The sequence below is a fragment of the Miscanthus floridulus genome, chromosome 2 (assembly GCF_019320115.1).
Source record: "Miscanthus floridulus cultivar M001 chromosome 2, ASM1932011v1, whole genome shotgun sequence".
In the NCBI taxonomy this organism is placed as follows: domain Eukaryota; kingdom Viridiplantae; phylum Streptophyta; class Magnoliopsida; order Poales; family Poaceae; genus Miscanthus; species Miscanthus floridulus.
In genome coordinates this window covers 113,185,062-113,247,599 of record NC_089581.1, presented here as the reverse complement: position 1 = coordinate 113,247,599, position 62,538 = coordinate 113,185,062, and the positions used below count along the sequence as shown (strand labels likewise).

The following is a 62,538-nucleotide window of genomic DNA, read 5'->3' as shown; positions in this document are numbered from 1 at the left end:
AATACTAATAGTGAGTCCTTATTGATACATTATTATCATCAGCCGTATTAAGTTTTCATCTAGTCAATCTATATAAGCACCTGTTCTACTTTCAAGCAAGAGTTGAGCAATCGATATTGTTCCTTCTCTTTTCTACTTCTAGTTCTTACTACGGTGCTAAACCACAGACAAGCCATACCAGATAACCCAGCGATTCGTGAATCAATGTACCCAGCTGGGTGCCCCGAAGACACACGCCCCGCTTGTACCCCAGGCACAAGCAGGACTAACCCACCACTCTCCTGTCCCAGGTGTCCAAGTCCCCATCCAAACTTGGACTCCAAGCCCCCGCCTCTGAATCCCGGACTCAGTGCGGTGCAAGGACCTCCACCACCTCCTCCTCCCATTAGTCAGTCCGGAAAGAGCCGGATCTGTGACAAGAGAGTAGCAAGTCTTCCCTGCGCCCATACCCAAGTATGCGCTCGGGACAATAGTCTGTGACTTGACTAGAGTCATATGCAACGACCAGTCCTTAATCGACACAGACAGGGAAAAGTGTAACCGAGCTATGCCCTGTTGGCCGCAGGACACAACCCCTCACACCCACCAGTACCAAATCCGCATCCCTGTCCGGTCACCATTTTCCTTTCCATTATTTCATCATGATATCATAGTTTAATCACCTATTTGCGAGTAACAGCAGGTTACTCACGCTACCGACATCCTGAGCATAGCAGCTACTCGACCTGTACTAGTAGGACTCATGGTGGATATATTTATGCATGTAGTTTCCATAAAATGCCTGTAACGTAAATGCATAGCATATAAATATATTTGGTGATCATTTAAAAATAGGGGTTATGCACCGGGGCTTGCCTTGGGCAGGTGCCGGGTCAGCAAAGTCAGTACCAATAGGCTCCTGGGCTCCCTCCTATGTGAAAAGCTCCTCCTTGTACTCCTTGATGACCTCATCGTACTCTGAATCACCGATGGGTACGAAGTCTACCTGTTCGTGATCTACATGAAATGATGATGCAATGATTACACTATGGCAATAGCAATTCTCAATGCAAAAGTACCTCTATTACATTACTAAGTGAGGTCTACCCACTAAAGTCTAAGCTACATACCAGTACTACTAACAAGTATGAACGTGTCCTACATTCTTATGATGACTACGGATATTCATACTCTTAATGCCAGTTTACGATAAAGCAAGGATAATAACTACGCCATTAAACGACTCGTTCTATGGTTACCATTTTTACAGCAAGTATATAAATGCCTAAGGAACCTACTGTAACGATTTCAAAGCTAAAGTTATCGTCGGTTTACTACAACAAATCCTGCAATTAAAGCTCGATATACCGCTAAGCTCTCTACTTCAACCTTATGAGCCTACCATCCTAATAGCTAATGGTGAACTAACTATACTAACAGGTAGATGACATTTTTGCGAACCTAACAAACTTAGTTTCGCTATTTTTGGACAAACATGAAATTTACTACTAATTATTGAAGTTCAGTTCATAACCTAAATAGATAAACAATTTCTAATACACTGAAATAGAGAAAACCGAAACTGGCCTCGCGGCCCAAAATGCGTGGCCTCGGCCCACGACTGCATGGCGCACACACCCGAGCAGCGCGGCCCATGCGTGCACGCGTAGCCCATGCGCGCACGCGTGGCCCAGCCGGCCACGGCCCGCGACAGGAGAGGCCCGCGCGCGATGGAGGTTATGCACGGACACCCCCGCTCTACAACAAATTTGCAACAAGCTCTGGGTCCCTATTTCAACAGTCTATGTTTTTACAACAGCACCCTCTGACTTCTATGTCTTCCCCGCAGTGAAGTCCCTGACCATCCAGAGCACGCACCGGCACGACGACGCGGCACTGGACGTCTACGTTGGCCACCCCGACCCTCTCCTTACTAAAATAAAGAGCCGATACTCACCTACGTGTGAACGCAAACCACAGGGCGGAGACACACGCGTCGAGACGTCGCAGCAAGCTCGGACCACGATGGTGGGCAACCTACAAGAACGGCGATGCCGTTCCGGCGAACATCAGCACTGCCGGGACAAAACAAGGAGTGGATGAGTACCAGCGACTCACCTCGGAACTAGAAGATGTGAAGAAACGATCGGAGATGGCTCAGGCCAAGCCGGCCACGTGCGCGCGATGAGTGCAGCGGAGCATGGCAATGGCACGACCGTGCCACGGGATGCACTACAGCGGTAGGGTCTAGGATGTGGCGAGCATGGTGACAACCGACAGAAGAGGAGGCTAGTGGCGTGAGGAATTTGACCGAGCTGCTTTGGTGGCGATGAAAGCCGATGGCGCAGGCACTCCGGGTCTTAATGGCCCGAAAGCTCGGCCCTTCAAAATTGGCGCATAGAACTGAGCTACAGGCGGCTATGTGGGGTAGGAAGGGCTACCGGCTGCCCAACGGAGCTGCGGGCAAGACCAATTGGAACGGGGTGCAACCACTACGGTGAATTGGAAGGAAATGTGATGGTGGCAAGGGGACAGCGGAGACAGAGGAGGTCACGGTGCGGCATGGCTCGTCTGCGGGCATCAACGCAAGGTACCACCGTGCCTGGCCATGGGGAACCCTAGGGCGTGCTCCTAACAGCCGTCCGCATCGCCGCTGCAGCAAATGACGAGACTAGGCATGGCACATCTGCGGACAGCGCTAGGCAACGACACGGCAGACACGACGCCGAGGTGACTATGAAGCAGGTAGTCTTCTAACGCACAAGTGGCCAAGGGAGTCACTAGAGCGGTGCCGAGCGTAGCCGCTGGCGACGCGGACGTAGGACCCAGCGCGACCACGGCCACAGTGGGGCAGGGCAAGGTGCTGGCAGAGCACGGCCGACGGTCAGGGCGCCACGCGTCGGTTGGCGAGGCGAGCAGCAGCGATGCAGAGCGCGCAGGCGGGCAGCAGTGAGGCAGGTGGCCAGGACGCGTGGGTCGTGCGCGTGAACGGCGTCATGAGCATAGTCGGGCACGGCAGTGGCTCTGGCCCACGTGGCAGAGCGCGCTGGCAAACCATCCGGGGTGGTGACCACGCCCAGAGCTCAGCCAGGTGGCGTGCACGATTCTTAAAGTAGCTAGAAAATGTGTACGCCGCGCTCAAAACACTAATCCAATTGCTCGATGCGAAAAGGAGTACACCGAGCCATCACCCTCAGTTGCGACATTGCGCTACTTCTTAAGCCAATTGTTCTACAACTAATGCCAAAGGTGGCTTCATCGACCACTTCAAACACTTACGCGGAGGACGTCGATTTGAAAGGTTTTGCGTTGAAACCCCAAACCCGACCCCCGGGACGTACGTGCTAGCCCTCCATGTCTTTGACCGCACCTTTTTATCGCCGTTCGCAAAACGTTTTATAACACTTTGTTTTAACAAGAATTCGATTAAGATAATAAACGCGTTATGTGACACGAAACATAACCTTATGCTTTACCGTTTCGTAAAAATGTTTCAAAGCCAAACATGGATTATAAGGCCTATCATACACAATGCACATAAATCAGATGCTTACAAAATGTTTCAGCAAAACATTACAATGTAACACCAGGGTGTTACAAATCTACCCCCCAAAAACAAAATCTCGACCCGAGATTTCATGTGCCTAGTGTGAGAAAAAGGTATGGAGTATATTTTGCGCAAAACTAACTATCCGACCTAGAGAGGAGCTAGGGGTAATGCTTTGATAAGTAACTCTCTTGCTCCCAGGTGGCTTCGTCCTCTGTATGGTTTTGCCATTGTACCTTATAAAACTTTATCACCCTGTTCCTAGTCACTCTCTCCTTCTCATCCAAGATTTTTATAGGATGTTCCACATAGGACAGATCAGGTTGTAGCCGAAGTCCTTCTATTTCCACAGATTCTTCAGGAACTCATAGGCATTTCTTCAGTTGTGAGACGTGAAATACATTGTGAACTGCCGAGAGAATTTTAGGGAGTTGGAGACGATAAGCAATGGGGCCACACTGCTGCAACACCTTGTATGGACCCACATACCGAGGGGCTAACTTGCCATGGACACCAAACCGATGTACTCCTCTCATAGGAGATACTTTGAGATACACATAATCCCCCTCTACAAATTCCAAAGGCCTTCTTCGCTTGTCTACGTAAGCCTTCTGTCGACTCTGAGCTGACTTCAAGTGTTCACGAATTATATTTACTTTCTCTCGAGCCTCCTTTATGAAATCAGGCCTGAAGTACCCACGGTCTCCGACTTCAACCTAGTTTAGTGGCGTCCTACACTTCTGTCCATATAAAGCTTCAAATGGCGCCATGCGGATACTCTCTTGATAGCTGTTATTATATGAAAATTCTACCAGCTTCAAACAATGATCCCACTTCTCAGGAAAAGAGATGGTACAAGCCCGCAGCATATCCTCGAGCACCTGGTTCACCCTTTCAGTTTGACCATCAGTCTGTGGGTGGTATGCCGAGCTTCTAAGAAGACGAGTACCCAAACACTCCTAGAGTTTCTCCTAGAAACGAGAGACAAAAACTGACCCTCTATCAGAGATGATGGTGAGAGGAATTCCATGTAGGGTCACAATCCAATCAAAGTATAACCCCGCATACTTCTTGGCATTGTATCTCGTGTCCACCGGAAGGAAGTGGGCAGACTTGGTGAGACGGTCCATGATGACCCAAATAGAATCAAAACCAAAGGAGGTGCGGGGTAAACCCACAATGAAATCTAGGGAAATATCCTCCCATTTCCAAATAGGAATGGGCAAGGGTTGCAGATATCCAGGAGTACGCATATGATCTGCCTTGACTCTACCACAAGTGTCACATTCCGCAATGAACTAGGTGATATCTTGCTTCATGTATGACCACCAGTACAGCTTGCGCAGATCATGATACATCTTGTTGCTACCAGGGTGGATAGACAGCTTGGAATGATGGGCTTCTTGCAAAATCTTTCTTTTCAGCTCTTCATTGGATGGAACTACCAGTCTATCCTTGTATCTCACGACTCCCTACTCATCAATGCTAAAATGAGGTCCACGCCCTTCTGCTAGCAACTTCTTGATGTAAGGAATCTCTTCGTGATCTCCCTTCTGTTCCTGAATAATTTGCTCTAGCAATTCTGAGGTCAATGCAATCTGAGCTAGCACCTTAGTGTGGTGGGGTGACAAGGGTATTTCCTCAACTTGATGCGACTTACGACTCAAAGCATCAGCCACCACATTGGGTTTTCCTAGATGATAGTGGACTTCCAAGTCATAATCCTTGATCAACTCTAACCATCTCCTTTGCCTCATGTTCAACTCAGACTGAGTGAAAATATACTTAAGGCTCTTGTGGTCAGTGAAGATATGCACTTTGCTGCCCAACAAATAATGCCTCCAAATCTTCAGAGAGTGAACTACAGCAGCTAGCTCTAAATCATGGGTAGGGTAGTTCACCTCGTGCTTCTTTAGTTGGCGCGAAGCATAAGCTATCATACGCCCCTCTTGCATAAGCACACACCCCAATCCTGTCTTCAAGGCATCATAGTAAACATCAAAGGGCCTCTCAATATCAGGTTGAGCCAATACAGGAGCAGTGGTCAGAAAAGTCTTTAGGGACTGAAAAGCTTCTTCACAAGTTAGACTCCAAACAAACTTAGCTTCTTTCTGGAGCAGCTTAGTCATGGGCTGGGCTATCTTGGAGAAATTAGGGATGAAACATCGATAGTATCCAGCTAGCCCAAGGAACTGACGGATCTGGTACATAGACCTTGGAGACTTCCAATCTAATACATCTTGCACCTTGCTGGGATCCACAGAAACGCCCTCAGGTGTCAACACATGTCCCAAAAACTGCACTCGATCAAGCCAAAACTCGCACTTGCTGAATTTAGCATACAGCTGGTGCCCCCTTAGCCGAGTCAGTATTATCCGAAGGTGACGGGCATGCTCTTCCTCATTCTTGGAATAGATTAAGATGTCATCAATGAAAACTACCACAAACTTATCTAACTCTGGCATAAAAACTGAGTTCATCAGGTACATGAAGAAGGCTGGGGCATTGGTGAGGCCGAAAGACATCACTAGGTATTTATATAGCCCATACCTAGTAGAGAAAGCTGTCCTTGGTATATCCTGTGGCCTGATCTTGATCTGATAGTAGCCCGATCGGAGATCTATCTTTGAGAACACCATGGCACCAGCTAACTGATCAAACAAAGTATCAATGCGAGGCAAGGGATACTTGTTCTTAACTGTTACAGCATTGAGGGGGCGGTAATCCACACACATCCATAGTGTACCATCCTTCTTCTTCACGAAAATCACTGGGCAACCCATGGTGAAGAACTTGGGCGAATGAAACCCATGTCCATCAACTCCTCTAATTGTTTCTTCATTTCTGCTAGTTCTCTTGGAGCCATGCGGTACGGACGCCTAGAGATAGGAGCAGTACCAGGCTCAAGCTCAATGGAGAATTCTACCTCACGGTCTGGTGGCAATCCAGGAAGATCTTCAGGGAAAACATCTAGGAACTCACATACTACTGGAATGGAGGTAAGATCAGGAACAACTTCAACATGGGCAGCAACAGGTAAGACCGGTTCTGAGGGTATGATGAGAGACATCCTATCCTCAGAAGACGAAAGCCATAACTCTACACTTCTTCTCTTCATATCCAATACTACCCCATACACCCGCAACCAGTTCATCCCAAGAATAACATCAATGCCTTGCCCCGGCATTATCATGAACTGTAGATGGTAAGTGTGGGTGGCTAATACCAAACTTACTGTATCCGTGCGGGTATTGATGAACATCTGAGAACCTACAGTATGGATCTTATAGGCATATGGTATAGCCACAAGTGATAAGTTGTGCCGCTCTACAAACCCCATGCTCATAAAGGAATGCGATGCACCAGAATCAAACAACACCAAAGCTGGATGGGATTCGATGGTAAACATACCAGCCATAACTGTCTCCTGATGCACAACCTGCTAAGCATCTGTGAAGTGCACCTGACCAGATCTGCTGGGCACCTTCCTCTTGATGAAAGTCCTCTTAATCAACCTGGAATTTGTAGATGGCTGAGACGGCTGAGCAATTTGCTACTGAGGACACTCCCTGGCATAGTGGCCCTCCTTGCCACACTTGAAACAAGCACCAGGCTTGTTCTCGAATCATTGACGAGGTGGGACCTGCTGTCCCTGAGCCTGCTGGGGCTGCGCCTGCTGCTGAGGTGTCTTGTACTGAGTAGCGGAAGTCTGTGAGGTCTACTGGGGTGACCGGAACGGAGGCCCACCGGATGGTTGATAGGACCCCCGCCTCACAATTTGCACCTTCTGAGTATGAGGGTGGCCAAAAGATCCAGTTGCCATCCGCTTCCGCTTCCAATCCGCCTGAGATGCCCGCTAAAAACCCTTAAGAGCAATGGCGGCGTTCATCAGAGCCCCAAAGGTCTAATAGTTCCCTAGGTATAGTTTCTCCTGAAGAGCAGGAGTGAGACCGCAAAAGAAGCAATCCTTCTTCTTGTCATCCATGTCCACCTGACTACCAACATACTGAGCCAAGTGGTTAAACTGATTCACATACTCCATTACCGTCCTGCCCCCCTGACGCAACTCCATGAACTCGGTCACCTTCTGGTGGATAACGCCAGCAGGTATGAAGAACTCGCGGAAGGTGGTGGAGAACTCCTGCTACGTTTTTGGGTGATCCGGCAGCTTCGTGGCCAGGAAAGTCTCCCACCAGGCACCTGCGGACCCCAAAAGCTGCTGGGACGCAAAGTGCACCTTCTGCTCATTGGCCACTCCGAGCAGCCGAAACTTCTGCTCCAGCGTGCGACACCAGTGCTCCGCCTCCAATGGATCGTCCGACGGCGTGAACGTGGGTGGGTGGGTCTTGAGGAAGTCCTGGTAAGAGGACTGTCCCTTAGGACGGCGAGCACCACCCCCATTCCCACCGTTGCCTCTAGGGCCTCCACGGGCGAGACCCGCGACGGCATGTGCGATAATCTCCAAGGCACGAGCAGTCTCCTGACGAGCAGCGACTGACTCCCGATGAGCAGCCAACAACTCCACCATAACCTCCGCGGCGGACAGCGGCGGCGGCGGCGGTGGCAGCGGGAAAGGATGAGGAACCAAAGGTGGAACCTCCCGAGCTCCCTCATTATCACGCTCAAAGGCCCGAGCACTGTCACCATGGCCCTCGTTGGCCGCTCCCGAACTGGTGCTCCCACGTCTGGACCTCAGATTCATCTGTAAGAGAGACAAACCATCCATTAGGACACCTTCCCGATTAGAATCTAGGGATTAAAGAGATGGCAGCATATTTATTAAAGTATTCATTAAGTTAGTCCTACCAATTCAGTACTTTCATTATACGTGAAGGGGGATTCCTAGTTCAAGTAAGATGCTATTATGTGATGCATGCTTTGACCTATACGTTCACTCAAGCCGGAATATAGCGGCATTCGTAAAATTCTTGGCACATCGTACACTCACTCTCCGTATACTAAGCGATTTCTTACGCAATGTAAGTCAGTGTACCTGCAGAAAGCTGATTAGATAAAACCAGTGCCGCTATCCTAGATATACCATATAGCTAGGGCTGATACTTATATAACTTACTTAATCGCATCCTACTTTTCGCAAAACTTTTGTTGGTCAACTTTTAGTTTTGTAAAAGAGTGAGGAACTCGTGACCATTATTGGCTCTGGTACCAACTGTGGCAGAACCACCCGGAATAGCGTACTTACGGAGGCGCTCGTCTTCCACCAGACACTAAGCACCCCGAAAGCAGGCTACCGCGGGCGGTATCCGTCGGGCACACCCCAAGGGAGAACCTGAAAGATCCACATTTTTCCCAAGGATCCAATAATGAAAACGAGTTACAACATAAGTCTATCTCATACATTAGAGTTTCTTGAAAAGTACATTATTACAATACCAAATACAGAGTGCGGAATGATAAACAGCGGAATATTAAAAGATAACATCTAGCGATAAGATAACGAGGATTCCGTCTGAGCCCACCAGATGGATCCTCCACACAAGGAACTCCTCAAGCGTCACCTGCAATAGGGGTAAATAAACCCTGAGTACACAATGTACTCGCAAGACTTATCCGATCGTGGGAATACTTTCCCGACTCCAAGGAATATGCTAGGCTTTATGGTTTGCTGGTTCTCTTTTAGCAAAAAGCAATACTAATAGTGAGTCCTTATTGATACATTATTATCATCAGCCGTATTAAGTTTTTATCTAGTCAATCTATATAAGCACCTATTCTACTTTTAAGCAAGAGTTGAGCAATCGATATTGTTCCTTCTCTTTTCCACTTCTAGTTCTTACTACGGTGCTAAACCGCAGACAAGCCGTATCGGATAACCCGGCGATTCATGAATCAATGTACCCAGCTGGGTGCCCCGAAGACACACGCCCCGCTTGTACCCTAGGCACAAGCAGGACTAACCCACCACTCTTCTGTCCCGGGTGTCCAAGTCCCCGTCCAAACTTGGACTCCAAGCCCTCGCCTCTTAATCCTGGACTCAGTGCTGTGCAAGGACCTCCACCACCTCCTCCTCCCATCAGTCGGTCCGGAAAGAGCCGGATCCGCGACAAGAGAGCAGCAAATCTTCCCTACGCCCATACCCAAGTATGCGCTCGAAATAATAGTCTGTGACTTGCCTAGAGTCATATGCAACGACCGGTCCTTAATCGACACAGACAGGGAAAAAGTGTAACCGAGCTATGCCCTGTTGGCCGCAGGACACAACCCCTCACACCCACCAATACCAAATCCACATCCCTGTCCGGTCACCATTTTTCTTTTCATTATTTCATCATGATATCATAGTTTAATCACCTATTTGCGAGTAACGGCAGGTTACTCACGCTACCGATATCCTGAGCATAGCAGCTACTCGACCTGTACTAGTAGGACTCATGGTGGATATATTTATGCATGTAGTTTCCATAAAATGCCTGTAACGTAAATGCATAGCATATAAATATATTCGGTGATCATTTAAAAATAGGGGTTATGCACCGGGGCTTGCCTTGGGCAGGTGCCGGGTCAGCAAAGTCAGTACCAACAGGCTCCTAGGCTCCCTCCTGTGTGAAAAGCTCCTCCTCGTACTCCTCGATCATCTCGTCGTACTCCAGATCACCGACGGGTACGAAGTCTACCTGTTTGTGATCTACATGAAATGACGATGCAATGATTACACTATGGCAACAACAATTCTTAATGCAAAAGTACCTCTATTACATTACTAAGTGAGGTCTACCCACTAAAGTCTAAGCTACATACCAGTACTACTAACATGTATGAACGTGTCCTACATTCTTATGATGACTACGGATATTCATACTCTTAATGCCAGTTTACGATAAAGCAAGGATAATAACTACGCCATTAAACGACTCGTTCTATGGTTACCATTTTTACAGCAAGTATATAAATGCCTAAGGAACCTACTGTAACGATTTCAAAGCTAAAGTTATCGTCGATTTACCACAACAAATCCTGCAATTAAAGCTCGATATACCGCTAAGCTCTCTACTTCAACCTTATGAGCCTACCATCCTAACAGCTAATGGTGAACTAACTGTACTAACAGGTAGATGACATTTTTGCGAACCTAACAAACTTAGTTTCGCTATTTTTGGACAAACATGAAATTTACTACTAATTATCGAAGTTCAGTTCATAACCTAAATAGATAAACAATTTCTAATACACTGAAATAGAGAAAACCGAAACTGGCCTCGCGGCCCAAAACACGTGGCCTCGGCCCACGACTGCACGGCGCACACACCCGAGCAGTGTGGCCCATGCGCGCACGCGTGGCCCAGCCGGCCATGGCCCGTGATGGGAGAGGCCCACGCGCGATGGAGGTTATGCACGGACACCCCCGCTCTACAATGAATTCGCAACAAGCTCTGGGTCCCTATTTCAGCAGTCTATGTTTTTACAACAGCACCCTCCGACTTCTATGTCTTCCCCGTGGTGAAGTCCCTGACCATCTAGAGCACGCACCGGCGCGACGGCGCAGCACTGGATGTCTACGTCGGCCACCCTGGCCCTCTCCTTACTAAAATAGAGCCGATACTCACCTACGTGCGAACGCAAACCACAGGGCAGAGACACATGCGCTGAGACGTCGCAGCGAGCTCGAACCACGACGGTGGGCAACCTGCAAGAACGGTGATGCCGTTCCAGCGAACATCAGCACTACCGGGACAAAACAAGGAGTGGACGAGTACCAGCGACTCACCCCGGAACTGGAAGACGTGAAGAAACGATCGGAGATGGCTCAGGCCAAGCCGGCCACGTGCGCGCGATGAGTGCAGCGGAGCACGGCAATGGCACGGCCGTGCCACGGGATGCACTACGGCGGTAGGGTCTAGGATGTGGTGAGCATGGTGACAACCGACGGAAGGGGAGGCTAGTGGCGCGAGGAATTTGACCGAGCTGCTTTGGTGGCGATGAAAGCTGACGGCGCAGGCACTCCGGGTCTTAATGGCCCAAAAGCTCGGCCCTTCAAAATTGGCGCACAGAACTGAGCTACAGGTGGCTATGTGGGGTAGGAAGGGCTACCGGCTGCCCAACGGAGCTGTGGGCAAGACCAATTGGAACGGGGTGCAACCACTATGGTGAATTGGAAGGAAACGTGATGGCGGCAAGGGGACAGCGGAGACAGAGGAGGTCACGGCGTGGCATGGCTCGTCTATGGGCATCAACGCAAGGTACCGCCGTGCCTAGCCATGGGGAACCCCAGGGCGTGCTCCTGACAGCCGTCCGCACGGCCGCTGCAGCAAACGACGAGACTAGGCATGGCACGTCTGCGAACAGCGCCAGACAACGACATGGCGGACGCGACGCCGAGGTGACTGTGAAGCAGGTAGTCTTCTAACGCACAAGCGGCCAAGGGAGTCACTGGAGCGGTGCCAATCGTAGCCGCTGGCGACGCAGACGCGGGACCCAGCGCGACCACGGCCACAGTGGTGTAGGGCAAGGTGCTGGCAGAGCACGGCCAGCGGTCAGGGCGCCACGCATCGGTTGGCGAGGTGAGCAGCAGCGAGGCAGAGCGCACAGGCGGGCAGCAGTGAGGCAGGTGGCCAGGACGCGCGGGTCGTGCGCGTGAACGGCGTCGTGAGCGCAGCCGGGCGCGGCAGTGGCTCTGGCCCACATGGCAGAGCGCGCTGGCAAACCATCTAGGGTGGTGACCATGCCCAGAGCTTAGCCAGGTGGTGTGCACGATTCTTAAAGCAGCTAGAAAATGTGTACGCCGCGCTCCAAACGCTAATCCAATTGCTCGATGCGAAAAGGAGTACACTGAGCCATCACCCTCAGTCGCGACATTGCGCTACTTCTTAAGCCAATTGTTCTACAACTAATGCCAAAGGTAGCTTCGTCGACCACTTCAAACACTTACGCGGAGGACGTCGATTTGAAAGGTTTTGCGTTGAAACCCCAAACCCGACCCCCGGGACGTACGCGCTAGCCCTCCATGTCTTTGACCGCACCTTTTTATCGCCATTCGCAAAACATTTTATAACACTTTGTTTTAACAAGAATTCGATTAAGATAATAAACGCGTTATGTGACACGAAACATAACCTTATGCTTTACCATTTCATAAAAATGTTTCAAAGCCAAACATGGATTATAAGGCCTATCATACACAATGCACATAAATCAGATGCTTACGAAATGTTTCAGCAAAACATTACAATATAACACCAGGGTGTTACAAGGTATATCATTCCATGATCGGCTCTCTACTTTATTTATGCGCATCTAGGCTCAATATTATGCTTAGTATGTGCATGTGTGCTAGATTTCAATCTAACCCGAAAGAGTGTCACTTGGTGGTCGTTAAGAGAATCTTGAGAAATTTAGTACACACTCCTAACCTTGGTTTGCAGTATCCTAAGGGCACTAAGTTTGATCTACTTGGGTATTCGGATTCCGATTACGCCAGTTGTAAAGTAGATCAAAAAAGCACTTTGAGGACATGTCAATTCCTTGGACGATCCATAGTGTCTTGGAGTTCTAAAAAGCAAAATTATGTAGCCCTTTCCACTACTGAGGCTGAGTACATTGTGACCGGTGCATGTTGCGCCTAACTACTTTGGATGAGGTAAACTCTTCGTGATTTCAGATGTCATTTTACCAAAATCTCATTATTATGTCACAATCAGAGTGCCATTAAGCTTGCAAACAATCCCATAAAGCCACTCTAGAACCAAGCACATAGACATCCATCATTATTTCTTGAGAGACCACGAAACCAAAGGAGATATTGAAATTCGCCATGTGAGCACCGAAAAGCAACTAGCTGATATCTTCATAAAGCCCCTCGATAAGTCAAGGTTTTGTGCTTTGTGTTGTGAGCTAAATATACTTGATTCTCGTAACGTAGTTTGAATTTTAGCATGTCTCTGTTTGATAAACTAGTATCTAGGCAAAAGAGTTGAAATTTTTCATATTGTGCATAAAAATGATTTATAAAAGGCAACTTATGTATTATGATCATCGTTTGTATTGATTATTTGTTTCTAGTCATGGTATATAGGTGATATGTGTCCATATCTTATACAGAGAGAGTCATATAGATTATAGCTAACTCCCACTGTTTTGGGGAATGCGGCAGTGCCGCGCCTGCCGTGCGGCAGTGCCGGGCTAGGCATGCGGCAGTGCCGCACCTTGAATCTCAATTGAGATTCGGCCCAAACGGTTTTACTATGGGGCCCATCTACCTTATCTCTTTATCCAGGCCCGCGGTAACTCCCTCTCTCCCTCATTCTCACCCAACGCCTAACGTCCGCACCTTCTCTTCCTCTCGTGCCCGCGCATCATCGTCGTCTGGCCGCGTGCTGCCAGTCTCTAGCAGTGTCGTGGTGGTTGCCAGCCATCTTCCAACGCCACCAGTGACTGTTGCTGCTCTTGGCCTGAGCAGTCATTCTTCTTCTCTCTCCAATAGTCGTTTAAGAAGGTAGAACCCTAAACCTACTCGATCTATGCAATGTGAGTGTTTCTAGGATGGATTCAACTTCTTAGTGGTACTATGAACGAGTAGGAGGGAGATTTGATGGACAAATTGAATCAATAGGTTTGGGGACGGTGCACAACATGTGCGATAGTACCGCACCCTGCAGTTTGAGACTGTGTCTGGTTGTGACTTTTCCTAGATGAATCGATGTATTGGCTAGATTTATTCACCACATGCTCTCTCCCACTCAAAATGTTATCACTATTCCCATCTATTACATGACATCATGTGTTTTTATCTTGAACTATGTTCTGAAAATTGTTTGGTGATGTGGGAAGACATTTGAAAAATAGATTTGCTAAGAAAGAAGGAGGTCATGAGCTTGTGGAGATACTGAGTGAGGCAGTGCCGCGCTCAGGGTGCGATAGTGCCACACTACCTAGGCAGCACTGTCTATAGTGTCTCTCAAGTTCATGATCTAAGTCCTTTTTCTTATCAAGACTATTCTTCAAGTGATTTTCTATGTCCCATTTGTATAGTTTCTTATCTAGTTCATTCTATGCATAGATGGAGCATGGAGATAATGACCAAAGGGGGAAAAGGAAGATGAATGAGCAAAGAGACAAAGATCCACCTCGTCGTGGTCGAGGGAGACCAACAATAGTAGGCAGTAGTGTAGCTCCAAGGGGACTTGGTGATAGAGGGAGGAGCGAGAAATACATTGAAGATGAGGAGAGGCTGGAGATGACAGGTCATACCACTAATGCCATTCATGACACCCCACAGCATCTCTCTAAGTTTGATGGCAGATACATGAGAGATTTTGAGGGTGAGATCATCATGAGACCATCAGATGACTCCCGCCAGCATGCAGTTGCCAACTATTCCAAGAGTTGAAAGCTGGTGAAAGAGGCAAGGGGAATCAATCCCTATACAGTGCGCAAGGATTTGGGCATTAATTATAGATTCGGGAATGAGTTTTATTCCAACTTTTATGCCACTGCCATTCTTGCATCCAAAAAACTAAGATCATCAAGATGCAGTACATTGATTGGGATAAGATGCAGGAGAAGGAGGAGCCTGAGTTTGACAAGGTAATCAAAACTTGTGATAGGTTCTAGCTTTTAGATATCATGGGTTTCTAGTATAACTAGAATGAGGAGGTCCTTGCACAGTTTCATGCCACATACTTCTATGACCAAACATCTGATGAGATTCATTAGATGACTGATAGTCGGCACTACCGAGTCGACTTTGTCACTTTCAGCCGGATTCTTGGCTTTGTGGAGGAGTACAGAGGTTACACTTACATTCACGATGAGCCTCGAGCTGAGATCCGTGACATCAGTTACATGTGGAGAGATAGAAGGATTGCAGATGGCAAGAGAAGTGGTCTACACAGCTTCTATTACACCCTCAACAACCTCTTCAGGAACACCATCAACCCAAAGGATGGAGCAGCCTCAGATATTAATGGCTATGTGATAAATGTGTTGGCTAGATTTGCTCCAGGTGGGGACATGTTCAATGTCCCTAGATTCATGTGGACTGAGTTGAGATTTGCAGTGGAGGATGGGAGGAGGGGGCAGCCCTATGCCCCTTACCTCGTGTTCATGATTGAGAGGGTCACTGGATTTTATTTTCTGAAGGATGGGATGCACAACGTCTAGAAAATTGAGAAGACCCAGCCAGCTGCAGCTACTCAGGGAGCGGGGAGCTCTCATGCTCATGTAGATATCCCTGAGTCTTCCCGCTCTAGGTCTCGTAGAGGAGGCAAGATCAAGAAGTTTGGCAAGTGGTTGAAGGCAATCTTCGGCAAGTGCACCTATGCAGCTGACAGAGCGTATGAGACACAGCTTGAGCAGCGTTAGCAGCATGGATAGGACCTTCCACCACTTCCTCCTATTCCACCTCCTCTATAGTATGACCTTCCGAGTATCTCCGACATAGATTCAGATGATGAGGATGATGAAGAGGAGGAGGAGCAGTAGGGACGAGCAGTAGATTGGGATGAGACCCTAGAGGAATACCGTTAGAGACAGGAGCCGAGGCGTTCCACTTGTTCCACTTGCTACACTACCACTACTCACCGTCAGGGCCGTGCACGTATTGACTCCGACGACGATGATGGTGATGGTGGTGCCGGGACTGCTATAGGAGGTGCTAGGGCTGCAGAAGGTGATGATATTGATTGGATGGACATCCTGGGAGATGACGAGTAGGTGTTGATCTTTCTTCTTTTCTTCTCTTTTTGGTGCATTATGCCAAAGGGGGAGAAAATTAGAGGGGTCAACAACTTTTTGACGCCATGGTCAGCAGCTGCGCTTCATGTCCTATTCGATGAGTGTTAGTCTTGGCTAGGTGGAAAGTTTAAGAGTCGCTCAAAACTTTAAATTGTAAAATAATGCTACTATTTGACTCTTTGTGTATCAGATATGGACATGTATTATTTGTGTGGATTAGAAGTCATCTTATTATGCTAGGTTGCATATCTTTTTTTATCTGAGCTAGTTGTGTGGTGCTTGACTCTGTCTTGCTCGTATAGTTAGGTACGATAGTGCCGCACTCCTAGTGCGGTAGTGCCGTACTCAGTTGCAGCAGCAAGCACATGTGTGCATGATCTATCATATGCATCACGTATATATTTTCTTGAAACTGTGTGCAGCACCCACAAAGACATGGATGTAGGGGGAGCCCCAATTTTTACTTCACTAAAGTATGAATCTTGGCCTCTTATGCCAAGTTGAGAATTCAATTCTCTATTCACATATTTAGGGTAGGCTCTACCCATGGCTCAAAAAAAATCTCAGTTATTCATTTTATATCTTTTGTAAGCTCTAATTGGATTGTCATCAATCACCAAAAAGGGGAAGATTGTAGGTGCAATCAAGCCCTAATATGGGTTTTGGTGTTGATGACCACCTAATTAGAGAACTAATGAGATTTATTAATATTACAAGCAAGGAATTCATTATAGAGGATATTACATGGAAAGGAGGAGCCCTCAATTACAATTAAGGATGACATCACGCTCAAAGGAGTTTTGAATTCTTTTATCTTTTGAAATTGAGTATAAGAAAAAGTCCTACTATAAAGGGGGCACCACAACTGGTTAAAAATGTAAAACCAAATTCTCAATCTTTACACAAAATATCCTCACACCTCAGCCAAGACAGCCAACTTAACAACTCCTTCACCCTTACTGTCTTGCTGGGTGCGGCAGTGCCGCACCTGTAGAGAGGCACTGCCGCACTTAGGGCAACACTGCTGCACTTAAGTAACCGTTGGGAGGCAGGGGGTATTTATACGTTTCCCTATCCTCCACAACGTCTCTCTCTTCTTCCCCAATGGTTTAGACCAACGAAAACAACAGGTGCTCATCTCCTCTCTCCTCCATTGGTGCCCTTCAAGCTCTCAAGCTTTGCCTTTGACTTTCCCATCAATCCTTTAGAGAAAAAGATGCCAAAAGTGATTAGAGAGCACCTCCACTGATTCCCAAAGTCTAAAGAGCATTTGATTCATGTTTTGGCCAGTGGTTGTGTTTGTTACTCTTAGAGCTTGGCTTCTAGCTGGCTAGAGCGTCGTCCAGTGTGCTTGCTAAGTTTGTGGCAGCCCCGGGAGGTTTGTAACCACCTCTTGCAGCGAGTAAAATCACCCTTCATCTCAAGAGTTCACTCTCTTGACTTGAGAATGAGGTAGGGTTGCAAAGCCCTAAGTCTTAGTGGTATACCTCAACAACGTGGACTTAGGCAAGCCTTGGTGGCGAGTTAAACCACAGGATAAATCCTTGCGTCATCTTGTGCTTGTGTTGCTACAATTGTTATCTTGTTGTTGAGGTGATTTGTAGGGTTTGAGGCCGATCTACTTGTGTGTGGTGTTTCCACCACTTTCAGTTGTCGATCTGTGATCTACTGACCTGTAGGAAGTTAAGAAATTTACCCGATCTAAATTTCGTTAGGTAGATTTTGAACTGTGAACTAATTTCTCCTGTAGGTGCGGTAGTGCCACGCTCATAGAGCGACAATGCCGCAGGTGAATTTAACTTTGGTTTAAGTTTAATTTTTACAGGCCTATTCACCCCCCTCTAGGCGTACCAGAGATCCTACAGGCCCAGCCTTATTTCAATCAAATCAAATAAATTTTAAGACCCACAACAAATGCTAGGTACAATAAAGTAGTAATGTTGTATAAGGAATTGACTGTAGATTGGCTTACGTTGAATAGTTGGCTATTATGTTCACCTATTGTGAAGTTGAGAAAGGTGGAAGGTGATCTCTCCCCCGCATGCATCTCTACCTCAATCATAGCTAGATATAGTAATGCATCGTTATTTAACTTATATGGTCTCATTCGCTTCGCTGAAAAAACAAGCCGAAACACTGTTCCGGCTGATTTGTTGTGAGAGAAAAACACTGTTTCGGTTGAAAAAACAAGCTGAAAAGACGGATTATAAAAGAAGCGAACATAGCCTATATATCACTTTTTTCTCTTTAATCCAACATAGGGTCACCTCGGCTGCATAAGCAAGCATAAGACTGTCTCCAACAACACGTACCCAAACCGAGACCTATTCATCGATTTAGGTCACTCACAGTAGCCCGAGTCCGGCACCCAGAACAGGTCTCCTCCAACAGCGTATGCAAAAGTCCTCGCCAACCACCGCTCGCTCCACATTTGCCTCTCCTCTCTTTCCCTTCTCTCGGCGGCGGCAGCAGCACCTAGGGCAAGGCAGCCCACCGGCGAGGGAGGCCCCCGGCGCGGTCGCCCAAAGGGATCCAGGCATGGCAGCGTGGGGCGAGTGCCCTCCCCCAGCTCAGCGGCGCGGGTGGCCCCCGGCGCCCCCCTCCCCCCGTACGCGCGCCGCCGAGGCCAAGCGCTGGAGCACAGTGCCCCTGCCTCCGCCGCGCCGACGCCCCTGCCGTCGAGGTCGCGCTGCTCTGCTCCCTCCATCCCTCCCCTTCTTCTCTGCTTCCTCTGCTTTCTCCTCCCTTCTCTCTCTCTTGTCTTGTTCCGCGTTGGGGCAGAGCACCGTCGGAGCCACCCTGCGTCGCCGCCCCATCCTGCTTCTCCCCCTCTGTTTCTCTCTCTCCCTCCTCCTCTGACGGCGGACCGCATCCGCGCGAGGCGGGGCCCACAGTGGAGGAGCAGCCGCAGCCGCCGGCTCGAAGGAGGAGTCCTCCCCGCCGTGGTCCTCCTGACCGCCCTCCACCGCGGAACCACCTCGCCGTGGCGCGCGCCTCGCCGAACCAGCCGCACCTCGTCACGGACCCGCCTCGCAACACCGGCGGCACTATGGCCTCCTCCGTCGCGGTGTCCCTCCGCGCCCTCGCTGCCGCCTCCTTCCCCAAGCCCCGCCCTGCCCCTTCCTCCCTTTTCCTCGTCCTCCTCGCGCCGGCCCTGCCTCGACGCCTGCTCTGCCTCCGCTCCGCCAGAGATTTGGGTTGAGGAGAGAGAAGACGGAGGGAGGACGCATATTTGGCTTTCCTCTCTCCATCTATGCAAAATAGGCGCTCGGGATGCCTCCTCTGTTGGACGCCGGATTTTTCACGTTCGCGATGCATTTTGGGTTTGGGTCGGTGTATGGGTAGGCTGTTGGAGACAGTCTGACCAAGTTAACATTGCCAACCCAAACAGAGCCCCGGGAACACATTGAGAAAAAATTATGTTTATTCTTTAAAAAAACGCACGGACAAGCGAAAATGTAAACTGTACAGTTGATAGTATATTTGCTGGAACTTCATTAGTTACTGTGCTTTTTTGAAAGAAAATGATTAGATTTGGAAATCCTGAAAAAACAGCTGGAGACAAGTCACCACTCGCTTACAGTTACAGAGAGAGACTGGTCTCATCCCCTTCCTCCCCGTGTTACCTCAACCTCACCGTGCTCCCGTTCCAGTCTCCTCTCCACTTTATTATTACACATCCCGCGAATTCCCGGTCCCGACGCGACCAACCACCTTGTTCAGTCACCCCCTCCCCCGCGGCGATCCAGCCAAACCGCGCCACCGCCGGCGCGCGCGTACCCTAACCACCGCGCGGATCTGGGAGCAGCCGGCGGCGCTCCCTCACATGGTCCCCGGCGGCGAGGTGGCCCCCGGAAGGCGGCGCAGCTGAGATGCGACGCGACGCGGTGCCGCCACCCACCGCCCCCTCAGCCTCCTCCTCCTCGTCATCCCTCTTCAGCGGCGGCGGCGGCGGCGAGCACCTGTTCGAGTCCGGGCCCAGCCCGCTCGTCTTCCTGCCCCTGCTCCTGATCCAGGGCGGCGGCATGGACCTCTCCCGCGTCGGCGAGAAACTCCTCAGCTCTGTCCGCTCGGCCCGCTCCCTTGGCCTCCTCCCACCGACCCCCACCGCTCCCCCTCCCCGCCCTGAGGTCCTTCACGCTTTCTCCCTCCTTTCATGGCTTGCTCTCGCGCATTGTCGGATCAATGAGGTAGACGTCGCTCACATTTGTTTTGCACATTCTGTAGGTTCCAGAACGAGCTGCAGCGGCAGCAGCTGCGGCACGCGCGATCGCCGGGTTGCCACCGCATGAGAGGATCAACCTGCCGTCCAATTCGGAGGACTTGGTCTCCATCTATGGGAGCAACCCCCAGGGCGAGCCGGTGGAGGAGCTCGAGGAGGTGTTCTATGAGGAGGTGGGTACTGCATTGGCATAGATTTGGTTGTCTGCTGCTTTCAGTATTGATGTATTTTGAGTTTGAAATTTGAATTATTCACAGGAGTTTGATCCAATAAAGTACATTCTGCAAAATATTCAGGACGAAGATGGTGATGCCACCTATTTCGATAAGCAGGTTAGTGGAAGCAACTTATGTTTTTCATTTCTAGGACATTATGAGCTAAGTGCATGCTAAGAAAACTTACGTGTACCATACTTTTGAGTAACGTGTGCATGCAAAAGTGCACATAGCTAAATTTGTAATGGTTTGTTGTCGGTTTCAACAATGAGAGCTATGACCTCTGTAGAAGAAACCTTTCCCATTTTGTCGTTTAGAAGCATTCTAGTTATCCATTAACTGTAATTGGTACCAAATGTCCAGCTCCACCTGCATGAACGTGTGATTCTTAACCAAATTAACGTCATCTATTTTTCTAATGTAAATCTTTCTTCTTTTCAGTCTACGTTGAGATTAGCACAGCTTGACAAGATTGCAGAAAGATTATCACACCATGTTATGGGTCACCATGAAGAAATGGGTATGTCTCCCACCAGAGTAGAGAAGAGGTTCAGTGTTTAGTTATCTTTTATCTGCATAGGATTGGATAGTTTTCAGTTGCATGCCTTTCCTTTTCTTTTTTGTTTCCAACTGATACTTTTCATGAATGTTCATCTCCTTCAACATGTTCAGGTTTTAATGCCCTTTAGCTATGAAATAATGAAGACATCTAATGCTGCTTTAGCCTCAGTTATGCTACCGAAATGTGATCTTTATTGACTTCCTTTTAAGGACATTTCAGATTACTGATATTTAGTTTTGGCCAGTGAAGGGGATGCAGTTAGTGATGGAATTAGAACAAGACTTAAAGGTTGCAAATGTAATCTGCATGGTAATATCTTGTGAAACTTTGTCCTTTCTGACATTGTTTTATATCTAGGACTCTAGGCCTTATAATTAGATCAATATTTCAGAATGGACGAAGGCATATAACCTCTTCGAAGAATGAGGTGTCGAGGGATCTGGTTGTCAATGTAAAATCAAAAAAGAAACAAGCTTTGCTGGTAGGTGTTTGCTCTTATCTGTTATATCATGTTAATTTGCAGCATTTACTTTGGAAGCCTGGTGCCTTCTCCCAACCAATCATTGTAGACCACTAAATTACCATCCTATTATCAATTGATGTCTTGAGGAGAAAATTATTAGTGACATAGTAAATTCAAATGCTTTTCTCTTCCACTGTCACTAGCTCTAGGTAAACTGAATCGAGGATCTGTAAATAAAAAGATTTAGTTTTTGTGTAATGCAGGATGTTCTTCCTGTCCTTACAGAGCTTCGTCATGCTCTAGACATGCAGCTGGAACTTGAAACTTTTGTTGAGAAAGAAAATTACTTTCAGGTGAGCTTGATTTGGCTATTGTTATTCTATCTTCCTTCATCATTAGTAGACTTCTTTAACCTAGGGTGATATGAGCAGCTGTTCGTTCTAATCTTGCTATGATAAATTTCTGACCCATAAATCGCCTATAGGAATATGGGTCTGTTGCTTTTCGACCTGAACAAGCTTAGTATATGTGTTTATGTGTTGTCAAATACCAGTGGTCCCTCAGTAATAATTGTTAGGTTTCTAATGATATCTTACTGATGTTTCTAGGCATTCCAATTGTTGCCTGAATATTTGCAAATTTTGGAGAATTATTCAGGCCTTTCTGCTGTACAAGAAATGGGACGAGGTATAGAGGTAATTATCTTTTTCTTTGTTCACCTCTTATATCCTGTCTTCTGCTGTTGAGATATTTTTATCCTTAAATTTGAGAAGTGTTTGCTGACTTAAATCTATCCACTGTTGGTATGTTCAAACAGAAACATCTTGTTCACCTTCAAATTAAGTCGAGCTATCTGCTTGTTCACTCCAGTTGATATATTCATATTTTATCCTTGTGATGATATTTCTGCTCTGAGTATGCAGGCATGGTTAGCTCGGACACTCCAAAAATTGGACACTCATTTACTTGGTGTTTGTCAGATGTTTGATGAAGAAAACTATCTAACTGTGAGTGTTCTCAAGAATCTTTTTATGGGTTCTTGGATGAACATGGTAATTATTATTTATCTGTTTTGTTAGAATAACATTCTTTAACAATTAATCATGGATGTAGGTTGTTGATGCATATGCACTAATGGGTGATGTCAGTGGCATGGCTGAAAAGATGCAGAGTTTCTTCTTGCAGGAAGTACTCTCTCGAACACATTATGTCCTGAAAGAAATGTTGGAAGAGGTATTAGATTTGCTTTATTGGCGTGCTCTGCGTAGTTTTGCTATTCATATGATTCTCCATGTCAATATTTTTGATATTTTATGTTATCAGTTTTCTAATAGTAAAGTAATTGCAGGAGGTTGGAAATAATACGGAGAAAAATAGGTCTGTATTCAGCCCCTTATCTTGGTTCAATGGTTCTTTTGGCTGCATTCTAAGCTTAAATAAACTATTGTGACTTGTATAGTAGGGATATGGCATGGACTACAGATATAGCTAGTCATTTGCGAGTCATAGCTTCATAGTTGAATTTATCAGTGATGGACCTAGATTCTTTTATGTCTCTGTGGAAAACTTTTGTGTGCCCCTGTTTTTTTTATTTTCATTTTCAAAAGATTTGAAGTTAGTAATCGACACAAGAAGGCAGGTCAAGAAGAGATCTTGTCATATGTCTGCAGTTTTTAGTTGTTTAAAACCATAGACAATATCGGTTCATAGAACCAAAGTTTTTTTTTTCTCGAACAGCGCAGGAGAACTGCGCGTCATTTCATTAAGGTAGAAGAAATGTTACAAGGGTTAGAGACCCGACACACACCCCACACCCTAGACACTAAGATACAGACTCGCCACCCAAAGATCAAGAACGACCAAAAGCCTCCAAGCATTAAGCTACAGCAGGCAGCGACCTGATAACAAGCTCCTGGAGTTTGGAAGCCCTAGCCGAGCACCAAAGCCCCCCCTCTGCGCTAATGGACCTAAGGACCTCCTGAACACTTGGCCTCTTATTATCAAAGACACAAGTGTTGCGGTGCTTCCAAATCCCCCAGGCCACCAGGATTATCAAGGAAGCGCTTCTTTGGGGACAGCAGCAGTAGACCTCTTCCACCACCCTGAGAAACGAGTTACAGCAGACTGTGGTGCCAAATGTAGCACCCCAAACTGATGCAAAACCAGGGACCAGACCTGTCGAGCGAAGACACAGCCCACTAGCAAATGATTTATTGTTTCATCCTCTTGATCACATAAGGGGCAGGACTCAGGATGGGGCAGATTCCTCTTTGCTAGTCGATCAGCTGTCCAAACCCGGTTGTGAAACACCAACCAAATGAAAAACTTACAGCGCGGGGGAGCCCAGGTTTTCCAGATCCTTCTCCACGACCCAAACTTGATGGATCCAAGAAAGAAGGCTGCATAGGCAGACTTGCTACTATAGGAACCATCCTGCGTTAACTTCCAATTATATCTGTCCGGGATCTCTGGATGCAAAATAATTCCGTCCACCCTATCCCAAATGTGGAGGTAATCAAGCAATACCTCTACTGTACGAGCTCCCCTAATATCTTGAACCCAGCTTCTATTATGCAGAGCTTGGGCCACAGTCCTTTTAGCTGTTCGTTTTTGAACCGCATTGAACAGGTTAGGCGCTATTTCTGCCACGGTATGCCCATCTAGCCATCTATCTGTCCAGAACAATATTTCCTCTCCATTTCCAACTATGGCATCAACTGCAACATTAAAGAGGGCCCGGGCTTTGTGAGGAACAGCGATAGAAAGACTGGCCCAAGGCCTTTCAGCATTTGTCTTTTGCGCCCACAACCACCGAATCCTAAGTGCCCAACCAAGGAGCTCAAGATTATGGATCCCAGGCCTCCATATTCAACTGGTCTCTGTACGTTTTCCCAGGCTACCAGGCAATTGCCTCCATTGGCATGTTGGTGACCCTTCCAAAGGAAGCCCTGCCGATTTTTGTCAATAGCCTTAAGCACCCATTTAGGAAGGTCCAGGGCTATTAAGATATATATAGGGACAACAGTCAGCACTACCTTCACCATGACTAACCGCCCAGCCCTGTTCATTAGAGAGGCCTTCCAACCAGGGAGATATTCTGACACCTTATCTACTAAAGGCAGCAACACCTCCTTAGTTGGTTTTCCAAGTGAGAGTGGGAGGCCAAGGTACGTACAGGGGAAGGCCTTTATTGAACAAGAGAGGACGCTTGCAGTGAGTGCCAATTCCTCATCAGTACAATGAATAGGGGAAACCGAACTCTTGGACAGGTTGGTTCTAAGACCGGAGGCGTGTCCAAACAATTCCAGGAGCTGTCTGACAGTGACCAGATCCAAGTTGTGGGCAGACCCAGTGCCGGAGGCTCCCACATGAGTGGGGTCTGGGGAAGGGAAAAACCGAGGCAAGCCTCCCCCCCCCCCCCCCCCCCCCCCCCCCCCGCAAAATCTGTGGAGAGGCTGCTTCGAACCTACGACTTGGTGACTCAGTGAGACAGCTCTCACCACTGCACCAGATCCAAGTTGTGGGGTCTCAAGAATATGACTGCATCATCAGCATAGCAGGAGACCCTGTGCCGTGCTTGCTGAATGGCTAGCGGCTGCATCAAACCCGCCAGAGTAGCAAAATTGACCAGGGAATTGAGGACATCCATAACGAGGATAAACAACATTGGTGACAGGGGGTCTCCCTATCTAAGACCACGGTGGTGCAAAATAGTGTCTCCAGGCACTCCATTAACCAGTACTTGTGTCGAGGAGGTGGACAGGATCAAGCAAATAAGGTCTCGCCACCGCTGACCGAACCCTAACTTGGACACGACTTCCAGGAGAAATGACCAAGAGACAGAATCAAACGCCTTGGAGATGTCTAGTTTAAGAAGGATATGCGCCTCCTTATGCAGAGATTTCACCATCTGTTGGACCAGCATAAAGTTGTCATGAATCTTCCTTCCCCGCACAAATGCGCTTTGGTTTGCAGAGATTAAGGAAGGTAACAGCGGTGCTAGCCGATTAGCCAAAATCTTAGTCACCAACTTGGCAAAGCTATGAATCAGGCTTATAGGACGAAAATCCTTCACTTCAACTGCATCTACTTTCTTAGGCAGTAGGGTAACATAGGCCGTATTCAATAGCCTAAATTTGAATACATGGCCGCGATGGATGGCGTCCAACACCATCAGCACATCCCCTTTAATAATGCTCCAACATGATTTGTAGAACCACCCTGTGAAACCATCTGGCCCAGGGACCTTGTCCAGGTGCATGTCTTTTATGGTAGCCCAGACTTCCTCCTCAGAGAATGGGGCATCAAGATCGGAAAGATCATGGTGCTGCATATCTAACTCATCTAAGTTAAGAGTATAGTCCCTTACTTCAGCACTGCCAAGAATGTTCTCATAAAAATCATCCACTGCCTTCTGTTTTTCCTCCTGCGAAACGACCACCTGATTACCAACTTGCAGTTTTGGGATGAAGTTCTTCTTTCTGTATATAGCTTGTTGATGGAATAAAACAGTATTGGCATCTCCTTCTTGAAGATACAGTATCCTAGAGCGCAGCCGTGCAATGGTTCGCTCTAGAGAAGCCAAACCGAGACAATGCTGTTTGAGTTTCTTTCTCAGCCATTCCTCGCGCTCAGAGAGTGCCCTTGAATCTCTCTCTATTTGCAAGCGGTGAAGAATCTCCCTGGCCAGCTCAAGCTGAGCTTTAATGTTCCCTATTTTCCGCTGCCCCCATTTTTGTAGTCCCTTACTGAGGCGCTGTAGTTTAATGAATAGGCGCTCTACAGCACAATTAGATTGTACCGGAGCCTCCCAATTCAGTTTAACAACATCGAGAAAACCAGTGATTTTGGTCCAGAAGCTCTCAAAATGGAATCGCCGCTTGCCGCTAGTGCTCACTTTCAAACCCAGAATGAGAGGGCAGTGATCCGATACACCAGCTGCTGTGCTTTGCAGGACAGCATCAGGAAAAATATTGTCGCAATCACCACAACAGAAAGCTCGATCCAGCCTGACCAAAGTAGGCGATCTCCTCTCGTTGGACCAAGTATATTTTTGGCCCAAGAGCGGGATCTCCTTGAGAACCATGTCATCTAGAAAACGCCGAAATCTTCCCATCATTGCTCTATCCAAATTAGCATTGTTCTTGTCGGCAGCTTGATAAATTAAATTAAAATCTCCCCCTAGAAGCCAAGCTCCATTGCACAGGGCCCTGATATTTCTTAGCTCTTGCAGAAACATCACCTTCTCATCATCTTCTTGTGGCCCATAGACACCAGTGAACCACCAATTGCGACCTTCTTGTTCCGAAAACAGAACAGAAGCAAAATAAGTATCTACCCTAGAAGCCACTGCCTGGCAAGAACACCCTTTCCAAGCAATCAGAACCCCTCCTCTAGTCCCATTGGCTGGGAGCGCGATGAAGTTATCATAGACAGACCCAAAGACCAAGAGAAACAAATGCTGGGACATGTTGGCAACCTTAGTTTCTTGCAAACAGACAATGTCAGCGTTGCTGGACAGAATAACCTCTCTGACAGAATTCCGGCGATCCCTTTGATTCAGGCCTCGCACGTTCCAGATTAAAATAGACGAAGGATTCATCTGACCCAAGAAATAAAACGACCCCGACAAAGAACCAAATCCTTACATCACTGCAAGGACATCCGCAGCCCGCACCTGCTCACCTTCTCCAACATCCCAACCAAAAATAGCAGCTAAAGCACAAACATGGGAGTCAAGAGAGGAATGGCCTGAATAGCTTACTATAATTGTCTTGAGCATTCGGCTGAATAATCTCCCTTTCTTCAAAGCCAAGTTGTCGCATCACCCTCTTCTGAGCCTCCAAGAGCACCGGGCCTGGAGGGCAGGGGGCAGCGCTAGTGACCCGCTAGCTACGCCGCGGCAGAGACCCTGAAGGAGGGGCCTTCTTTCGCCGCTTCTGGATCACGGGCAGAGGGACGAGCATATCCACTGGCCTACGCACCTTTTCAAGCTTCCGTGATGGGGATCCCTCCCCCGGACACTGGGAGGAGCTGTCCACGGCGGCCGGTGCGGGAGTTCTAGCACGGCGTCGTTGCCTAGAATAGACCCGGAGCGGGGGCGAGACGAAGACCTCACCCTGCAGTGCTTTGGAGAGTCTGAGCGGGCGGCAGGACAGGCCCGAGCGGAGCAGGCACCTCCGAGCCCTCGGAATCCCCACCCGTAGCCGGCGGAGCAGGCGCCTCTGAGCCCAGGGGCTCCCCAATCGGGCCATCAGAAGCCGACGCAGTGGCAGGTCCCGCGCCAAATGTTGGCGAGGGGGGGTTTGGCGCCGGTGGGAAGAACCTCAGGAAGACGGACGCGGGAGATCGTTGAGGCGAGCGTGGTGAGGCCGGAGAAGCTTCAACCGTTGCCATTCCGACGGGGAGGCTCAAGGAAGAGCACGGCACCGTCGGCCGGTCGGGGGAGCTCCAAACTGTAGCCTCACCCAATCCGGTGCACGCCAATTGGGAATCAATCACAGGCCGAGGGCCCAAGTCCAGCCCAAGAGAAGCCGCATCCGCCGGGCCAGAAATGAGGACGCCATCCGAAGGCAAAGGCCCAGCATCCACTTCAAACCGCACAATAGTTGGGGAGGCCACCGAGGGGAACGGGGACGTCTCCTGAATGCGCGCGACATCTGTGGTTTCCGAAACGACAGCATTTGTTGCAGGCGCCGCATCGGGCACAAGGACATCCTCGGGACTGCGCGTCTCAGCATTGAGGGCAGAACGACCGTCGCCTGGAATGTCACGCACCTGGACCTCTTTGGAACCCGCGGCCAACGGCTGAGAGCACGCTGCCTGAGAGTGGGCCACGTGAGATCTCCCCTGAACAGAGGATTCCACCTGCTTCATGATCGATCCCCGCCGTGAACCGCCATGACACGAAGCATCACGACCCGTCGGACCCGAGCTGGGCGGCGGCGAGGGAGGACGGACGCGACGCCGACGCCTTGCAGGATCATTATCATCATCATCCCCTCCATCAGAGGGAGGAGGGCTTGGCGCCAAAACCTCAGGGCGGTGAACATCGGAATACTGCCGCTCAATAGGGTAGGCCAGAACCCTATTGAGCATTCAAACTGTATCAAGCTGTATTCAAGTTTCTCTGAGCATTCACTTCACCAATGTTTTTTGTTTTCTGCAGGTTTACATACAGTGATCTATGTGTTCAAGTTCCTAAACCCAAACTTCGCCCCTGCTTGTTGAGAACCCTAGAGTGCTTATTTTCATTGATGTGCTCTTATTATGCTATTATGAGCTTTTCTTCAGAAGATAAGGTACATTTATTTTTTTCTGTCCACTTTATTGTTGAAACCTTCATCTCTCTGATTAACAGTCATGAATTTCGTAAAAAAAAGCTGCCTAGGCTCAGGGTGTTAGTGCAAACAAATATGAGAAACTACAAAGTTCATTTTCTGCTTCACTGAACATATAAACTACATAGTCGCATTGGAAAACCAAAAGGAGACAAGAAGAATTAAACCCTTCTGGTTCAAAATATAAGATGTTTAGGACATCCACATGGTCTACAAGGTGATATTTTGACTAGAAAATTATATGAAAATATGGCATTTTGTAGAAAGTAGAAATTTATGAAGGTGTGTTTCATGATTGTTGGAATATAAGCGAATTGCCCACCTCTCCCATCAGCTTAAGCTTTTGGGTTGAACTAGTTGGTGCATGCATCTCAATATGATATCAAGGTGTGTTTCATGATTGTTGGAATATAAGCGAATTGCCCACCTCTCCCATCAGCTTAAGCTTTTGGGTTGAACTAGTTGGTGCATGCATCTCAATATGATATCAAAGCCAGTGGTCTCGAGTTCGAATCCTGGATAGCACAATTAAATAAATAATTGTTGCTCGCTCCTATTCCACGTTTGAGGCCTGAGGGAGCCTCCACATGAGGGGGAGTGTTGGAGTATAAGTGAATTGCCCACCATGCAACTCAATAATGATGAATAGCAAAACCTATCTTAGTCAAACTGCGTAATTCTGCATATGTTGATGGTTAAAGTTTTAAAAGCTTGACCTGCAGGAATTCTAAAGCAACATATATTTTGGGTTGGAGTAGAAAAGATGTCAAATGCTATCAGTTTTAAACTCTCTTGTTTGGTGGAACGGGGCAACTATCCTATTTATTCTCTGTTGAACTTATTATATTCAATATATGGTGAATAATCTTCTGTTTTCCGTATGAAATAATTCTGAGTTAATACTACCTATCCTCCTATCCAATAACCTATACATACATATATATGTGGATCTGATGCTATCTATACTTAGTCTAATTTTCAATATAAGGTTTTGTTCTTATTCATGAAATTGGTTTCCTCTTCAGAATATTGACTCCAAGGGCCCAGATCTAGCAGATAAGAATGATATATCTCAGAATAGCAACGAAACTTTAGTTAATTCAGGAAGAGGTCATTCAAGTGCAGCAGTCACTCAGGATGGTTCTGCAGCTGTAAAAAGTGACAGAGCATCATCATCTGAGGTTAACAACCCTGATGCTAGTACATCAGAAACGGGTTCTCCATTCTATCAGCTTAGAACAGATGCTACAAAACTTGTTGCGCAAACATTTCAAAGAGGGCGAAGAAATCTTTGGCAGCTGGCAACAAGTCGCTTGTCTGTTTTATTATCTAGTTCAGCTGTTTGTTCAACGAGCACATACCAATTCCTGAAGAATTATGAAGATCTCGTCATTTTCATTTTGGCTGGCGAAGCATTTTGTGGGTTTGAAGCTAGTGAGTTCCGCCAGAAGTTGAAGACTGTCTGTTTGAACTACATGGTGTCCTTTCACCGGCAAAATATATATGTATGTCAATAACTCTGACTCGGTTCTTAATTATAGTGCTCAAAGTTCAAACATGTGAATATTGAAGTGCTATCATCTTTTTTTACTGTAGCCATAGATATAACTTCAAATGTGTATGCAGTTCATGGCGTGTTTGTAGTCTTTAGGAACATTCTTCGGATTTCTTTTTCTTTTCCCCATTGGTAGTGCTGGTTTCATAGTAGCCCATTTCTGTAACTGATTTTGGTATGAGCTACCAGTGCACTTATGTTTCCACAAAAGGAGATTGCAGCTGATACGAACATTAAGTCAGTGCAGCCACATTAGAAGGGTTTGCAATTGATATGTACCATAAGTCACTTCATTCACAGTATAATCTTAAGAAAATACATTAATAATGAAGTTTGATTGTAGTTCTATGTCCAAAAGAGAGAAAACAAATGTGTATTTTCTGGGAATGTGTTGTTGCTCTAGTCAGTACTGTGTTTTACTCTGACCTTTTGGGCTTAACTGCAAAGATGGAGTTGCAAACTGTTAGCTCTCTATGCAGTGAGTCATTCTCTGTGTCTTCTGCATGTAGCATTTTTAACTTACTGTGTTTTGCCATTCGTCTGGCAGGCACTTAAGATGGTACTGGAAAAGGAATCTTGGACAATAATGTCTGCTGAAGCTTCACAAATCATTAGTTTAGCAGGTCTAACTGGTGATGGTGCTGCACTGTGCTCTCCTACCAGTAGAAGTCTCAAGTTGCCAATAAATTGTTACCATGGGAATTCAACTACAGCCAATTCAGGAAACGAAAATCTCGGATTTGCTTCTTGGCTTAAGATTGAAAATCCATTTTCTTTTAAGCTAGAAAATGGCTCTGCCGAATCCCCAAAGTCCAATATGCCTTTTGACTCATCAGTTAGCAATAATCATGGCAATGGAAACAATTCATCTTTTGATGAAGAGAATGAAGACCTTCTAGCGGATTTCATTGATGAAGATAGTCAGTTGCCTAGTAGGATACCAAAAACGAAAATTGTAAAAGGCAATTCTTCACATTGGAAAGATGGAGACATTTCATCGCAGACAGGCTCATCACTTTCTTTATTAAGGTATTAAATGCTTGTGTTAACTTAGTAATGTTTCTATGCATAGCTTCCTAGGCTAAATTGCCACTGGAATCAGGATGATGGACAAATACGCCAGGCTGATGCAAAAGCTGGAAATTGTCAATGTTGAGCTTTTTAAGGTTAGTTATGTCATATCCATCATCAAGTACTCAGTTGGGGGGGGGGGGGGGGGGGGGGCAAGTTTGTGGAATATCGTCTGATTATGCTGGACAAAATTTTCAGGGTATCTCCCAACTGTTTGGCATCTTTTATCACTACATATATGAGACATTTGGGAACCTAGACAAGAGTCAAAGCAGCAAGCCTTTACCTGATCATCAATCATGTAAGGATTTAGTTCTCCACAATATGTTCTCATATACACATTTCTTAGCTATCACTGCTTACATAGATGATCGCCTTTTGTCCTTACCACTACTTGCGCTGTACTCAGCTCGGCTTAAAGCCGCTTTATCAAAAATAACACAAGACTCTGATCAGTGGACAAAGCCAAATAATGTTTCATATTCACCTTCATCCCCTTTGTCAATGAATTCAACTTTCGGCCAAATGGATGTGATGCCTACTGCGCCTCCCAGTTCAATGTTCACCTCCTATGGGTTAAAGGTAACTGCTGGTTTCACATGGGCATGCTTACATAATCCTATGTAATCCTAACTCATTTGCAGACTTAACATGTTTTCTTGTATATGGAACTGAGTTGTGATATTTACCATGCAACATTTGCCCTGTAATAGACAAAAGTGAATTGCCTTTGCATGTTTGCCCTGTAATTGAAGAAAAGCTTGTCCAACACCGGTTGAGATGGTTTGGACATGTCCAACGGAGACCTCCAGAGGCACCGGTGCGTAGTGGAATCCTAACGTGAAGAGAGGCAGAGGAAGATCGAAGTTGACTTGGGTAGAGGCAATAAAAGGAGACTTGAAAGGATGGAATATACCCAAAGACTTAGCCTTAGATAGGAGTGCTTGGAAGAAAGCTATTCACGTGCCTGAACCTTGATTGCTTCTGCTGGGTTTCAACTCTAGCCTACCCCAACTTGTTTGGGACTTAAAAGCTTTGTTGTTGTTGTTGTTGTTGTTTGACTTGAGCTTGTCTCATTTGAGTTCAATTTTGCTAATTCCTGCAGTCTTAAACTCTAAAATTTGAAGATATACCTTGAAGTCTACTGCAGATGTGATTAATCTGTTCTCACAATTAATTAGTATTTATCGACTTATCAACTATTGATGTTAATCATTCCGAAGTTTGTGTGAAATAAAAAAAAATCGGTAGGTGTTCAGCTTTTAGGCAATACATTTTACTCATTTCTGTGTGACAATTCTTCGTTTTTAGTTTGCTGTTCTTTTTAGGAATTTCTGTATTGTTGCTTCCTTGCTGCCATAACTGAAGTGATGGTATGACAGTACTAGCTTATTCTATTTGTTTCCATACAAGCATCGCATGCCAATAAGCTGTAGGCCTATAACCTTGGAGGTTGTCGGAATGACAAATTTTTGGCATTCAATGTAGAAGGCGACAAGGCGTTAGTGAGTGTCTAGGCTTTGAAAGTTACTTGTGGACTTGCAACTCGATTATATACCTTGTCCTAAAATAACAGTGGTAGAGAGTGGAGGTCAAAAGTAGCAAGTGGTGTGTGTACCATGGAGGTAAAATAGTGACAAGGGAAAGAATCTCGATGGACATCTGGATTGTGTCCTTTTGATTACTATAAGCCATTGGATGTGTCCCGGTGTCCCCCACTATTATATGTAAACCTTGGCTGGAGTCTGAAGTTACCTTTCTGCTTGGTTAGGTTGCTATGAAAGCATAGCATTTTGTATGGCAGAATGCATTTTTCTTTATGCTTTAAAAAAAAAAGATAATTTTTGCATGCTGCTGCCTTCTTAGTTTCAGTGTCCTCGTTCTAAAAAGTGCATTTCAACTTGTTTTTCCCTCAGGAGAGATGTGCAGCTGCTGAAACATTATCATTGGTTGCTCGAGTTTTGAACCGATCTAGAGCCCATCTACGCTCAGTATTGTCTAAAAATAACAGTTCTGTTGTTGAAGAGTTCTTTAGGACACTGGTATGTTTCTCTACTTTGGGAGGTTTTCATTGCTTATTTGGTAGTCCATAAATAGAAAAGTTGCAATGTAATTCAGAGTTTACCTTGTGTCATAGGTGGACTCTGTTCCAGATTTGACAGAGCACATTCACAGAACGAGTGCACGTATGCTTTTGCATATTGATGGGTATGTTACAGCATCCAATCCCTTCTCTTTTCATCTTCTCTTTGGCCATATAAATTTGTGCGGGATTTGCATCACCATTGATGCTGACATGCTGTTAGTAGTTAGATGGATAGTACTCCCTCCTTTCCAATTTGTTAGTCACTTTTAGCTTTGTCCTAAGTCAAACTTCTCTAACTTTGACCAAGTTTATAGAAAAATGCATGAACATTCATTGGATACACCGTGGAATATATTTTGATAGTGCTTTTATTTGATATAGCAAATGTTAATATATTTTTCTATACATTTGTTCAAAGTTGGATAAGTTTGACATAGGAAAAAACTTAAACTTACAATTTGAAACAGAGGGACTAGTACCATACCTTGATGTTTTGAATCACCACACATGACATATGTATGCTCAGTTGAGTCGCGGACTGAATGTGTTTTCAGGTATCCAGATAAGATAGCAAATGCTAAATGGGAGGTGAAGGAGCTCGGAATAGAGCACAATGGGTATGTTTATGCTTGAGCCTTCTTAATTTGAACAATTTTGCCCCCTTTTTTTGGTTTCTGTTTTTGGCAGCTTTCCTACTGTTTGTTACGCATCCTTGAGCCTCTCCTTTACCTCTTCATAATCATTTATACATTAGTTTTATAGCAAATCACCATGTCTAAATCTAATTTTGACAGCCTCGATGTCCTTTGTTGTATGATTACTGTAGAAAGCACTTTGTGGTAATTTACTTTCAGTGGTTGTGGAGTAGACCATCTGGATATATCATTCAGTTGTACTCTTGTACTTAATCCATCATTGTGCATGGATCTGGTGTTTGTTGGGCTCTGTGGCAAATTGGCAATATATTAGAAAAAGTCCAAATTACTGCCCCCCAGTGCGCTCACAGGAAAGTTATCTGAATAACCCCCTAAAGTAATTTGTGACCATTTACCTCTTAATAACATTTATCTTTTTTATTTGTCCACATACAAGTTGAGTCTTAAGTTCAAATTTTGTAGGGTGATAGCAGTGATAGTGAATATCCTAACTTATGTTATGAAAAAAAACACTATGATTTTTTTTCATCATCATTATTATTTTTTGTATAATTTTGTATTTGTAGGGTTCATTTGTTATTAAATGCCTGAGCTAAAATAATGATGAAAAATTCATAATGTATTTTTCTAACACAAATGATGTTCTCTATCACCCTACAAAATTGAAACTAAAACTCAACTTATTTACGGAGAAACAAAAAAAAAAGACTAATCTTATTAAGGGGTAGATTGGACTAACTGAAAGATCTAGAGGGGTCGATTGAACACAAAATCAGTTTAGAGGGTTATCGGGAAAATGTTCATGTGCAGGGGGAGTAAATTGGACTTTCCCCCCAATATTTGAAATTGTCTCGTATATATTAGTGTTTCCTTTATATATCTGGTTATATTTCTTTCAGACAAAATCACACCTTTTGCCCATGTGCTAACAAATTTGAAATTGAAGTGTTAAACCCATTTATGACGTAACAGAATGCGTTGCAGGTTGTGTTAATATATAGCAAAATCTGCAGTCTAATACTTATGTGTATAATACAGGCCACAGGACTAAATGTGCCTGATTCTTTAGTATAAGAGGCTTGGGAAACGATTTCTATTTCCAGAATCAGAGCAAAGACTGCAGTTACTGCTGTGACTTTTAATTGCACCAGTGACCAAGTGTTTGTTATTTGCAGATATGTTGATTTGTTATTGGGTGAGTTCAAACACTACAAAACAAGATTGGACCATGGAGGAATTTCTAAGGAGGTCAGTGTGAGAGAACTAATAAATAGTTCTCTTTCCTTTTTCCTCCCCTTCTTTTGACCTCACTTTGTTTTATTTTTATCCTGGTGCTAAGTAATGAACTTACTAGAGTTTGTTCTGCTTCATCTTGAAAAGGATGCTGTTCTTTCTTTCTTATGAATCGTTTGATGATGAATTTACTGACAACCAGAGTAAATTCACATATGTGCTTCCCAGCTCCAACACCTTTTGATAGAGTATGGCGTAGAGAGCATATCGGAAGTTTTAGTTGAAGGTCTCTCTAGAGTGAAAAGGTGCACTGACGAAGGGCGTGCTTTGATGTCACTTGACCTCCAGGTCTTGATTTTTCAATTTAATATTTGGAAGTGAATGCCATGGAGGAATCCATAGTAACGGCTTTGATGTTCTTTCAGGTACTAATTAATGGGTTGCAGCACATTGTATCATCAAATGTAAGGCCGAAGCTGCAAACTGTGGACACTTTCATAAAGGTAAGCAGAGCAAATTAGTGGTAGCCCAGTTCCTACGGTACCTGGTTACTTAGTGGTGGCACGTTCTGATTGCCGAGAGCATTTGCCATTCTGCAGTCCTAGGGGTTCTCCATGAACAGCTGTTTCATTTGTGTTCATTTTGTTCTTATACTAGTGAAATCTTGGCAAAGGGAATTGCTGCTAACAACTCTTGTGCCAATCAAACAGGCTTACTATTTACCGGAGACTGAGTACGTTCACTGGGCACGGTCTCATCCAGTAAGATCCCTGCAAAACCTCCATCTCCCATTGATCCTATGTGGAGGTACAAATGAACTTAAACACTGCTGTTTCTGAACTCAACAGGAATACAGCAAAAGTCAGGTAGTCGGGTTAGTTAACCTGGTGGCCACCATGAAAGGGTGGAAACGGAAGACGAGACTAGAAACGGTGGAGAAGATTGAGGCAGGGCCATAGACTCGATGGGGAGGTTTTTGCCGTGATTGTTTTTCTTCTGTTTGCTTCAGCTGCACATAGGAGCTGTATTTTCCCCCCTCCCTTTCTTTCACCTTAGAATCAATTTTGTCGATTCTTTCTTTCACCCTCAGGCCATTCTGATGCTAACACCATCAGGCCATCGCCCGCCCATCCATATCCATGGTGTATATTTATATGCGTTGACCCTGTATTATATGAAGCGAGTGGGGCGGGTTGACGCTCACCGAAAGGAAAAGAATTGTACACCCTACATGGAACATTGGCTCAGTAATAAATATGAATCGTTCATAAATACTACTCCGTAGTAGCAACCCCTTTTCTCAGATTATAGCACTGTTGCATTGCATTGCATGTCGCAGATGCCTTTATTATGAACTGCACGGATGTATCTCGGAACTTATCAGTCATGGTTCAATGTTTTTCTCTCACAACGAAACAGCTTTAGCCGGTTTATCGGCCGTAAAAACTATTGGCCGAACAGCTCGATTGTAGCAAGTTCTGGTATTCGTTTAACTAATCAATGGCGCTGTAATAGATTCATGTACCCCATGTCTTAATACCGGCGCTGATGTACCCGTACCCAGTGTGGAATCCAAGCCTCTGGATTTCATTACGGAAGATTTAAGACCGGTTCAGGTCTGTTTCACTTTCATCTCCGTATACTTGTGCAACTGTAGCCTGAGTTATTCACAAGCTTTTAAGGCAGGCTCAGCAGGTCTGTTTTCATCCGTATTGCTTGCCAGTAGCCTTCATCGTTTTGCTTGGAGGCTGAAGGATGATAATCACCGGGACCGACCTCTCGCATGGTTTGCAAGGCCGTTACACGTTGACTCTCTATTGGACAGTTGGAGGAGTCACAGGTAGTATATACAGTACAGATGTTCAAGATTGCGCAGAAGTTTCATTGTTTCAATGCCGACTCTGGTCTCGTACGTGTGCGATCCAAGCCTTGTGGAGAGAAACTAGCGGTTGAGCACAAGTCTTGTCTCACTGCAAAGTCTCTGCCTCTGGCAACGCGAAGGCGAAGCAGATTCTCTAGTGAAGCTAAAGCACTTCATATGCTAAAACGATTTCGAAGAGCATTTTCGACAGGAACAGATATGACCAAAAGTTTTGGCTCTAGTTTCTAATTCGAAAAGGGCTTCGCCTTTTTTGGTGGCTTCAGGTGCGAAACCATTTTTTTAATCCCGTTTATAGGGCTCCTTGGTAAGCTGGAGCCGGAGCTCTCTTAGAAGCCCTCTAAAGGGCCAAGACCAAGTTTTTCTATGAACAGAACATGCAAAGAACAGCCAGTGCGTGTAATAAGTGAATGAGAAATGAGAGCTCCGACCGGAGTAATAGTATATATGACGCTAGTGGTACAAATGAGCTGCTCATTACACAGGCTACATGGAAGAATGAAGATTCAGGGCATGCAGCTCCGATCCTGCCTAGTATTAAGCTACACCTTTTGACACCATAACTGAACACTATCATCACATACACTGAACAGCATCTAGCAACTATAAGAACTGCTGATTACTGATGAGCTATAGAGATATATATACGAGCTGTAGTAGTACAAGTACAGCAGTAAAACCGCAGTACTCCTAACACCCCTACCACCATGCACCTCCTAAGAGCAAGTATAATAGCAGGCTGTAAGCCGACTAAATGCTGAGGTGGAGGAGAGAGGGAATGCTGAGGTGGAGGAGAGAGGGGAGAAGCGGGCTGTAAGCTTACAGCCAGCTTAGGCACAAGAACCAAGAAAGTCTGTGAGAGAGACAAGTGGACCATGTATTAACTGTAAAGAGCCAACTACTATATGAGTGGGCTGAGAGAAGGCTGTAAGAAACCTTCCAGCCAGCAAGCGGCTGTATTATTACCCTTGCTCTAAGGCCTCGTTCGGCAACCTCGGAATGCTTCCAGACTAGGATTCCATCCGGTTTAATTCCCCCACATAAAAAATTCCCCCACATAAAAAAAATTATTGCTCGGCAATACAGGCTTCAAACCGATGATTGCCCCAATCCCCTCGGTGGTGCCGCGCCGTCGCCTCTCATCGCGTCGAACAGGTTTCGTTCCGGACCTATGAGGGTCCGGTTTCGTTCCGGGTGGAGGAGGGGGCAAAATGGCCCAGATTGACCGAGTTTTATTCCGGACCGAATCTAGCCGAATGACTATTCTTGGTCCGGCCTGAATTGAAACCGGGCCTATTCGATCCGGGTGGAACAGGCCAGGTTCCGGGCCAATCCGGCCTAACCGAACGAGGCCTAAGCTGATACCTGATCCAGCCGAAACCACTTGGCCGGCCCCTGCACCTAGCTACCGCTGCCGCTACTCGATCTCTACTACTAGCACCTGCCACACGAAGCTAGCAGCTAGCTAGCTGCTCTTCTTGGGCTTGGGCTCCGGGCAGGCCACCCTCCGGCGCTTCTTCTCCGCGGGGTGCGGGCGCCAGAAGAGGCGCTCCAGCCGCAGGCTGAACACCTCCACCTCGAACAGGCGCTTCCGGCACAGCGCGGGGGCCGCGGGCGCCGGCGGGCACGTCCCCGGCGGCTTCACCTGGCTCTCCCCGCTCGTCGGCGTCCGGCACCGGTAGTCCTCCTCCTCCTGCGGCCACATGGTCGCGGCGGCGGCGCTCTCCTCCGCTACCGCTCCTGCGGCTCCCGCCCCTGCCCCGTGCAGGAGGAGCGGCGAGCTGCACGGCGAGAACGCCGGCGGCGCTGGCTTGTAGAACTCCGGCGACGCAGACATGGCGGCGGGTATGGGAATGGATTGCTCGGGCTGTGTGTGCTAGCTGGTTCTTTGTTGAGAGAAGAGAAGACAAGAGGGAGGTGAGGCGGAAACTTCTCCGTGGGTTGGGGTTCTTGCTTGGGGATATGGTCTGCTTTTGGGAGAAAGGGCCCTTTGTTTCGGCCCTTTTGTATTGGGCGGGTGTCCTTTTGTACCCAGCACGTTTGAATCATACTGTTATTGCATTTAGGTCCTTGATGAATGATGATGGTAGCCCCAATCCCCCACCCAAAATCCTGCACAGTGCACACAGCACACATGCATGGTATTGGTATGGATACTCCACTGACCACTGGGCCACCACTCGCTTCAATTATTAGGTTCAATAAAGGAAAGGACGTATCCAGTGCAGAGGGTCTAGAAAAGGGTGTTAGTGGCAAACTTTACCCTCGCCTGTGCAATGCAAGGAGACCGCGACTTGAACCCAGGATCTTCCGGTCACAGGCGGTAAGACTCTACCGCTTGCATCAGGCCCGCCCTTCATTAGGTTCAATACAGATACAGTGCTAAAAAAAATCTTAGTCCGAATCTCATGGTGCTAAAAATATTCGTCTTGTTCGTTTGATTTATAAGCCGTACTTTTTCAGCCAACGAATAGTATTTTTCTATCACAACAAATCAACCAACAGTACTTTCAACCATGGCTTATCAGCCAAACGAACAGAGCAACTGTACTAAACGCTCACATTCCTAGCATCGTGTTAGCACGGCCTCACCTGCCTGCCCATGTCCCATCATCACAACACCCTCTTCCTTGGGTATCTCAGAAAGGTAGCCTTTCACTCCGGATCTCCTAAAAACCTACGCCCTGTTCATTTGGCTTATAAGCCGTACTTATTCAGCCAACGAATAATATTTTTCTCTCACAACAAATCAACCAACGGTACTTCCTATTCCCGTCACGAAAGCGAGCACGCATGGTTGTTTGAAATTTTTTTACCATTGATTGATGACATATATATACGTTCTCTCCACCTCAATAAAAAAACAATTCTAGAAAAAAATATTTCACGATATATATCTAGACATCTAGTGAGATAAAAACGTCTTCCTCCTCATATATTGTTATTAAAATAGGTTAGCAAAAGAAAAAAATAGTTCATGTAGAGGTAGGAAAAATTCAATTAGCTAGTTTGACCACCGAGTATATGTATATTCATTCATGGTAGAGGAGCCCCCGGGCCCGGCCCTCTTCTCTCCGCCGATGGGTGTGGTTACTCCTTGAGCTGGAGGTATCCGTTGGGCGTACAGTTGATTTGGCCCAACTATTAGTTCCACCGATCCTATTTAATAAGCCAAATTAATAAAATACGGTACCACATCGTCGATGTACAAATACAGCAATGCCAGGGACCTATACGCAAGAAGAAGAAGGGGAAACGGGCGGAGGCAGCCGACAAGCAGATCATAGGATACCACATCGCCGCCCCGCCTCCGCTGTCCGCTCCGCGCGGCCCGCCTCCGCCTGGGATTCCATGAGCCGCCGCGAATTTGCGGATAGGCGCTGCGACTGCTTGTCTGTCTGTCACCAGGGCTCGGCCCTGACGAGCGCGCGTGCCTCACGTACTTGGCTGCCGCCCGCCGCAGGCCGCAGCCCCGACGACGCGACTCGCGAGCATCGGATGCCCCGCCCGTGCGCCTAGATTTTTTATTCGTCCGGCCACGTTCCGCCTGTCGCGGCAACCGGCCGCGCCGGACGTAGACGTGTCCCCTGCCACTGCCGTCGACGAGAGCGCGAGCGCCGCAGTCCGCAGACAAACGCGCTCAGAGTCAGAGAATCCATAGCTCTCTATCTTCTTCTTCTTCTTCTTTTTTCGTTTTCGTTTGAGAAGAAAATCGTGACAGGTACTCGTCGTTGCTGAGCGTTACTGCTAGCGCTAGCATGTAGTACTAGTATTACATTTTTTTAACATGGCGCCGCGCGAGAGAGAAAGAGGGGTGCCTTTGGCTTGATCAACTGAAAGCTTGTCGTATATGACATGCGCTCGAGCTAGAAAGCCTAATAAGCAGAGTTTTTTTTTATAACTACAAGGTCGGTCTTACTGAGAGGTTTCGAGGGGTGCCTTTGGCTTGATCAACTGAAAGCTTGTCGTATATGACATGCGCTCGAGCTAGAAAGCCTAATAAGCAGAGTTTTTTTTTATAACTACAAGGTCGGTCTTACTGAGAGGTTTCGTGACGTTGTTTTCAAGACTATTATATCATAAGGAATGAAATAAAACATGGATGAAACATCATTTCTCAATAAAAAAGTTTCTTTCTATGGTTTCATGGACATTTAATTTCATAACTTAGAACTCACAAAGATTAAGTAATCGTGTCAAGAGTGTTTGGGCCCCATGAAACTCGTTCCTTCTCTATCTTCTTGAAAACATTGCCACGTCATCGAAAATGCTTATATGATAGCATATCAAATACAAATGAAACTCTGATGAAACTCCCACCGAGAATGGCCTAATAAACCGAGAGTTGAAGCGGTTCTGTTGGAGCGGTCCTAACCAAAAACTCTTTGTAGTTTCTATTGAAATTATTTGATTTAAGGTTGGGCCAGGTCCAATTAAATCCAACAAAAATAACTAGCGCAACAAATTACACGTCATGTTATAATGCACAAACATGTTCACTAGTAATAATATTGATTAAAGAATAAAAAATATTTCTTCCATCTCTCACTCATCTTTCATCCCTCAATCAGTCATCTCTTACTCTAACCCTTCTTGTTTTGAGTTTAGAGCTGCAAAACCTTTGTTGACGCTGCACCGCTCATGTCACTGCCTAGCCGCCCGAGCCCGTTCGCGTTGCAGGGCGTGATGAACAAACATGTCGCTCACCTTTCACCTTAGCTTTCTTAAATTCACAATAGGTCACCTTTCACCTTAGCTTTCTTAAATTCACAATAGGTGCATATAATAACTATTTATTTAAGTTAAGTTAATCTACTACAATTTTTCACATGGGATTAATACCTTATTGCACTAGCATTTATTATGGGTCTTGGAATATATTTGATTTAGGGTCGATTCAAGTCCAATTAAATCCAACAAAAATAGGTAGCCCATTTTCATTAGAACGAGCATCGTGCAACAAATTGTACATCCACAACGTACGGACATATGTGCTAGTCCAATATTAAAGTGAAAATGGTATTCTTCTGACCATCATATTTTACTTTCCATAATGCACTCACACATCTCTCCATCCCGTCCATGATCTAGACTCGCGACCTTCTCGCGTACTACCAATCTAGACTAGAAGAGCAGAGTATGCTCGCATACAAGCTAGAGCACGCATGTCTAACCATGATATGGAGTCCGATTCTAATATTCCAAGCATATTGGAAGGAATGACGTGGTCTTATGAAATCTCTGAGCTACAAGTCATCTAGATGACCACACAATAAAGTGTATGCTCTATTGTGACACACAAACGTCTTTGCTAGTACATAAAATTTCATCCCGCCCCAAACTATCAATTCATAGAATCACCCTATGTCGAAACTATCTTAAATTTAACTAATTTTATTGGAATTGGTAACGACATCTATGACACTAAATAATTAGATTATAAAAATATATTTCATGACGTATGTAATGATATACTAATTTGGTGTTATAAATATTGGTGTTTTTTCTATAAATTTGATGAAAATGCAAAATAGTTTTTTGACTTAGGATAATTGTAGAAGTTGATTTAATTTGAGATTATCTTTAGTTTACGTGCGACTATTCATATCTCATCTTAAATCTCTAGGAGTACATTGTTGATGAAGCTCGAGGTCGAGGCTACTAGTTGACGACCCTAGATGTCGCTCGTGCTCCAGCCACCTTGAATCCTTGAACCTTGATCGTCTCGACCGGCCTGTCCGTGAAGCGTGAACTGCTTGTGCCTACTACCTTCACCTGATCACCTCGATCGTGAAAAGCCTTGCCACTTCACTCTAGGCAGCAGCTAGTACTCCTGCTATATTCTCAGGTCGCTCTGCAAGCGCTCGTCCCGGCCTGTTCAGTGTTAACCCCGACTAGGCCAGGCCACTATCATGTTGGGATCTGTAAACACTAACTTCGTCGGTTCCACCGTGTGGTAACTTCCAGGTCGGCAACAACAGTTAACTTTCGTCCGGACCAAGGGTGCACGTGGAGATGGGAAGAGAGAGAGAGAGAGAGTCAAGGAAGCAGGCAAGCGGCCGCATCGGATGCGGTTGCTGGCGCATGGGTTTCGGCGCCCGAATCCGCAGCTGCCGTGGCACTGGCATGGCGTGGCATACTACTGCCTGGAACGGGGCATGGGCTGGTCAGGTCAGCTTCCATTTACGCCACAACTCAGTCGACCACAGCACAAGGGAATCACCCGTACTTCAGTCCCTTTTTCTTACCATTTTTTTTAACAAAAATTATGACAGCTGTCGCCATTACGGAGGACTATGAAAGAACGAGAGTAAAAGTAATATACCGGGGAGCACATTCCCTTTTTTTATATTACACAATACACAGCTCCTATGCTCGCTGCTGGGCTCTGAGCATCTAAAAAAAAAACTAAATTCACTCTCTAAATCCTTGTTAGATAGTCATTTTGAATAATAAAAATCGGTCTCTATATCTTTTCATCCTCCAACAGTCTCTCTGTATTTGTACGCACTCTAAAGAGTTATTCTCGCTCTCCATCTTTAGCTAGCAAGAAACTCGACACTCAGGATATCAATATTTGGAAAACTAATTGAAGAAGCTGTTGTATAGATTTTTTCTCACTAAAATATCTATTTCTATCAATATAAAATGAAGTTACACTTAGGCCAGTCTCGGTAAGAGTTTCATGTTAGTTTATTTGTATTTAATAGGGATAGGTTGCCACACAATTATTTTTTTGTGACATGACGATGTTTTTAAGAAGAGAGAAGATGTGAGCTTCATCTAGATGATTTTTTTCAAATGATTACGGACTTTATTTATATGAATCATGAAATTAAATGTCTATGAAACAATACAATGAAACTATATGTTGATGATGTATATTTCATCCATGTTTAATTTCATTTTACATGATGTGATGGTCTTGAAAATAATGTCATGAAACTTTCACTGAGAATACCCATAGATGACACGCGTACTCCAAAGGTGGACATGCATGCCGACTAGTCGGAGGAGGTAAGTGCGGCGGCGAGGCGGGCTGCGGGAGATCGGTGTTATGCGCTTAAGAGTGTGACAGTTCTATTATTAGCGAGGGAGGGATCGATGATATATTATGACACAAGAGATGCGGTGACGAGGAGCTGCGTCAGACGGCTAATGGTGGGAGGAAGCGATCGAGCGTGTGCTCCGCTGCATCCAGAGAGAGGGAGAGCTGGACGTTCAAAAAGACATGTTTGCCGTTCGCTGGTCCGGAAGTTCCGGACCAGCCAGCTGCTCCTATCACATTTTACTGTTCATCAAACCAGTCAAATAGTGTTTCTCTTTCACAACCAGCCAGTTGAGTGTTGGATATGCCGTGTAGGCATAGAATAGATACCTATTTTTAAGCGCTATACAGATAGTTGTTGTTGTGGTTACTGCAGTTACTATAACATGTAGTAGTATTACCTTCTTTATCAAGTTCTGATGATAATTAGTCTATATCTCCTTCATTAAATTTATAGTTTTTTCTCGTTGACCACTATGTGTCTTATTAGACAGGCCCCTAGTCTTAGATATGTGTTTAGGTGGTACTTTAGCTAAGTTATTAGCTCTTTGTTTTATTAGTTCATTTGTAGTGATGTCATGAATCTGTATTATCTAGTGCTCATTGTACCTTACATTAACACTCTTCATTTGTATTTTATCAAAATATACTATATTCTATATCCTAAACTGGACTCTTGGTTATTAGAATGGTATAAATAGCTGTTTCAATGATCTTGATGTTCAATTTCGTGCATTTGAAGAATTATGTATGTGTTAGCATTTTTATAAAAAAATAGTGTGCCTAAGCTTAATCTATCAGTTAATAGTGTTCTTGTCAAAATGTACAAATTTATCCGTTTCATTGCTATACGATTTGTTTGAGGGAACATCTATGGCAAATACTTTCATGGAGTATCAATTTGATTCAAAATGAATTGTCCTTGTCGTTGATATACAATTTGTTTAAGGAAACAATTTCAAGATTGTTTAACTGTAGAAATATATATTTGGCATTCATTCATTTATACTTGGTTTGTACGGTGGCACACATCATGTATGTTCCCTTTGAGCTAGTTATTTATATGCCAAGAGTGGGTATTTAGAAATATATGCATCATTTATAGTTATTCTTTTCATAATAGTACATGTGGGTAATAATAGTACATGTGGGTAAGCAAATGTAGATCTGGGTAATGTAGATGCAAAAATTAAGGGGTGACTTAGATTATATATATTTATATAATAGTAGGTATTGGTAACTTAGATGCAAATTTAAGGGACCTGCTTTGGCTACTGGACAAGCCAAAAGCTAACCAAATAGACAAGGGTCCCTCTTAGGTTCTACACAAACAGCTTTCTCCCGGTACAAATTTTACAGTGGCTAGGGACACTACGTGAAAAACGGTTTGTAGCAACGGGACAAATTTTTTGTAGGGGCGGCTTGTGATGGAGCCGCCCCTACAGTGGCGTGCTCGGGAGCCCAAAGACCAGCCGCCCCTACAAATGGAACAGCAGGGGCGGCTGGTGATACGAGCCGCCCCTATAAATGGGTCTAATTTGTAGGGGCGGCTCACTCACCAGCCGTCCCCGATGTTTCTATTTGTAGGGGCGGCTGATGATTGAACCACCACTACAAATGTCCTGCGTAAAATTACCTGCTATTTATAGGGGCGGCTCAATCACCAGCCGCCCCTACAAATGACCCATGTATAAAAAAACTGCAGCACCTTCTTCCTCTTTGGGTCACTCACTCCAACCCGTAAAAGAAAGGTGGGGAGGCCTTGTGCACTTCCTAAAAATTGCTCTACTAAGAGGAGAAGGTTTTGGTCTTAAATCCTTTGGTGGAGAGGTTGTAGAAGGTAAGAAAATATTATTCCACACTTTTTTTTTGAAGTTTTAATGGTTGGTTAGTGAGTAATTAGAGTTTTGTTTTTCTCTCTCTTCTATGGTGCTTGAGCTACTTATGAAGCAAATTAGACCCAAGTTTTGAATGTACTAGGGTAAATTAGGTAGGGGAACAAGATCATACCCTTATTTGGTCCATGTTTCTTGATTTTAGTGAACAATTAATTAATTTTATGGATGTTTCATGTGCATGTAGATCTAGATCTAGGGTTTGGTTTTTTTTATTAATTTCGTTTTTGTAAATTTATGTTTGATGAAATTGGACTAGGGTTTGTATGAAAGATATTGGGTAAAATATAATTGTTGCTAATTGTTGTCTTTGAAATTGTTTATTGTAATCAACAAATATGTATTTTAATTATTTATGGATAAATGGGCCATTAATTAATTTTCCTCTACCATGGTTTGTTTGCATGCTTCATGTAATTATATTTGATTTATATTCATATATCTGAAGTATATACAATTATTCTCAAGTAATTATTAATTTGATTCATTTATATATATATTTGAATAAGTAGTCCTTTAATGTTTGTTTTGTTGTTGTTGTAAAAGATGGAATACAAAAACTCTTGGATGTATGGTTCGTTAAGGTTCAAGGCAGGTTTCTGTGAAGAGGTGGATAAATTTATTGAAGCCACAAAGAAGCATGCAATGACATTGACAAAGAATAATGATACAATTATTTATCCCTATAAAGATTGCAAGAACCGTATGACATGGACAAATGTGACTATCATCAGATCACATTTGATTATGCGAGGATTTGTTGAGGACTACACGGTGTGGATTCATTATGGTGAAACGGTTATTGTTAATGACGAGGATGAGGAGGAATACGACGACGAAACCCTAGAATCCATGTCCTAATATTCAGCAGAGCTTGATGCACGAATGGATTCCGAGTTTGGCGATGAACAAGGTGGTGATGCTGGTGGTTGGGATGGTAACGACGAAGGTGGTGCCAATAATGATGGTGGAGCACATGTCAGGGATGGAGATGATTTGGAGGACATGATTCGAGCCCTTAGACTAGAGATTTTACTAAATAGCCCAAAAGGTCTAGATAATTTGGAAAGGATGACAAAAGCATCGAAGGAGACTATGTATGGTGTTGAAAAGGGTTGTCCGACACATTGGACATTGCTACGTTTTGTGCGTGAGCTACTCATCCTAAAGGCTAAGTACGACTAGTCAGACTATAGTTTCAATGATCTATTGCATCTCCTGTCATGGGTGCTGCCACAACCAAACTCAGTTCCCGACACATGAGACGTATCTTCCTAAACCCTAAAGAAGCCACACTCATGACATGGTGGGATGATGAGCGCAAGGTGGATGATGATAAGATTGCACACCCGGCTGATTGTAGTCAGTGGCAAAGATTTGATGAGAAGCACAAAGAATTCAGCGATGACCCAAGGAATGTATGATTTGGCTTGAGCACCGATGGAATGAATCCCTTCAATGAGAGGATGAGCGACCACAACACTTGGCCAGTGATCTTGACCTTGTACAACATCCCAACATGGTTGTGTTAGAAGAGAAAGTACCTTCTCCTCACTATTCTTATTTCTGGCCCTAAACAACCAGGCATTGATATAGACGTGTTCCTCGTGCCTTTGATGCAAGAAATGGAAAGGCTATGGAGGTATGGGGAGCCGATGTACGATGCATTCCGAAAGGAGGACTTCATATGTAGGGCAATAATATTTGTTACTACCAATGATTACCCCGCACTATTTGCTTTGTCTAGACAGATCAAAGGGAAGACGGGATGCTTGGTTTGCTTGGATGGTACTACATGGGTGTATGTAACACCCTCAGTGTTACATTGTACATCTTTTTGCTAAAACACTGCATGAACATGTTACTTGTGTGTACATGTATGTAATATAGGGTATAAATCAATATATGAAACTTGAAACGTTCATTTGAAACATGAAATGGATGTTACATTGCATGTCACGTTGTATCACTTCGTGTCCTAAACGAATTTTTATTAAACGAAAAGGCTATAGAACACACGCTCGCACGCACCGGTGCCCAGACCACATCGTTGTTGCCGCGCCTAGCACGCGACTTGCGTGTACTCGAGCGCTTTGACGGGATTTAGAATTATTTGCTGGTGTTGTACTCGGATTTTGGGCCTTTGAGAGCTAGTGGCGTGAATGGGCCGAGAGTCATTTTGGGCCATCAATTAGCCGAGCAATACTTTTGAACTAGCTTGTGACTTGTGTATATGTCGGCTTTGCACGTATAGGTTTGCATGGTACTGTAGCCTTCATTTGCTTTCTTTTCGTATTTACCATGGCCTTGGATTATCATGCTAGGAACTTGCATGTACGCCACTGCTGAAACCACGCATTTGCCGCACACGTGTGGACTTGCTCTCGCTTTCATGTTTGCACGCAAGGCCACACAAAGTTTGTCGTCACGTTGTCTTGAACGGTGGCTGGCCGGCTGTGCTGCGCCAAGGCCAAACCACTGAGCTGGCCATCCTTGTTATTGTGCATGTGTGGAGGACGGATGGGAGTACAGCTCGGTGCCTAACCCACCACTGTGCGGTAGTACGATGTCGGGGCGTCCATTCAAGTTTTCGTCATCGTCAGCCGCTTTAAGTTCTGAACGGCGTCGCCTCGGCAAATTGGCCCCGCAATACTCCACATATTTCCAATTAACCGTACGCACAGCGAGCTCGGATAGTTAGCTTTCGATTGGAAGTTGTCCCGATGAGCGTCGTCCTACTGTGAGCTTGTGCGAGGCGTTCTCCTCGTGGCTCTAGGCGACCTCCAGCGCGGGATCTATGGGGTCTGCCGGTTCATCCTCACCCTCGTGCCCTTCCACGCCGGGCCAGTTGCAGTGCCGCGAACAGCACATCGGTGTGCACTGTTCGCCGGTGACCACCACCCTCCGCGCTCGAGCAGGCAAGCAGAGCAAGCTAGCAGCCGGCGGTGCGTGCTGTTGCTCTTAGCTTGTTGACATCATCTATGCGTCATTCCTACATCACACCCATTTTAGGGCCGCTTTCTTGTAGGAAAATAAATCCCTAAATACATTAGAAATACGCCACCTTTAGTGCCGGGCAACATCTGCCCGCTGCTTGCTGGGCCAGCTCGCTACGCTGGGCCGTGCTTGCGTCTGTGCCGCCGCTCTAGGCCGCGCTTGTGCCCATGCCGCCGATCTGGGCCAGTAGTGTCCACGCTCGCCGCGTTGGGCCGCTCGCGTCCACGTCATCGCGCTGGGCCATGCGCTCCGTCCGCGTGGGTCGCTGGCCTCGCCTGTGGCTGCGCGCACGCCCCGGTCATGACCGGGCTGTCTGCCCCACGTTGGGCCACCGCCACTCCTGCCTGGGCCGGCCGTGCGCCGCTCCCGCCTAGGCCGGTTGTGTGCGGACCGCTCGCGTGTGCGCCCCGCCTTGCTGGGCCTAGCCGCGTCGCATGTTGGGCCACGCTGTGAATTGCGTTTTCTAATTTCTAGTAAATTGTAAATGTTTATTCAATATAGTTTCTAGCTGAAATTTGATGAATTATAGTAAATTTTGTAGATGTCCAAAAATAGTGAAACCAAGTTTGTTAGGTTTACAAAAATGCCATCTATCTATTAGTGTAGTTAGTTCACAATTAGCTATTATGATAATAGGTTCATAAATTCAAAGTAGAGAGCTTAGAATTAGGTAGATTAATATTTGTAGGAATTTTTATGGTAAATTAATGATAACTATAGCCATGAAAATTTTACAGAAGGCTCACTAGATTATTAGGTACTTGATGTAAATTTTGTAGACTTAGAGTAAATTGATAAATAGAGTAGCTATCATCCTTGTTTTATCGTATATAGATTAAATTGGTATTAGGAGTAAGAATACTTTTAGTTGTTGTGATGATGTATGTCATGTTTCATACTTGTTAGTGGTAATAGTTGGTAGCTTAGCACTTTAGTTGGTAGAACTCACTTATTAGTTTGATAGATGTATTCTTATTTTAAGAGTTGCTGTTGCTGTAATACTAAGTGTCGCATCATCATTTCATGTATGTAGATCATGAATCGGTAGAGTTCGTGCCCGTCGGTGAACAGGAGTATGAGGAGGTCATCGAGGAGTACAAGGAGGAGATCCTTGTGCAGGAGGGAGCCCTAGAGCCTACTGGTGCTGACTTTGCTGACCCATCGCCTGCCCAAGGCAAGCCCCGGTGCATAACCCCTATTTTAAATGATCACTGAATATATATCTATGATGTGCAATTACGTTACAGGTATTTTATGGAAACTACATGCATAAATATATCTACCTATGAGTCCTATTAGTACAGGTTGAGTAGCTGCTATGCTTAGGATATCGATAGCATGAGTAACCTGCCGTTACTCGCAAATAGGTGATAAATATGATCACTCATGATATAACGGTGGAAAGGAAAAATGGTGACCGGGCAGGGATATGGTTTGGGTACTGGTGGGTGTAAGGGGTTGTGTCCTACGACCAACAGGACATGACTTGGTTGCACTTTTTCCTTGTCTGTGTCGATTAAGGACCGGTCATTGCAATAGACGCTAGGCAAGTCACAGATCTATTGTCCCGATGCGCATACTTGGGTATGGGTGCAGGGAAGACTTGTTGCTCTCTTGTCACAAATCTGGCTCTTTCCGAACCAACTGATTGGAGGCGGAGAGTGTGGAGGTCCTTACACCACATTGAGTCTAGGACTCAGGAGTGGGGGCTTAGAGTCTAAGTTTGGATGGGGACCTAGACACCCGAGACAGGAGAGTGATGGGTTGGTCCTGCTTGTGCCTGGGGTACAAGCGGGGCGTGTGTTTTTAGGGCACCCAGCTAGGTACATTGGTTCACGAATCGCCACTAAGTCGGTATGACTTGTCTTAACTCTAGCATCGTAGTAAGAACTGAAAGATGGAAGATGATGAAATAGAACTGATTGCTTAACTCTTGCTTGAAAGTAGAATAGGTGCTTATATAGACTGGATAGATAATAACTTAATGCGACCGATAATAATAACCTAAATAAGGACTCACTATTAGTATTGCTTTCTGCTAAAATAAACTAGCAAACCATAAAGCTTCTGATATTCCTTGGAGTCGGGAAATTATTCCCACTAGTCGGATAAGTCTTGCGAGTACATTATGTACTTAGGGTTTATTTACCCCTGTTGTAGGTGATGCATGAGAAGTACCTTTGTGTGAAGGATTTTTCTAGTGGGCTCAAACGGATCCTCGTTCTTATCGCTAGATGTTTATTTTAAATTCCGTTGTTTATCATTTCACACTCGGACATTTGGTATTGTAATAATATACTTTTTAAGAAACTCTGATGTATGAAATGGACAAGTATTATAACTCGTTCTCATTATTGGATCCTTGGGAAAAATGTGGATCTTTCGAGTTCTCCCTTAGGATGTGCCCGACGGATACCGCCCGCTGTAGCTTGCCTTCGGGGTGCTTAGTGTCTAGTGGAAGACGAGCACCTCCGTAACTGTGCTATTTTGGCTGATTCTACCACAGTGTACCTAGATGCATCCAAGAAGATAGTTTAGGAACTGACGCTTCTTAAAGACAAGTCACAAGTACCACAACAAATTGTTCTTTAGATTTTATGACAACACCCTAGAGATTGAACTCCCTCCGGAGAGACGTCATAACAGAGAACATGTGTACAGAATGGTGAAAAACATACGCGTCGTCTATGGAAAGAAGAATCCGGATGGGACGAACAGAGATAGAAGTACATCTCCTATCGAAGGCGTACCTTTCAAGAAACAATTGATCTTCTTTCAGTATCTGCCTTATTGGCCAGACTTGGAGGTCCCCCATGCCATTGATGCTATGCATGTACAGAAAAATGTCTTTGAGAGTCTCATTGCTACCTTGATGGACACAGGCAAGTCAAAGGATGGTCTGAAAGCACGAAAAGACATGGTGCAGCTAAACGTGATGCCATAGCTTCACCCGGTACCTGAGGCTAATGAAAAATACACTCTATCCGTGGCGTGCTTCAACCTAACACCAGACGGGAAGAGAGCTATACGCACTTTCCTGAGGGGGGTCAAAGTCCCGACTGGGTTTTCAGCAAATGTGAAGAAGCTAGTGTCGATGAAGGACTTGTCAATAATACACTGCAAGGCTCACGATTGTCATGTGATGCTGACAGTGCTTCTACCTATTACAATCAGGGCTATAAAGCCAGAGTTCTTGAAAATGGCCATCACCCGCATGTGCTACTTCTTTTTGAAGATCTCACAGAAGACGATTGGCAAGCAAGAGCTGAGTGACCTACATGAATTTGTGGTGGAGACATAAAACCAACTAGAGATGTATTTACCTTATGCTTTTTTGATATAATGCCTCATCTCATGATTCACATGGTTCATCAGATACAGGCGCTGGGCCCTTGCTACTTGCATGAAATATGGTCCTAGGAGCGGTTCATGTCGGTTCTAAGTCGATGCATGAATAATCAAGCATACCTAGAGGGCTCCATGATAGAGGGTTACAGTACTGAAGAAGTCATCGAGTGCTGTCAAGAGTATCTAAAAGTACAGAAAGGGATTGGTAAATCCGATTCTCATCACAAGGGTAGGCTGGCTGGGAAGGGCACCAGTGGTAGAAAAGTGTTCATCGACCATGATTATAAAGAGGTGAGTCGGGCGCATTACAATGTCTTGCAAAGTACACAACTGATGCAACCGTACATTGATGAACACTTGGCTATCATTATGGTGGAGAGAAATGGTCGTTCGGATGTGTCGGGTACCATAGAACGGGGTACCTCGAGCGTATAACGAAAGAAATCACTTAAACACCATCAAAAACAAAGCCAAAGGATAAGCCGTTTGTTAAACCCCGGCCTCGTCTGAACCCACCGGCTCTCCGTCTTGCTCCTGGCCTCGTATGGGAGGCCTCGGCGGCCAGACAAATCTCCGCCTCGCGCGAGGCCTCATGTGGGATCCTCGACAGGGAACCGATTCTCCGTCTCGCCCGAGGCCCCGCGTGAGGAGCCTCAGACGAGATGTTGATTCCCCGTCTCGCTCGAAGCCGGCTCGGCAACGACCCGTCACTTCCGCCTTGGCCAGTCTCCCCGACAGCGCGTTGTGTTCCATTAATGCGCCAACCACTCCCGCAATATCAGCCGGATGATGACTCGACACTACGGAGCGGTCGACCAGATGGGAAGTCACGTCTACGCCATACCGTCCTAGACCGGGCATGGCGGGGATTACCGGCCACTGTGCTCTGGTGCTGTGCCCACGATCAGCGCCTGCACTACACTGTGCCACCTAACCCCCGCCCCAGAGACAACGCGGCATGGGGGGTCAAGTCTGGGACACCATAGCCTCGGAATCAGTGTATGTCACCAACTACTCCCTCCAAGCCTTGGCAATCCACTTCAGGGTCTCGACAACTCCGGGATTCACGTCTGCCGAGCCTCCCACGATGGCTCAGCCTCGACACCAATTGAGCCTCGGCTCCTCGCAGTCAACACATGATGACCAACATGCCGACTGCCGCGCCCGCTTCAAGATTGCACTGGAGCTTCCATGACGCACAAGATCGGATGTGATCGGCGCGTCGCCCCAGTATTTCAAGGACAGACCACACCATCGGCCACGCCGCCATAGGAACAGGCTACATGGCTCGGACACGCCGCCTCCGTCCACATGACACTGTGTAGCTAGCGAATGTATTACCCTCGTCCCCCCTTCAACTATAAAAGGGAGGGACCAGGGCCGTTTCGAGGGGAGACACGGGCAATTAGACCTAGACTCACGCAAACACACTCATTCAATTCACGCACACTCCCCCATGGCCTGAGAGCAACATCTCAAGCAGCCCGCACCACTCCATGCCGAGACCTGGGACTAGCTCCCTCTCTCACCAGCTTGTAACCCCCTACTACAAGCACTTCGGTGCAAGGAATACAAGATCGATCTCTCAGACTGGACATAGGGCACCGATTGCCCAAATCAGTATAAACCTTGTGTCTCTTTGCATCACCATCCAGGATTGGGTACATGTAGTACAAATTTACTAGTTGGTTGAGGATCCCCCGATCTGAAACACCGACAGTTGGCGCGCCAGGTAGGGGCCTCTGCGTGTTAGCTTTGTCATCTCAACAAGTTCCGGATGGCAGACCCCGTACGACCACTGCATCTCGGCACGGTGGTCTGGTTTGGGAGCCTAGAGTTCATGTCTCTAGGGCACGAGTACGACATGGTACTCCTCACACCCCGAGCCCCGCCTGCCGACGATGACGTCACGCATCCACAGCCCAGGCGCAGGCGGCGCCCGGGCGGCCGCTCTCATCGCGCTCACCAGGCACGACGCGAGTGGAGCCACGCCGACACCATGCGAACCTAGGACGGCACTCCACGCTCTGCCAGTATCCTGTGCCTAGCTATTGGCACAAGGTCCCTGGTTGGGGACCTGTCTGGCCTAAGCCTGGACAAGGGAGACATGCCGGTGGCGTGCGGCAACGCCCCGTCACCGAGCTCTGCTCCGCCACCTCTTGAGGAGCCAGCTCCGGCAAAGCGGAATCCGGCGATGGCACCATCTCCGTACCCCTTCGGGTTGAGAAATGCTGCCACCTCCTATGCTTATGCATGCGCTTCCATTCACGCGGAGCCCTCAGGACACCACCAATGCTTCGCCCTCGACTTTGGTACCGCGACTTCGACTCACTCCTCGCCGACTCCTCGGAGGAGGACGAGGCGTGGGCCAGAGCAGATTTCTCCAGGCTTCGTGACCCTGAAGCCATGCGCCGCTTCCTGGCCACGAGTGACTATTGCTTTGGCTACTCTGACTCTGACGATGAAGGAACTTATGATCCCACTCATGAGTGCTTCCACGTCAGACTTGGGATGGCAAGCACGGGCGATGAGGATGAGGGGGTAGGCAACTGTACTCCACTTCATCAGGGAACGGGCGATGCCACGCCCTCACGCATTGTCCCACCAGCAGCACGGAATGAGAACCTTGCCCTCGAACAACTTCGACGCCCGAACCTAGAGCAGCTCCATGAGCTTCAGGCCAAGGTTGAGCAAGATCGACTCCTTCTGCAATAGCTCCGAAACACTCTCGAGCAGGAGCAGCAGGGCCATGGTGATGGTGGAGGGGCCTGGCGGCGGGCTCACGACGTCCACCACCGCATCAACGACGACGAAGGGGACGATCGTCCCCCAATCTTCAATCACGCTAGCCAGAATGTTGCGGCTGCGGCGATGCTAGTGCGCGTGATGCCCGAGCCCTCTACCATGGAAGGGCGACGGGTTCGCGGCGAGCTCTGGGATCTTCTCGAGACCGCCGTGGTGCAGCAGGCCGAGAGTTCCACCTCCCGGCAGCGCAGAGCCGCCTCGGACCTCCCCTCGGCACCGCATCAGTAGGATAGGGAGGCCTCGGTTCATCCCGAGCCCGCCCAGGCGCCGACAATCAACAGGGTCCCCTCGGTCCACGACCGCCTCGACAACCGATGCGAGGCACAGGGCGACCATAAGGTGGTCAGCCGACGACGACGCCACGACAGTGAGGGGCCCGCCCGAGGCTACCATCCGCATCGGGGTGGCCGCTATGATAGTAAGGAGGACCACAGTCCCTCTCCCGAACCGCCCGGCCCCTGAGTCTTTAGTAGGGCCATCCACAGCGCTCAGTTTCTAGCCCGATTTCGCCAACTGGCCAACCTCACGAAGTATAGCGGCGAGACCAACCCTGAGCTCTGGTTTGCTGATTACCGCCTGGCTTGTCAACTAGGCGGCATGGACGATGACCTACTCATAATCCGCAACCTCTCCTTGCTCTTGTCAGACTCAGCATGAGCCTAGCTCGAACACCTTCCTCCCTCACAGATCCATGACTAGCTCGACTTGGTTAGGGTCTTCATTAGGAACTTCCAGGGCACATACGTGCGCCCTGGAAACTCCTAGGACCTTAAGAGCTATCGCTAGAAACTGGACGAGTCTCTCCGAGACTTCATCCGGTGCTTCTCCAAACAGTGCACCGAGTTGCCTAGCGTCGGTGACTCAGAAATCATCCAGGCTTTCCTCTCCAGCACCACCTGCCGAGACTTGGTCCATGAGTTCGGCCGGAACGTGCCGCGCTCCTCGACATCGCCACCAACTTTGCCTCAGGCGAAGAGGCTATTGGAGCCATCTTCCTCGACAATGATGCCAAGGGGAAGCGGAGGGACGAGGCCACCGAGGCCTCGGCTCCCCGCCTCCCCAGAAAAAAAGAAAAAGGGTCGCCAGGGGAAGCAAGAGATGCTCGAGGCTGATCTAGTCGCGGCCGCGGAGCGCAAGAATCCCCGAGGCCCCAGGGGCCCTGGGCTCTTTGACGACATGCTAAAGAAGCCCTACCCTTAGCACCAGGGCCTAGTGATGCACGCCCTCAAGGATTGCACCATGCTCTGGCGTTATTACGCCAAGCTCGGGCTCCCCGACGATGATGCCAAGAAGAGGGGCACCGGCGACCGAGACGACGACAAGGATGATGGGTTCCCCGAGGTGCACAATGCCTTCATGATCTTTGGTGGACCCTCGGCGTGCCTTACGGCGCGACAACGAAAGAGGGAATGCCGAGAGGTCTTCTCGGTTAAGGTGGCCACTCCCTGATACCTCGACTAGTCTTAGGAAGCAATCACCTTTGATCGGGATGACCACCCCGACCATGTCCCGAATCCTGGGCAGTACCCACTTGTTGTCGACCCGATCATCGGCAACACCTGACTCACCAAGGTTTTGATGGACAGAGGCAGCGGCCTCAACATCCTCTACGCCAACACCCTGGAACTCCTGGAGATCGACCGGTCATGGCTTAGAGGTGACGCCACGCCTTTCCATGGCATCATGCCGGGGAAGCGCACGCGACCCCTCGGGCGCATCGACCTTCCTGTTTGCTTCGGCACCCCCTCCAACTACCGCAAGGAGGTCCTTACCTTCGAGGTGGTTGGGTTCAAAGGAACCTACCATGCCGTCCTAGGGCAGCCGTGCTACGCCAAGTTCATGGCGGTCCCCAACTACACCTACCTCAAGCTCAAGATGCCAGGTCCCAATGGCGTCATCACGATTGAGTCGACGTACGAACATGCATACGACTGCGACATCGAGTGCATCGAGTATGTTGAGGCTCTCATGGAGGCCGAGACCCTCATCGTCGACCTTGACTGACTCAGTAGCCACCTGCCCAAGCCCAAGCATCGAGCCAGGGCTTTTGAGCCCGCGGAGGCCATCAAACTCGTCCCAATCGACCCTGCATGCCCCGACGACCAGGCGCTAAGGATCAGCGCCACTCTCGACATCAAATAGGAAGCCGTACTCATCGACTTTCTCCGTGCTAATGCTAATATGTTCGCGTGGAGTCCCTCGGACATGCCGGGCATACCAAGGGAGGTCGCCGAGCACGCCTTGGATATCTGGGCCAGCTCTAGGCCGGTGAAGCAGCGCCTACGCCGATTCGACAAGGAAAAATGTAGGACCATTGGCGAGGAGTTGCAGAAGCTCTTGGTGGCTAGATTCATCAAGGAGGTATCCCATCTAGAGTGGTTAGCTAACCCTGTGTTGGTCAAGAAGAAAAATGGGAAGTGGAGGATGTGTGTAGATTACACCGGTTTGAATAAAGCCTATCCAAAAGTCCCCTTCCCATTACCCCAAATTGATCAAATCGTTGACTCCACTGCGGGATGCAAGACTCTATCTTTCCTTGATGCATACTCCGGTTACCATCAAATCAAGATGAAAGAGTCCGACCAGCTCATGACTTCTTTTATCACACCGTTCGGCATGTACTGCTACGTGACTATGCCTTTCGGCCTCAGAAACGCAGGAGCCACATACCAGCGGTGCATGACCCAGGTCTTTGGCGAGCACATTGGGCGAACCATCGAGGCCTATGTGGACGACATCGTGGTCAAGTCCAAAAAGGCCAGGGATCTCATCGATGACCTAGAGATAGCCTTCAAATGCCTCAGAGAGAAGGGCATCAAGCTCAACCCCGAGAAGTGTGTGTTCGGGGTTCCCCGAGGCATGCTCTTAGGGTTCATAGTTTCAGAGCGTGGCATCGAGGCCAACCCGGAGAAGGTATCGGCCGTAACCAGCATGGGACCAATCCGAGACCTCAAGGGAGTGCAGAGGGTCATGGGATGCCTTGCGGCCCTGAGCTGCTTCATCTCGAGCCTCGACAAAAAAGGCTTGCCTCTATACCGCCTGTTGAGAAAATCCGAACGCTTTTCTTGGACCCCTGAGGCCGAAGAAGCCCTCGACAGGCTCAAAGCACTGCTCACCAATCCTCCCATCCTAGTACCACCGGCCGGGGATGAGGCCCTCTTACTCTACATCGCCACAACGACCCAAGTGGTCAGCGCTACCGTAGTAGTAGAGAGGCAGGAAGAAGGGCACGCTCTACCCATCCAATGACCTATTTACTTCATCAGCAAAGTGCTCTCCAAGACCAAAATGCGCTACCCCCACATCTAGAAGCTGGTCTACGCCGTAGTCCTGGCCCGGCGCAAGCTGCGTCACTACTTCGAGTCCCACCCAGTGACCGTGGTATCGTCTTTCCCCTTGGGAGAGATAGTCCATAACCGAGAGGCCTCGGGCAGGATAGCCAAGTGGGCTGTCGAGCTTATGGGGGAAGCCTTGACTTTTGCGCCTCGGAAAGCGATTAAGTCTTAGGTCTTGGCCGATTTTGTGGCTGAGTGGACCGACACCCAATTGCCACCTGCTCAAATTCAGACAGAGTGCTGGACCATGTACTTCGATGGGTCTCTGATGAAGACCGGGGCAGGCGTGGGTCTACTCTTCATCTCGCCCCTTGGAGTACACATGCGCTACATGGTGCGGCTCCACAACGCAGCCGAGTACGAGGCCCTCGTCAATGGCTTGCAAGTCGCCATCGAACTTAGGGTACGGCGTCTCGACGTCCGGGGCGACTCGCAGCTCGTCGTCGATCAAGTCATGAAGGAGTCGAACTACCTCGACCCCAAAATGGAGGCATACTGCCAGTTGGTACGTCGCCTAGAAGACAAGTTCGACGGTCTCAAACTTAACCACATCGCGCAGAAGTACAATGAGGTCGCCGATGAACTGGCAAAGATGGCCTCGGCACGGGCTTCGGTCCCCCAGAACGTCTTTGCTAGGGACCTCCACAAACCTTCCATTAACTACGCCTCGACAGCAGAGGAGGGCCCACCGGTCGAATCCACGGTGGGGCTCGATGCCCCCTTGGCCGCCGAGACTCCTTCGGCCGAGCCCGAGGTCATGGAAGTCGACGCAGAGCCTCCCCAGACCGACCAGGACACGGACTGGCGAGTCCTGTTCCTTGATTGTCTCGTTCAGGGAGAGCTTCCTAGTGATAGGACCAAAGCCCAACGGCTTGCACGGCAAGCCAAAACTTACGTCCTCTGCAATGGCGAATTGTACAGGCAAAGTCCCTCCGGTGTCCTCCAACAATGCATCACCACCGAGGCAGGCCAAGCCCTACTTTGGGACTTGCACGTAGGGGCCTGCGGGCACCATGCGGTGCCTCGAACGCTCGTCGGAAATGCCTTCCACCAAGGGTTCTACTAGCCGACGGTGATTGCCGACGCCACCAAGTTAGTACGCTCCTATGAGGAATGCCAGTACTATGCTCGGTAGACGCACCTCCCGGCCCTGGCCCTCCAAACCATCCCCATTACATGGCCATTTGCCGTGTGGGGGCTCGACATGGTCGGGCCTCTACAGAGGGCCCCCAGGGGCTACACCCATCTACTGGTAGCAATCGATAAGTTCTCCAAATGGATCGAGGCTCATCCGATCAATCAAATCAAATCCAAGCAAGCAGTGCTATTCTTCACTGACATTATCTACAGGTTCGAGGTCCCTAACACCATCATCACTGACAACGGGACACAGTTCACCAGCAAAAAATTCTTGATGTTCTACGATGACCCCCACATCCATGTGGCCTGGTCAGCCATAGGACACCCAAGGACCAAAGGCCAAGTAGAATGTGCCAACAGCATGATCCTACAAGGCCTCAAGCCAAGAATTTACAACCGGTTGAAGTAGTTTGGCAAGAAATGGCTCGCCGAACTCCCATCGGTCATCTAAAGCCTGAGGAACACTCCAAGCTGAGCCACAGGGTTCACACCTTTCTTCCTGGTCTATGGAGCCGAGGCCATCCTCCCCACTGACTTGGAATATGGTTCCCCGAGGCTATAAGCCTACAACAAGCAAAGCAGCCGCACCACCCGCGAGGATGCCCTTGACCAACTGGAGGAAGCCCGAGACGTTGTGCTGCTGCACTCGGCCAAATACTAGCAAGCCCTACGGCGCTATCAGGTCCGGTGCATTCGAAGCCGAGACTTGAAGGTAGGTGACCTGGTGTTGAGGCTGACACAGAGCAACAAGGGCCGCCACAAGCTGACCCCACCATGGGAAGGACCGTACATCATCGCCCAAGTGCTAAAGCCCGGGACCTACAAGCTAGCCAACGAGAGGGGCGAAATCTTCACCAATGCTTGGAACATAGAATAGCTACGTCACTTTTACCCTTAAATTTCCAAGCATTGTATATATTGTTTCTCGGAGTACAATTGAGAAGCGTTCTTTAGTTGTTCTGATTTTTCGAGAAAGCCCCCCCCCCCCCCCGAGCCCATCGCGGGTCTCGACAATACGATAACACTATAAGGGAGACTCGGCTCTGCCTCTGCAGAACCGAGCCTCCCTCGGGGGCTAGATGGGGGACTCCCCCCTAAGTCCCATGCACCATTTTTTAAGTCGTTTTTTGAAAAAATTCCTACGCCAAACTCTAGCACGCTCTGACGAATCGGTTGTAAAAAACCCAAGGACCAAAAAGTCTGTTCCAAGGACAGAAGGCTGGTAGAGTCGTGAGACGGCCTACGCCCCCGAGCTATGGCACTCCCTCACCACCTTTCGCCCAAGGGGCAGCTTAGGCTCCAAGGAGGTTTTTTGTAAAAGAAATCTGATCAGACACAATAAGAGGGCAGAGGCTCAGAAATACAAGAAAAACGATTAAGAAACACGAGTATGTTAAAAAGAGGCCTCGACGGCCACAAGCGTTATGATACAAAGTTAACCCCTATTCTATTTACATGGCCTCTTGGGCCTAGGTCAAGGCTTAGGGCCTCCAGCATCGGCAGACGGCGGGGGAGGGACCACCTCCTCTTCGAACAGCTTGGCCAGCACCGTGCTGGGGCCCTCCGCCACTTCTATCAGCTTCGCGATCGACTCATTGGCCTCCTCATCATCATCGGGCAGGACATAGCCATCGCTGATGGCCTGGAGGTCAACACCAATGTAGTGCGAAGCAATAATGGTCAGCGCATGCTTGACGCCCGTATGTAGTGCCCCTCGGAGTCGCTCGCCCACTTGGCTGCTCAACACAATCAGGCGGCTCCTGAGGGAGCTTCCTGACTAGACCCCCTCGACTTCCAGGGCCTCGCAGGCGGTACGGGCGGCGCTCTTCAGCGCATCATGCTCCCCGATCTCGGTTTCAAGCACTGCCTGTACTGTGGCGGAGGCCTCGGCTACCTGGGTAACCTCCTTCTCTAGCTCTGTGCCAAACGCAACGGAATGAGGATGAGCGCAAAGAAATACAAGCCAAAACAGGGGCAGAAGTCTATGGGACTCACCCTCGGCCTTCTGCCCCCAGCGTCGGGCCTCGGCCTGAGAAGCCTCAGCTTTCTCCTTCCAACGCTGGGCCTCGACCTGAGAAGCCTCAGCTTTCTCCTTCCAACGCTGGGCCTCGACCTTCTCCTTCAGGCGCTGGGCCTCGACCCGAGAGGCCTCGGCTACCCAGGAAGCTTCTCTCCCTAGCTCTGCATTACACCAGGGAGTTAGGGAGTGAACATATGAAAAAGTGAATAAAATGAGGGGAACAGGACTCACCCTCGACCTTTCCCCTCCAGACCATAGCCTCAGTTCGCGAGGCCTCGGCCACCGTAAGGGCCTCATCCAAGGCGCCTTTCGTCAGCTGGTGCGCACTCTGCTCCGCCCCTAGCTGCCCAGCAAGGACCTTGCTCGAGGCCATGGCCTCTCTAGCTCGGGACCTAAAGGCGTCCCGCTCACCGGCCATGCGGGTCTGCTCCTCCTCCAACTCCTTGACCCGC

The 62,538-nt window shown here is 47.4% G+C and overlaps 3 protein-coding genes across 4 annotated transcripts; 1 reads left to right on the top strand and 2 right to left on the bottom strand.

The window, feature by feature from the left end:
• Positions 1-19,830: 19,830 nt before the first annotated feature.
• Positions 19,831-36,891, top strand: LOC136527977 (uncharacterized). 2 transcript variants are annotated; one of them, XM_066520850.1, is made up of 25 exons: positions 19,833-20,346; positions 20,444-20,611; positions 20,696-20,770; positions 21,095-21,173; positions 21,460-21,524; positions 21,607-21,696; positions 21,942-22,031; positions 22,287-22,373; positions 22,602-22,685; positions 22,792-22,911; positions 23,027-23,055; positions 28,847-28,979; positions 30,044-30,523; positions 31,121-31,602; positions 31,676-31,739; positions 31,843-31,945; positions 32,054-32,226; positions 33,561-33,686; positions 33,782-33,852; positions 34,285-34,347; positions 35,562-35,634; positions 35,848-35,967; positions 36,045-36,122; positions 36,330-36,380; positions 36,468-36,891. In XM_066520850.1, the coding sequence occupies exons 1-25, from the start codon at positions 20,089-20,091 to the stop codon at positions 36,576-36,578; spliced, it is 3,273 nt and encodes a 1,090-aa protein (XP_066376947.1). In that variant the 5' UTR covers positions 19,833-20,088; the 3' UTR covers positions 36,579-36,891. The 2 variants fall into 2 exon arrangements, 1 of the variants encoding a protein (XP_066376947.1); XR_010776958.1 differs by lacking the exons at positions 36,330-36,380; positions 36,468-36,891 and having other exon boundaries at positions 19,831-20,346; positions 35,822-35,967.
• A 1,038-nt stretch (positions 36,892-37,929) lies between these two features.
• LOC136539383 (cyclin-dependent protein kinase inhibitor SMR1-like) lies at positions 37,930-39,456 on the bottom strand. Its single transcript, XM_066531337.1, has one exon. It carries the CDS (start codon positions 39,333-39,335, stop codon positions 38,964-38,966), a length of 372 nt encoding a protein of 123 aa, XP_066387434.1. The 5' UTR covers positions 39,336-39,456; the 3' UTR covers positions 37,930-38,963.
• Positions 39,457-61,540: 22,084 nt separating this feature from the next.
• Positions 61,541-62,504, bottom strand: LOC136536884 (uncharacterized). Its single transcript, XM_066529030.1, has 4 exons — positions 62,318-62,504; positions 62,062-62,247; positions 61,859-61,983; positions 61,541-61,708 (listed from the first exon to the last, which is right to left on the bottom strand). The coding sequence occupies exons 1-4, from the start codon at positions 62,502-62,504 to the stop codon at positions 61,541-61,543; spliced, it is 666 nt and encodes a 221-aa protein (XP_066385127.1).
• Positions 62,505-62,538: the final 34 nt, after the last annotated feature.

What these genes read in the sequence shown, in the direction of transcription:
- LOC136527977 (XM_066520850.1), top strand. Translation starts at nt 20,089, where the DNA reads ATGCGACGCGACGCGGTGCCGCCACCCACCGCCCCCTCAGCCTCCTCC. An exon ending in AAGAGTTCTTTAGGACACTG is followed by an intron (nt 33,687 to 33,781) that starts GTATGTTTCTCT and finishes CTTGTGTCATAG; the next exon opens with GTGGACTCTGTTCCAGATTT. An exon ending in CTCGGAATAGAGCACAATGG is followed by an intron (nt 34,348 to 35,561) that starts GTATGTTTATGC and finishes TGTTATTTGCAG; the next exon opens with ATATGTTGATTTGTTATTGG.
- LOC136539383 (XM_066531337.1), bottom strand. Translation starts at nt 39,335, where the DNA reads ATGTCTGCGTCGCCGGAGTTCTACAAGCCAGCGCCGCCGGCGTTCTCG.
- LOC136536884 (XM_066529030.1), bottom strand. Translation starts at nt 62,504, where the DNA reads ATGGCCGGTGAGCGGGACGCCTTTAGGTCCCGAGCTAGAGAGGCCATG. An exon ending in CTGGAGGGGAAAGGTCGAGG is followed by an intron (nt 62,248 to 62,317) that starts GTGAGTCCTGTT and finishes GGTGTAATGCAG; the next exon opens with AGCTAGGGAGAGAAGCTTCC. An exon ending in CCGCCTGCGAGGCCCTGGAA is followed by an intron (nt 61,709 to 61,858) that starts GTCGAGGGGGTC and finishes GTTGACCTCCAG; the next exon opens with GCCATCAGCGATGGCTATGT.